Raw genomic sequence first — 70,532 nt, 5'->3', positions numbered from 1 at the left:
TCATAGGAAATTCTCTTCCTGGTAAAAAGCTCAGAAAAGGCACCATGGGTCATATTTTATTTTTCCCTACCACCTAATGCTGTGTTCAATTCTTTAACATCAAGGCCAGAAGCTTGCCTTCTCTTTGCATTTTTTATCGTCCTGTCTCGTCTAAGGCCACCTGGCGGGACCATGCCTCTGACTCTGCACACTCTGCAACCAAGGCTGGGGAATCCCACAGTCCATCTCCCAGGGAAGACCAAACCAAATGCCTTAGGATCTGCTTTCTGGGGGACTGTTAGATCTCAGATTTCTGCCTATGATGGACACTGAATCTTTTTCAAGAGACAAAAAAAGGACATGTGATTTCTTTGCAAGATCTGTTCCCGGCATTCATTTAATACCACACTCCTACATCTCACTAGCAAGAATGGAACAAACCAGTAATTATACTCCCATGTTTCCTGTCTCCAATATTTTTTAGGTTAGTTCTTTAGGGCTCACATAGCTGTGAGGCTCCTTTTAAACCTGGATTCTTAGCCTTACCTCAGGGATGCTGATTCCTGGGCAAAGTTCAAGGGCTTCCTGGGGAAAGTTCAAGAAACAGAGCTGTAAGAGCGGCACAAATGTAATAATGTGACTGAGTTCTGATGTCTTTGAGAAGCAGAGGGAGGAGGCAGAGGAGTGCTCGAGGGCGGGGAGGAAATCCTCTGTCTTACAGGCCGACAGCCAGGGAAGTGCTTGCACAGCCCATTTACAAACACAGATGCATCAAGTCGCTGGCCTGGCCGAGTCGTGGGCAGCGAGCAGGTATTGCAGTGGGTGAAGGCAGGGACCATGACCACAGGAGAAACAAGATACGTGGGTTTGGGTGGAGTGTTGGAAAAGGGGAAGGACAGCCAGTTGGGGGTGCCAAGGAGGCAGGTGGCATACAAGCCGGTAAGTCATCAGGCTGTGGAGGAGCATAGGTGGACAGCCTGCAAGACCCCCGGAGCGCAGGTGTTCTCCAGGGAGGGATCGTAGCCTTCCCCATACACCTGGGTGGCCACAGCCCGTGCCAGCTTTGCCACCACCCCTCACCTAAATTCTGCCTTCCTTCCTGCAGCCTCCCAGCATGCACTACCAAGGTCCTTCCCCAAGGCTGCGAGGCCACCCACCTCCATCTCACTGTTTGTTCCTCATCTTCTCCAACAATCCAGCTCTTTCCGATGGACACATTCCCCCCTCCCCCCAACCCCCATATATCTTCCTTCCAACTGGAACATTCCCCCTTCTATCCAGGGGCCCCTTCCACATCTGCTCGTCTTTGATCCAATCCCCCCTACCAATCACCCTTCCCTCCTCCCCATGGAGCTCCAATAAACAGGTCCCATCTGTTTTGTTCACTGCTGTATCCCTAAGACCTAAAACAGGGCCTGGTACCCAAAAGTGCTCACTAAGGAAGTTGCGTGCATTTCCTCTGCCAGGCCTTGTTCTGAGAGCATTACCTGTCTTAACTCATGTACTCGCCACTACACCATGTGAGGTATAGGTAGTACAATTTCCATCTCATTTCCTAGATGATTTCACTACACCTCAAATGCAGAACACCTGGAAAGCAGAGGCATGTTGACTTTTTAAACAGAAGCAGATTAAAAAAAAAGAAAGATGCAGGACTCCTTCAGTTCTTCACTAGTCTTAGAAAAACTTTCCGGAATACGGCTTCACACTATAAAAAACAAAAAAAGAATGTCTTGCGGTAGAATCCTTCAACATCTGCATACGGCTTCACACTGTTCTGCAGCAAATACCGTGCATTCAGGATCTGCTCCTGTGGTCCTGTAAGGGTAATGGTCTGATCTTCCGGACTTCCACAGGCTCATCAGTTTTGATCGAAGTTGTACACTCATGATGAATTTGTTTAACCTGCTGACCACCTTTGCCAATAATGGATCCAGCCAACTCTTTGGGAATAGTTAGTAACTTGGTAAGTAATAATAGGTCCACCAAATTGGGATCGTAAGGCTGTGCACATCCCTTGATGGGAGACTCTGATGTAAGATCAAGATGATCTGGATGCACTCTGCAACCCTATCAGGTTTTCCTCCAATAAGAACGACTCTGTCAGCGGAATGAGGACAGCACTCCTGAAAAAGCTTAACTGTCGTCTGAGTGTTCTCTTCTCTGAATGTTCTTGGATTTTACCGTGTTTCCTGGAAAATAAGACCCAACTGGAAAAGAAGCACTAGCATGATTTGCAGGATGCTCATAATAGGAAATAAGTCCTAATGCGTCTTTTGGAGCAAAAACGAATATAAGACCAGGCCTTATTTTAAGGGAAATACGGTAAGGCTTATTTTACATTACGAACATCCTGAAAAATCATGCTAGGGCTTATTTTCCAGTTAGGTCTTATTTTCGGGGAAACACAGTAGCACCTTTGACCCCAATAATTCCTCCTGCCAGACTCTGATAAACCAACACTCTCACCGAGCAGTCAAAGTCGCTTCCTTTATAGTGTTGGTAATTTAAGCCTTCCGCAGCATCGGATTCGAGCGGGAGCTGCCTGGTGGCAGTGGGTGATGGCAACTGCAGGCCTTCTTCCAAGGTGGGGATGATTTTCTTCAGAATTTCTCCAATTGTTTCAACATCAGCACTGATAGTCAATGTGTGCTCGGGCTACTGCCGTCTGGGGCTGAAACACTGGCACTGTCCTTTGTACGCAGAGCCTGAATATACTTGCCTCTTTTTCCAACCACTGCCCCAGCATTCTTGCTTTGAAGCAGAATGCATAATTCAACCATCTCATCAGTGTTTTGAGAACTTTTAAAGCTTGTTCCTCTTCCATATCTTCTGCAGGGCGTTTACCAAATTCACCACTGGTTTCTGTGTTGGAGAAGGTTTCCTCTGGCTGTTCAGTTTGCATTTTCTTGGATCAAATGGACACACCGATCTATAGGCTGTAAACAAGTGGGACATAGGCAGGATGTGAAGGTTGGTGCCGTCAAGAAACAGAGGATAATCCTGAAAGTGTTTTTAGAAGAGAGGGTTTATTAGCTCATTGTTGGCCAGGAAAAAAACAAAAGTGCAGGCGGGAGGTGAGCTCTATTATCCCACTCCCCAACCCAGGTCTTGGGGCCTGGAGTCTAAACCACCAGCAGCATGGCTAGGTAGACATGACAATATGTTATTGTCCCTAAGTTTTGCAAGCGTTTTTATACATCAAGTAGGGGAGAAAGACATAAGCCATTCTAATTTACATTACCTATAGCCACAGGATGGGCTAGTTCTGGGATAGGCGCAGCAGAGCCCTCCTGCGATAGGGAGAAGTGTCCACTCCTGTGGGTTAGCTGTTGAAAAATTCATGTGTAGATAAGACGCAGAGACTCCTGGGGTTCAGTGGAGCCTGGCTATTCTGTCTTTGAATAATCGCAGAAAGAGCCACCTGAAAATTATCCTAAATTCCAACAGATACACGTATGTGAGCAGTCTTTTCTCAGAGCTGCTCCACAGCTATTAACAGGCTAACTTCTGTCTCCCTTACTCTCCGGCTGCTGAAAGTTTAATTTAGAACAATTTTAATTCACAACACCACACAATTTTTTCTTGTCATACATATTCCTTGTCTTTTTAGAATTTACTGATCCGTTTTTATCATTTGTTTTTTGCTTCCTTTTTTTAATAATATAAGCAAATACACACTTTTTCTGTGTTGCTATCTCCTCCTTTCTTCTCGCTACTCTGCACCTTTCCCCACTTACTGACATATTCTGGAGATCACCCCGTAGTGGAATTTAACTGGAAGCCTGCTCTGACCAAGCACTGTTTTAGGGAACAAATGACACAGACAACCTAGTATAAGGGCGTTCACAATTCAGAGGAAGAGACAGATAATTAGTTAAGGTCTTCCTCACTCCGTTTCACAGTTGCCAAGAATTCCAGAGTGAATGTACCTCAGTTTATTCAACCAGATTCTGTTGATGGACAATTAAGCTAACTCTAACTGTAAAACATCAGGACTTTACATGGATATGGGATGAAGATATAGCTTTAAATCAATACCATATTGCTCATTAGCCACGCCATTTATAAAACCCTAGCCCTAACTGGACCTGCTGTGCTAACACTGTCCAACGCCACATATAACCAAATCCCCTCTTCCCCCAGCCAAACAGAGAGGCTACCCAAGGTTCCTTCCCCCAACACCCCCCCCCCCCGCCCCAGTGAAAAAGCTCTCTCTGTGCTGGCATGGAAGGAGTTTCAGTAAATACCAATGGAAAGGGGGAAAATAATGTGTTGTATACTATAACTGGAGTGGACAAAGGAAACAAAGTATACAGAGAAATATTTGTAAATGCAGAGAAGAGCTCGTCCAGCTGCTGCTGCTGCCTCTTCTTCACACCAATTTTCCCTCGTATCCTACACCTGGTCATTTCCTCCCGCTCACTCACCCTCGTTGGCTCCATTCTGGCTTCCGTCCTCACCACTACCCTCGCTACAGCAACTCTGACCTCCAGGTGGTGAAGGCAAGATGCTCTTCGGTTCTCACCTAACGGGCGTCTCAGGAGCATCTCACAGTGACCACTCGTTTTCCTCCAGATGCTTCCTTCCTCAGCTGCAGTGACCCCAAACGTTCCTCCACATTCTTTTCGTTTTCCACCAGCCGCAGTCTCCTCTGTGCACTTATTTCCCACACCTGATCTTTAGTCCTTGGGGTTCCTAAGGGTTTAGTACTAGGCCCCCAATTCTTCTCACTTCCACAGGCCAGCTTCAATTGCAAACATACACCCTAGGCATGGCTTCTCTACTCTCTATACCCAAAATAGCAACTTGGATGTCTCAAAGACACCTCAAATTCACCATGCCCAAAACTGAATTCATTATTCCCTCCAACCTGTAGAACCCCCTTGTCTCTGTAAATGACACCACTTCTGAATCAAAACTTGAAGAGGCATCTTTAACACCTCTCCCTCAGCCCACTCAGCTGATCAGTTACCAAGACTTGTTTATTTTACCATCGAAACACGTCTCAGAAACATCTACTTCTCCCCTTCGACTGATACCACCCTGTTAAGAGCCTTGACTTCAATGCACCACACTCTCCTGAGTTTCCCCCGATCGTACACCTCCACGTGTCTTCCCTACGGCTCCGTTTCTCTCTCCCTGGCCACGGAATGCCAGAGTTCCTCAAAACTGAGTCAGAGGCTTTTTTCTTGCTCTTATTGTACTCTGAGCTCCATATGGTAACTCAAACTCAACCATTATTTCAAGTACTCTATATTGACTGGGGTCTCCCAGATTTACATTTCATATCCAGTCTGTAATATGAGGGGCGGTACTCCAAATCTAGGAGGCTACTTGATACCTCCACTTAGATAACTGGGTCAACCAAAGACAACTGAATACAAATCATCCAAAACTAAATTTATATCATTCCCCAAATCTGATCTTCCGGTATCATACCTCCGCGAATGCTAGTTCTGTCCATCCCAGAACAAGCCACAAACCCAGCAAGCATCCTTGACAACTCCATCTCCTTTATCTTCCATATCTAATCCATTTCCAAGTCCTGCTGCTTTTATCTCGCAAACATTTCCCAAACCGGTTCCCTTCTTTCTGTCTCCGTCATCACTGACCTAGCCAAGTCGTTCAGGCATCTGATCAGGCACTGTTTTCAGCACTGGGGGAATGGGAACAAATGACACAGACAACCCAGCATAAGGGAGTTCACGATTCAGAGGAAGAGACAGACAATAAACAAACATATACTATTATGGAAAATAAAGCATGGTGAGGGGATGAATGTGGAGGATGGAGGGCTGTGTTTATACGAGCTGTGCCTTCAAGAAAGTACCATCTGGGCAGCACCACGAGGAAGTGAGTCACGTGGGCTCGTGGCCGTCTGTCCGTCCATCTATCCGTCCATCTATCCATCCATCCGGAAGAATGGGCCCTGAGGCGAGAACCTGCTGGGCCTGCCCGATGAACCGCAAGGTGGCCAGAGTGACTGGAGTCCTCGAGTGAAGGGCAGAGCGGAGGGAGGTGACGGTGAAGAGGCAGTCAGGGCTGGACTGTGTGCTCTTGTCACTGCTCTGCTTAAATTTCTTCAATGACTTCTCATTAGAATAAAAGCCAAAATTATTACCTATAAGCTACAAGATGCTAAATGATCTCACTCCTCTCCCCTTCACCTACTGCCTTTAAGCCACACTAATTCTTTCATTTCTTCCAGACAAAAATCTTTCCTGCCTGTGGGGACAGAGCCAGGAGTGCAGTTTCCAGGCCCTCGGCCTCACATAGAAAGGTGCTGGCTCAGGTAGTAAATGGCCATCAACTGTGATTGGATGGCCATCAGCTGTGGCTAGTTGGCCGTCAGCTGTAACCGGTGAGCCATTGGCCACTAATATAACTGCTGTGGTTACGCTAGCAGAAAAATGGGGGCTAGCAAGAAGATGGTGGCTGGCAAGTGTGGATTGCAGTTAAGACGGCGGGTTGCGGACAGTGTGGCTCCTGCTTCCTGTGTCTCCAACCCAGCCGCCAGCGAGAATATAGTGGCATGACTCCCATATCTATGGCTCCGTGGGTGTTCCTTTTGGGCCTCACCATGTCCTGCGTTCTTATGTGGGGGGCGGGACCAGAGACCCTGCAGGCCGCCCTGCAGGACACTGCCTCAGAGCCTTTGCACACACCATTTTCACATCTTAGTCTGGAAGGCTCTTCATCTCTTTCTTGCCCCCCATTTTGATATGTCCTGTTCCTCCTAGTTCTCTACACTCCGGTTAAATATCACTTCAAAGATTTCTTTCCTGGCCACTTTATTTCAAGTAGGTTCCTCCATTATTCTCTATCCCAGCTTTCAATTTCCCTTGGAACACTTACCTCAGTTTTACTTGTTCTTTACTTCTTTTTATCCCCTATTCATATTAGAAATGTCAGGTCAAGGAGGGCAAGAACTATCTCCAGCACCTAGCACTATGGCTGTCGTGCGGAGACCCTGCTCGCTGTGCCATGTGTCGTGCAGGGTGTCATGCAGGGTCTCTGCTCCCAGTCCCCACACAAGAACGCAGGACACGGTGAGGCCAAAAAGGAATACCCACGAGCCATAGGTAGGGGAGTCATACCACTATACTCTCGCTGGCGGCTGGGTTGGAGAAACAGGAACCAGGAGCCACACAATTCTCCACCCTCACTGCGCGGCTTGCAGGCTCAGCCACCATCTTCTTGCTAGATCCCCCTTTTCTGCTAGCCTAGCCACGGCAGCTATATTCATGGCTAATGGCTCACTGGTTACAGCTGACGGCCAACTAGCCACAGCTGATGGCCATTTGATCACAGTCGATGGCCATTTACTACCTGAGCCAGCACCTTTCTATGTGAAGCCGAGAGCCTGGACACTGCACTCCCGGCTCTGTCCCAACCATGGCCTACCACGTGACAGACACAACAGATATCTAGTGAATCTGTGTCTTCCAGGCACGTTAAACATAGTCCCTCCCTGGCCCCTAAATAAATAATAAAAATGTTAAATAAATAAAAAAGCGAAAACAAAAACAACACAGTCCCTCCTTTAAACTTCGCAATAACTCCGCGAGGAAGGAAACACGCTCCCCGTTGTGCAAAGCAGGAAACCCAGAGTTTCTAGTTTGTCCGCGGTCACCGCGCTACTGAGAGTCCAGATTGGAACCGGTGTCTGCAGGACCCCAGAGCCCTCACTCAAACACCATCCTGAAGTTTCTCAGTTTGGGGGAACACACCAGCACAGAGGAGTTTTGGTATTGCGCCGGGAACAAGAACACTTTGGTCCCGCGGGCCAGAGAAGTTCCCCGCAGACCCAGCGCGGGGCGTGGCCGCCCGCCGAGTGGGCGGTCCCAAGCGCCGAAGACTGACAGGAGACTACGTGTCCCAAAAGGCTTCGCGGGACAACGCTGACTGGTGGAAGTAGGCCGGCGACAGCGTGATGACGTTTCAGAAACGCTGGAGCGCGGGTATTTAAACTGTGGCGGTTTACTCGGGGTTGAGACCGTGGGGTTAGCAGAGTTGTGGTTTCGTTCTGTTTTGAGTGTTTCACCGGCGACCCTGTGGTCTGCTAATGGCCTCGTCGCTTCAGGCCCGCTTGTTTCCCGGTCTCGCCATCAACATCCAACGCAGTAATGGTGAGGGGCAGGGTCCTGAGGCCAGGGGAACCCGTGGGCTGTGAGACGACTGAAATTCCTGCCCCTCTCCGAACGTCAGAACCCTGACACTTTGGGGGATTCCCCCCACACTCCAGGTCTGGGTCTCTGCACTGGCAGTCGGTCTTCCCTATGCAAGGCCAGGGGTCTCTGTACTTAGTGGCGGTGGGTCCCCTCTCTGTCCTCCGGGAGTAGGCGGGGCTCCTGCACGTCATGGACCTTCCAGGGAAGTTATGGTTGCTAGATTACCTTAACCCCCCAAAAGTTCTCCCGTGAAACTGCCCTGCTCTTGTAGGAACCTCGGCTTCCTGGCCCCTCTACTCTCATAAATATCGTGCACCTGCAGTATTTCAGGCCCCGGTTTGCAGGGTAATGAAACAGACCAGATGTGGGGACAGAGCCAGGAGTGCAATTTCCAGGCTCTCGGCCTCACGTGGAAAGGTGCTGGCTCAGGTAGTAAATGGCCATCAACTGTGATTGGATGGCCATCAGCTGTGGCTAGTTGGCCGTGAGCTGTAACCAGTGAGCCATTGGGCACTAATATAACTGCCGTGCCTACGCTAGCCGCAAATGGGGGCTAGCAAGAAGATGGTGGCTGAGCTAGCAAGAGCAGCTTGCAGAGAGGGGAATGCCGCCAGCGAGAATATAGTGGTATGACTCCCCTACCTATGGCTCGGTGAGTGTTCCTTTTTGGCCTCACCATATCCTGCGTTCTTATGTGGGGAGCGGGACCAGAGACCCTGCGTGACTCCCTGCATAACACCAGATACCTGCTCTTCAGAAGCTTACACTGTCTCTTTTATGGTTAATAGCCACCGCAGCTCTCTCAGGTCTAATACCAGTGTCATTAGGAGAATGGTCAGACATAACCGTGAAGAGTGAAGTAGGGAAACCCCAGGGCGCTATAGGCTCAGTGCTGCACTGAGGGACAGTTCACCAAGGACTAGAGTGACTCCCCTTCCCAAATATACCTTCAACCCACTGTAGACTCGCTTTTGAGTGGGGCTGAATCCTTATCCCCTGCAACTCAGTTTTAAGACTTGTTCCCTGCCTACCTCACTATGGGATATTTATCTCCTAGTGTTAAAAAGAAAGGGGAAAAAAAAGGCAGCTGTCCATTTTTCAGGTCAACTCCACATTGAGAGTCTGTGGGATCCTAAAAGTGAAAAAGATGGCTAATTCTGGACTTTTCATACTACAGGCTTAATTCACAGTGCCAGTGTGAGGACTGTGAACTTGGAGAAATCCTGTGTTTCGGTGGAATGGACTGAAGAAGGTGCCACAAAGGGCAAAGAGGTAGGTTCTGTGAGTATGCCTCCACCACATGTAACACCTTTCTCCCTAAAAGATCTGGGAGAAAATGGAACTTGTGAGAACCTTGTTTTTGATGCTGTGTTCTTCTCCCTAATCTTAAACTCAGTCCTCTTTGGATGCATTGGGATTTTATTTAGTCAGGCCTGTTTTAAATTGAAGTAATCAACAATTTCTGGTGTGTTTATAGAAAGCAAACTGCACAGAATCCTAAAACTTTGCTCACCCATACGAGCTTCTGAGTGTATATGACAACTTGTTTGGGGAACAAAGTTGATAACTTCGTTGAGAAGACAAAAGTATGTTTCTGAAACACCAAATAACAAAGCAACTTGTGATGAATGGCACAGATAAACAGAGCAGCTCAGAGGTAGAACTCACTGGGGAGGAGCCGGCTTGTGGGGGTGGGGCAGGAAGGTTTAGCAGGTGACCCTCATGGGGACTAATGAAGAAGTTGGGTCCAGGCAGCAGGAGACTCAGGGCACTGGGTCTTCATCACCTGCGTCAAGATGTTTCAGATTTCATTCTGCAGGCAGTGGGGAGCCTTGGCAGGATTTTGAGAAGAGGAGCGATGAGAGATATGACTAAGACATTTAGGTTTTAAAGGCTTTGTGATGTGGTGAAGAGGTCACCGGCCGAGGAGTATGTAAAGCTGGATTCCAGTCTGGCTCTGCCACTTCTTTATATTTTCCTCAAGCATATTTCTGTCCCTCTCAGAAATTTAATTTGCTCATCTATAAAATGAGGATGATAATATCCACCTCATTGAGTTCTTGTGAGGATTTATTCAACAAATCCTTTTGTGCTGGTTCCAAAATGCCAGACCATGTGTTTGCTTCTGGGGATACAGAAGTGAGTAAGACCTGGACCCTCTTCGTGGAGCTTAATGAGATAACCCAGTAAAAGGCTTGCTCAGCATGGTGACTTATGATAGGTATGCAGATACTTAGATGGTATACTTGAGAAATGAAAGGATTGAATACATTATCTGCCCTTGAATCAAGAGGTTCCTAAAATTTCTTTCAACCAGCTGTTAGCAGTTCCTTGTGATTTGTTTTTGTTTTGTTGTTTACAAATGCAGTTCTTATTGGGTCTCACTCCAGCTGAGATATTACCTGTGGAATAAGGTCCAAACTTCTTAGTGAGGTATTCAAAGCCTTTTTAAGATCTGATCCCAATCTACCTTTTCTTTGTACCACACATCATATCCTGTGCCAGGGGCAAATGGGGCAGGTCCCCACTCTGACCGTGCCTAGTACCTTGCTGCCTTCACACTTTCTTGTTCCTTCTCTCTGGGATGTTCACTCTGAATCACCAATGAGAGAATCAGTTAATGTCAGAACTATAGCCCTTTGTGCATGCGACTTCTCTGCCCCATTAGAATGTGAGCTCATTGAAGGCAAGAGCGATAGATTCCTTAATTTATCTTTTAATGCCTTCTTCTGCCTTACTTAAGCCCAATAAATGTTTGCATAAGCCAGTTAATAAATATAGGTTGCATAAGTAGAAGGTAAAGCTCCTACCCTGGTGAAAGCTCTCATCCTTGCTTCAGTTCTGTCACATTTCAAAACACAAATAACCAAGTTGATGCTATTTTGGTGTGTTTGAACCTGCTGTGAAGTATGCTGATGCAGTTTGAGTTGTTCTTAAAGGGTTTCTGAGGACTCTGGTGACGTAAACCCAGAATTTTGACCTCATTGCGGGCATGAGCAGGACACTGTGACTGGGGAAGAAGTTTCTGGGCCCATTAGAAAATGTAGGTAGACTTAGGGTTAGGTAGCAGCTCTCAGGAACTTGTCCCTGCCTATAAGATCCTGAAGGGCCCTCCATTTTGACTATCACCAGGACAGTTAGAAGTTGCTTCCTCTTCCGTGTCAGCCAGCAAAAAGTGTTCAGGATGCTGTTCCCAGCAGGACCCCACTGCCCAGCAGAACAGTAGGGAAGGCAAGTGGCCTCGACCTGCTGTGGACTACCTGACTGTTTGCCTGCCTGTCTTCCTCTTCACCTCATTCGCATCTCTGATATCTACTGTCAGCTTCGAAATCAGAAATCAATATCCATCTAGATGGTAAACCATGACTAAGGAGTGTTTGCTGTTAGTACTTAAGTGGAACTTAAAGTTGGTAAAGTCTGAATCTAGGGATAGCCTTGGTTGCAGAGATGCACTTAGATTGAACAAGCTATGTTGTTTCACTGAAATTTTTGCTTGCTCCTTGCAGATTGATTTTGAAGATGTGGCCGCAATAAACCCAGAACTCTTACAGCTTCTTCCCTTACACCCAAAGGACAATCTGCCCCTGCAGAATGTAACGGTTCAGGTTGGTGCCTTCATCTGGCTGCAGCCAGTGCTCCAGAGAATTCACTTGGCTTGTTGGCTCTTTGCTAGGTTGATTTCTGGGACTGCCTAGGACTTCAGCACAGCACATAGGCCCTTGAGAATCGATAAGAGCCATATATTGTGGTGGTTTGTTTTGTTTTTCAGAAACAAAAACGCAGATCAGTCAACTCCAAAATTCCCATTCCAACGAAAGGTAAATGGCTTTCTACTGACTTGTTGTCATGGGGTTGTGCCAGAAACAGTGTTCCCAGGGCTCAGGAAGCTGTGAAGACGCATTGCTCCAATTTAGCAGGTGGCTTCTCTGTGGGTTGAGTTCCACTTTATCTTCCAAGTGTCTTTCTCAGTGAGGAAGAATCCCACCTACAAGAAGGAGGAAATGGGAGTATTGGTACAAAGATTCAGTTATGTAAGATAAATAAGTTCTGGAGATGAATGTACAGCACAAGGCCTATGATTAATAATACTGCATTGTGTACTTAAAATTTTACTGAGTGTAGATATTACTTTAGTGCTCTTACCACAAAAGAAGACAAAAAACATAAAAAGGGAGCGGGCAGAAACTTTTGGGGTGATGGGTAATTTTATGGCATTGATTGTAATGATGGTTTCATGGGTGTATACTTATCTCTAAACCTATCAAATTGTATACATTAAATATCTACAGCTTTTTGTATGTCAATCATACCTCAAAGCAGTTAAAAAAAAAAAAGAATCCAGCCCTCCAACCTACAGTTCTTAGGCCAACCTCTCAGGGACCTGGTGCATTTGGGAAATTTGTGACTGGTCTAGAAGTTTTTGCTATAGAATCCAGAACAGTCATCAGCCATTGGCAGGCTTGTTTTCTTTCCTTGAGAACAATGTGCCTAGGAGGGAAGTGGTGAGTAGGCCATGAGAAAAGCTAAGTCTGGGCTGTTTAGAAGTATAGTCGATGGTGCCATGGAGAACTGGGGGTGGGATGGGATTGGTGGGATTTGAGTGCCTCAAAGTCTGGGAGACTTGGGCTTTCTCTGCAGTGGTCAGCATAAACCTACTTTGACTACAATAGTCTGTGACCATAGGGTGTGGCTGTAGGTACAAACTGCCCAAGAAATCCAGCTTATTGTTCAGAGCCAACTAGACCTGCATGGCCTATCCCAGCCCAGAGGTTATCACTACCCTTACATGGTCCAGCCACCTCAGGGGCCAAGATAACTACCTGGCCGGAGCCTCAGGTTCCTGGGGGCCTAGGGGGAGAGGTGGTGTAGTTGTGAGCTTGGGTTGGACACGAGTGGTGTGGTGCTGACCCTTGTGCTGGCTGTACCGTCGGGGCCTATAGGAGAGATGGGAGTGGCAGCAGCCTCACTCCACATGCATGAACCCAAAAGATAATTGCCACATCTCCTTTAAATGGAAAAAAATGTTAAAGGTGCCGTGCTATTAAACAGTAGAAATGAAACAAAATTACCAATCTTTTGGGAAATAGGAAATTGTAATAGTTCGTGCTCTTAGGAAAGACATGGACTAGATAGACCATCAAATCAGCCTAAATTTAGGAGACTTATAATTTCACTACAAGTTGATGTTTGCCTATATGACACCTAGTTTTCTATTTCCAAATTTGTGACTTCTTTCATTTTATAGGTGAATTGCTTTTCTCTTATGGAGGGAAACTGTATAGATGGATAGAAATTGACAAGCATTCAAATATAACTCAATTGTTTCTCTCAGTTAAGCATTCTTTTAAGATTGCAGAAAATCAATGTAGTTGATCCCATGGGTTTCTGATGATGTGGCCCAGGCCTGGCTTTGTAAAGCATCCTGAAGCAGTGGGAAAAGCCCTGACTTTGGAATCTGACAGTCCTGGGTTCGCATCCTGGCTCTGACACTTACAGTTGAGTGACATTGGCAAGCTGCTTAATTTATCTGAGCCTTAATATCCCCTTCTATGAGATGAGAATACTGATATTTACCTTATAATGTTGTTTTGAGATATGGGAAGGTTGTTTGTAGAATGGTAGGTGCTGCTGCTGCTGCTAAGATTAATTCTTTTTTTCTGGGATTAGATCAGCCTTTCCAGAAATGATTGGCTGTGGATCCCTCCATTTACTCAAGACAGATGCTCTTGTGGGAGATATACTTGTCCTCAGGAGCTCTCAGATTTGCAGAATGTGAACAGATTCATTTTGGGGTCACTAGTACTTAGCCTTTCTAATTTTTCCTTTCCTCGTGGGGAAGGAATGGAAAGTTGATGGGCTCCTTTCCTGGTGGTCAGGACCCATCTCACCTGTATAGACTCTTGGAGAGTTGCCCCTATCAGCCCTCCTGATTGTGCTGCCCTGATTGGCTGCTGCCCCCGGTTCTCCAGGTCTCCAGAGCCGCTCCACTCGCATGTCCACTATCCCCGAGGTTCGCATCACCACTCAGGCGAATGATACGGAGGTGGAGCTGTCTACGCCGGCAAATTCCCACAAACAGTTCTCAGGTCCCAGTGAGTAATGAATCTGTTCTCCCTGTTTGAGGCCTGGAGCAGCATCTCACATGTTGCCCTGAACCTGTTTGGTAATATCCTAATTCCTGTACTCCCCAGGCTTCAGTACTGTCCTCCCGCTGCCCCATTGCTCCCTTATCTGGAAATTAATCTCATTTTACTTTTTTAACTTTATTGAAACAATGTACATTATATACAGAAAAGTAAGCATATCATTAAGTAAACATATCACAAACTGAACACACTCATGTAACCAACACCTAGATCAAACAGAGCATTACCAGCACCCAAAAGGCCCCCTTAGGCTCCCTTCCTATTCCTAAGCCCCCAAGGGTTCCTATAATCCTGACTTCTGAAAGCATCAATTAGCTTTTACTCTTTTTGGACTTTATATATATGGAATTTTAAAAATATCTTTAATTGTCAGCTTTTATTAGGTACATAAGGTAGATGCAAATTTTATAAGATACACAATCATTACATCGTACATATATGAAATTCAGCTCTAATAAAATGAAGGTAAACAAAAGGGTCACGACCAAGGATGGGAGGTAGAGAGTCATCATGGATTGTAGCTTTCTGGGTTGAGTCAGTGTGGTTAGTTGTCGCTCAGGTTCCCGTTATTCCTGGCTTTTCTGTCTTTGCTCCCGTTAACCACCTGGGTTCCAAGGCTTTTGAGAAGTCAGAAAGGCCTGGCTTTTCTCCCAAATGAGTAGAAAGGGCTGGTGAAGAACCCACGCTTGGGTCAAGTCTAAAGAGTTCAGCCCTTTAAAGGCTTCCCCCTTCGTGTGTGGAGCCCACACTGAGCTACTCAGCACCCTTTTAAGGTTTTTTTGTCCCCAGGAGCCTGCCCCTGCAGGGATACTGGTCAAGTTCAAGCTGTGGGCTGAGGTGAAGAGAAAAGCCCAAGCTCTACACTAGAGTTGCCTAAGCCCATGCTGAGCTGGCAGTCAGCAGCCCTCCCCTTGGTCCATGAGGACTCAGCTGAGCACAGCTGCAGTATGCCTGCCTGCTTCTCCCATGACTCTTGTTCCCCCACAGCTGGTCCCCGTAGGCTCTCCTGCCCTGCAGTGGCTGAAACACCATTGACGATAGTCAGCACAGGAGTGGAAGAACAAGTCCATTCCGTCCGAGGCAGCTTTTCTGCAAACCCTGGGAACTCAGGTAGACACGCTGAGCTGTCTGCTGCCCTGTTCCCTGTGTAGGAAACGTAGTTACATCCTGTGTCAAACCCGGCCTGCCTTGGTACCTGTGTTCAAACTGTGTTTGTCACATGGGGGCAGCTTTCCCTATGGCCATGGAATCAATCTTTCACAAGAGGTGACCCTGTCACCAGAAGCTGGCAGGAGTCTTCTAATGTAATTGAGGTGTCACAGCTATAGTCTTGGCTGACACCTGAAGAACAGTTCAGAATGACCATCAAGACCAAGCAGGGATGGTTTCACCTCTTCTGGTTGTTGATAAAATGCCACAGAAGTGTGGAGAGAGCTTGGTTAGACCTGGAGTGCTCACATTAGCTCATCTTTACTTTGTGGGCTTGGCCATCCCAAGAATCACATGTACTGCTGCTTCTCCTTGCATATGGTGATTTAAGAGCAAGGGTCTAGAGAAGGGCTAGTCCTGGGAACAGTCCAGGACTCAGTATAACAGCCAGGGAAGATCAGGCTGGCTGACCTAGACAAGTAAAAGAATGGTTTTTTCCCCCCCTCTAGTTCGGAGGAAATCATGTATTGTGAAGGAAATGGAAAAAATGAAGAGCAAGAGAGAAGAGAGGCGGGCCCAGAACTCTGAAATGAGACTAAAGCGAGCTCAGGTACCTTTCTTGGGCAAGGGTTTTTGCACAGGTACCTTTAGCTTCACCGTTAACGGCAACACGGATATGGTTGGATCCCAGCGTACTGAGACTCCAATTCTGATATCCAAGAAGCTTAAGTGGTATCTCATCAGGATTCCGAGAACAAATAAGTCAGATGTTTTTCTGAAGGCCCTCAGAGGAGGACTGCCTCGTGCTGATGTCCAGTGGGCACGCTTGTCCCATAGCGCATTGGCTAGCAGGGCTGCTGGGCCCTTGCCTGCTGCCCCCGACCTAGTTGTGTGTATGTGGTGGACGTGCTGCAATGAGTTCCAGTTTGGAGCATTTCCCCTTAGTTGGATTAATTGCCTCGGGGAATCCCAGCCTTCTGATCTCCTAAGATGTGGGACAGTGGCCCTCGCCCTTGTTCCTAAGGTGGTTTGGAGCATGCCTAGGGCCCCCACCAATCTCTATTCCCAGGGCTTTGTTCCTGAGTTCTCAGCCTAGAGCCAGGGTGAGATTGTGTGGGGCTTTGTCAACTCGGACGGGCCGTGTGCACATAAAGAGATGTTGCTTCTGCTTAGCACTGAGGCCTGAGAGCATTTACCTCTAAGCAGTCATTTCCGGTTTGCTCGTCCCAAACAGGAGTATGACAACAGCGTTCCAAACTGGGAATTTGCCCAGATGATAAAAGAATTTCGGGCTACTTTGCATTGTCATCCACTTACTCTGACTGATCCTGTAAGTCAAGCCAAAGGGCTTCTCCCTCTCCTTCCTGAGTAGGTGTACGATTAAGAGACAGAACGCTTCTCTTGAAGGGTGTAAGAGCATTCAGGAATTGTCACTCACCCTTGAGGGTCTTATAAGTATCCTGTGGTGGGCTGGAGCTAGTGAGGCCTGGGTGGGAGAGTCTGATTTTTATCAACTCCCTTCCACCCCCCATCTTCCCGTTTCCATAGGGTGGCCAGATTCTTACTCATAATCATGAAAGTGGGCAGAAATCTCCTGTATGCAGTGAGTAAACTGGGAAGAAAATTCAGAACTACAGATTAGGAGGGGCCGGGGTTCTGCTTAAACTTTCCTTTAATTCTGTCCTAACCTTTTGTTGGTTGGTTGTCTTCTCTCATCCCCTTGAAGATTGAAGAGCACAGGATATGTGTTTGTGTTAGGAAACGCCCACTGAATAAACAAGGTAAACTCCATTCAGTCAGAAAGAGGCTTTGGACTGAGGGTTCCCGTGTCTAGGGAGCATCCCCTGAAAATACTTTCCTTCTGCAGAATTGACCAAGAAAGAAATTGACGTCATTTCCATTCCTAGCAAGTGTCTCCTCCTCGTACACCAGCCCAAGTTAAAAGTGGACTTAACAAAGTATCTGGAGAACCAGGCATTCTGCTTTGACTTTGCATTTGATGAAACGGCTTCAAATGAAGTTGTCTACAGGTTAGTCTCTTGCCTTTTTTTTCCCCTCCTTTCTCCCCCCACCCTGCTCCCCTTTTGTCTTTTTGATGCAAGACATTGTGGTAACACTGCTCACAGACATGCTGAACTCTGAAGCCTTTCCTGGCCTCCTCTCCTGTTTTCTTTGGATCAGCTATCACATAGAGCTGGCTCCTGGTTCCAGGAGGGTCCCGTTTCAGCTGCCATGTGCCATTTTGTAGCTTCAGTGGCCCATCCTTTAATGGATCAGAAGTGAGGTACCGTGTTTCCCTGAAAATAAGACCAGGTCTTACATTAATTTTTGCTCCAAAAGACGCATTAGGGCTTATGTTCAGGGGATGTCATCCTGAAAAATCATGCTAGGGCTTATTTTCCGGTTAGGTCTTATTTTCGGGGAAATACGGCATAAACCATTGCACTGGGCTGGGCTGCACAGGCTCTAGGGTTTCTTCCAAGGTCTTAAGAAGCCACCCCATTACCCACTGGGCTGGGCTTAACAGACTCAGCAAATTCTAGTACTGCTCTGTCCAATATAGTACCCACTAGCTTCATGTGGCAGTTTAAATGGAAGTTAAAATATAATTAAAAATTCAGTTCTTCAGTCACACCAGCCATATTCCAAGTGCTCAGTAGCCACATGTGGCTAAGAAGTGGCTACTCGTGGACAGCACAGATATAGAATATTTCCATCATCACAGAAAGTTCTATTGGACAACACTACTCTACACCAGAAGTCGACAAACTTGTGGGCCAAATTTGGCTCAATTCCTTTTTATATGGCTTTCAGAAGAAGAATTGTTTTATATTTAGAAAAGTGTGACAAATCCATGTGGACCACAAAGCCTAAAATACTTTAGGCTCCTGCTGTAGAGGGTTTCCTCTGATCTTTGTAGTGTATCTTATGCTAGAAGTTGGCTGCTAAGCTCAGGCTTTCCTTTTGTGTCTCCGGAGTGAGAGGTGGCTCAGAGTGTGGGCCATCAGTGTGCTCTTGGCAGGCCAGTCCAGCCCTCCCCAGTAGGGTAGGGAAAATTCCCGATTTGTAAGGGGCTGGGGTCAGCTGGGACCACTTTGCAGCAGAGGCGTGCTGGTGTTTGGAAGGAGGCATTAAGGCCCCAGGAGTTCTGCAGCGGATGGGAGCAGCAGGACCGTGTGCCAGGGCGCACATTTTGGGGAGGGAGAAACACTTTCCTGTCCTTTCTCCTAGGTACACAGCAAGGCCACTGGTACACGCAATTTTCCAAGGCAGAAAAGCAACCTGTTTTGCATATGGCCAGACGGGAAGTGGCAAGACACATGTGAGTATTCGGGCATGGCAGGGAGCGAGCCTGCCCATAGTGCAGCACTAGGTCCCTGAAAATGAAGACAGTGAGTTTCTTGCAGAAAGTCCCCTCGGTGCAGATGCCCCATCACCAGATACGCTTGCTGTGTCATGTGCAGGGACGGGCCTTCCCAGGTCCAGCCTCCTGGCTTTGGTGTGGCCCACTGTGGTGATGGAGCCAGCAGTGCCCTAGCCTCAGCCAAGGGCCCTTTACCAAGGTCTTCTGCCCCTTCCCTTTGCAGACTATGGGCGGAGACCTCTCTGGGAAAGCCCAGAATGCATCCAAAGGGATCTACGCGATGGCCTGTGAGTATTGTGTTCTGCCACAGTGGGGTTGGGCACAGAAAGGCAGGTTGCTTTCTTAATCCAGGCTCTCGCCCACAGCCCAGGATGTCTTCCTCCTGAAGAACAGCCCCGCTACCGGAAACTGGGTCTGGAAGTCTATGTGACATTCTTCGAGATTTACAATGGGAAGGTAGCTGGCAGGGAGTCCATTCATGCTGTCGGGGCTCCTGAACTTTCTAAAACCTTGAGGTTGGCTAGACATTGTAGAAGCCAAACAACCTGTGGGCTGTGAAGCCTTTGGGCCACTCTGCCCTGACACGTGGGTAGGTACGGGTCATCTGATGGTGGGATGGAACCCCAGCTCAACCAGTATGGCAGGAATCCTCAGGGCTTCCCTCGCAGAGGTGAGGTTCTCCTTGTGTGTGCCCTGTGCTTCCTCGACCCACCTCCTTCATACTTTCTCTTCTCCTGATTACACACATTCATTCTCATGTTCATATCCATCCTCCCTTCCTTCCCCTGTGTGTGTATAGATATATATATGTGATGTATAATACACAGACACACACACACATGTTTCTATACTCTGTTGTTTGCAGAATTGCCTTCCTCAGCGCAGGATCTAAATAAGAATAGCTAACGTTGATTAGTAATATGACATTATGTGCTATGCTCTATTCTAAGCCCTTGTTTCAATTCATTTATTCATCACAACAACTGACAAGGAAGTATTACTGTCACTGTTCTGCAGATGAGAACTAAGCCTAGACTGGTTAGTACTTACCCAGGCTCACACAGCTAGTAAAGCAACAAGAGTCGCATCAAGCTGAGGCAGCCCAGTTCAGAACCCACATGTAACTGCCGTGCTGGCCTGCCCAGCCCCGCCGTTCCTGCTGCCAGCCCAGGGTCAGGCCCTGAAGGAGGGAGGAGTCAGGTGGGTGCCCGGCACTGATGGCTTGTTTCCCTTCCTGGCACAGCTGTTCGACCTGCTCAACAGAGGGCCAAGCTGCGCGTGCTGGAGGATGGCAGGCAGCAGGTGCAGGTGGTGGGGGCTGCAGGAGCGCCTGGTGAGCTGTGCAGACGATGTCATCAAGATGATCGACGTAGGCAGTGCCAGCAGGTCAGAGTTCTGGCAGGGGAGGGGCCACCTTCTCATGCCAGGTCAGGGGACAGAGACTGGCTGCGAGTCCATTGTGTGTGCTCAGCGTGGTCAGGGCTGTGAAGGCCTCTGCGTTAAGGGTCTCAATGGGGCGGATGACCCAGGCCCATCAGGAGCAAGTCAAAGTGCCTTAAGTCTAAGCACGGCAGGCTTTATTCCCAGACTCTTAGCCCAAAGGCAGGCTTCCGACTTCTCTGGGTTTCTGTTTGCTGTTCCCCCTCTCTGTGGTGGGACCCAGGAGCTCTGCGCCTGTTTCTAGGCTCGAGGTGGTAGGGAGGGGCCCTTCCTGCAGGGCCCTCCCTAGGCGTGCTGCCCTGGAGTGCTGGGCAGCTCCTGGAGGCCCAGGGAGCAAGCTCTGTGGTACCGTCAAGTTCTGTCAAGTTCATGACAATCCCTCGTTCCTGGGTCCCCTGCAACTGAGGCAACTCTCCTTTCCCATGTCTTGATGGCCCCCAGGTCTGGCCAAGCCTCTAGCACAGAATCCAGTACTTTGACTGGCAGGAAAACTTACTAGGTCCAGAGCTGGAGGGAGAGCTGCTGCCGAGGGAGGGCAGAACAGAAGTCTGGGACAAAAAGACGCAGGACTTTTCTTAGAGTCCTGACATGTGTCCCTCTCTTCCCACAGAACTCATTGCTGTGAACTGGGGTGGCTTAGACTGGGGTGCCATGGTGGCTGGTGACTTCAGAAACTCATAGCCTTCCTTTGCCCTCCTTTGCCACAGGACCTCTGGGCAGACATTTGCCAACTTCACCTCTTCCCGCTCCCATGCCTGCTTCCAGATTCTTCTTCGAACCAAAGGGAGAGTGCATGGCAAGTTCTCTTTGGTGGATCTGGCAGGGAATGAGCGAGGTTCCGACACTTCCAGTGCTGACCGGCAGACCCGCATGGAGGGTGCAGAAATCAACAAAAGTCTCCTGGCTCTGAAGGTATCGGGCAATCGATGGAGGGAGGAAGTGGGCAGCGTGGGAGGAAGGCAGGGGCCTCAGTTGCACCTGCTGCCCCACAGGAGTGCATCAGGGCCCTAGGAGAGAACAAGGCTCACACCCCGTTCCGCGAGAGCAAGCTGACACAGGTGCTACGGGACTCCTTTATCGGGGAGAACTCAAGGACCTGCATGGTGAGTGTGGGGTGCTTAGTCCTATCCTGGGTAGGAGGCCTGATGCCTTGGTTGTCTGGGTTTCTAGGCTCTAACTTGACTGGGCTTCACCCCCTGCCTTTCAGCACCAGGCTCCTCTTTGCCTACCCAAGAGGGGAGGAAAGGATGTAATCCCTTTACTGTATGTCCATGCAGCTCTGGGTTTGGGGGAGGTCGTTCCTTCCTTAACTGGTGGAAAGGGGCTCCAGAATTCAGAAGGCCCTTTGGGGAAGCAGAAAGGGAAGTCCTAGCTTCTGTAGCTTTCCTCGGGTTCCTTGGCTCCCACCCTAGGAGACAGGAAAGGGCTGTCGTCTTGAGTGGCTTCTGCTCCCGTCTTTATTTTATCCACAAGCCCTTCTAGCTAGGGTCTGCCTCCCTTCCCTCCAGGGAATATCCTCTCCCCTGCCTCCTGGGGAAGATGTGGAGTTCTGAGGAAGCTCTACACCCTTCTCCCTGAGGCAACCCTGAGCCTGGGCGAGCTGAGGGTCCAGCAGTAGCCACAGAGCCTTAAGGTGTGACCTTGGAGGAGAATGGGTCAGTGAAGAGATAAAGAAGCAGCGGGTAATCAGATGCGCCTTTCAACGCAGGGGACCGATTTTTAAGGCATCTTAATTTGCAGTGCCCATGGAGCAAGTTGCCTGGCACAGAGTGGGTGCTTAATGAGCTCTCCCTCCAATACCATGTGGGTGTCAATGGCTTGGAGAGACTCCTCCTGGCAGCCTGTCCCCGCGATCCTCCACCTTTAACCACCCATTCCCTCTTTTGCAGATTGCCACTATCTCACCGGGCATAGGCTCGTATGAATATACCTTAAACACACTGAGATATGCAGACAGGTACCAGTCCCAATGGCCAGGTGGGGTGCGGAGGAGGGTGTGGGAGCGGGGAAAGGAAGGGCAGTGATGAGAGGGGCGGAGGCTCTGGGCCTCAGCCCGCTGTCTACTCTTCTGCGCTTCCGGGAATCTGAGGCTTGGCGCTTCAGACATGATGCTAGAAGGTCTGTCCTAATCCCCTTGAGGTTGTGGTGGAGAGTCAGTGTACACGAGAGTCTTCGAGGCCAAAGGCAAAGCTGCTACCCCATCCCCTTGAAGCCTCAAACCTGCAGTCTGAGGGGTGGAGTACTCTTGTGAGTGCCATGGAGGTTGCTATGGGGTCTGAGACCTTGTTTCCTCAGGGTCAAGGAGCTGAGCCCCCACAGCGGGTCCAGTGGGGAGCAGCCAACTCAGATCAAAACAGAAGAGATGGAAGCCAGCTCTGGTGGAGCGCTGAACGCAGGCGATGTAAGGGGCAGGGTGGGCTCAGGCAGGTCAGAAACGGCCTGCTGAGGGAACGGGGCCATATCATTGTGTCTCTCCTTTTGGCCCCCTTAGTTCTCCAAGGACGAGGAGGAACTGTCTTCTCAGATGTCCAGCTTTAATGAAGCCATGACTCAGATCAGAGAGCTGGAAGAGAGGCCCATGGAAGAGCTCAAGGAGATTATACAGGTGGGGAGCTGGCACGGCCCAGGGGGGACAGGATACGCACTTAGCACAGGCCCTCAGCTGTGCTCAGCACCGTTCCTTGAACATGACCTGGACTTTGCTCCCATAGGTCTTCGGGTTGGCGTGATAAGAGGCAGCCTTATACACTAGCTTTCCTTAATTCTCTACCCATTCATCCAGCCGTTCCTTTCGGGTGGCTAATTGCTATACCTCCTTCTTCAGCCTGGCACACACAGGCTTTCCTCCATCCTCCCAGCCTGAGCTGGTCTCTCTTCCATGCTCCCGATTGAGGGTTTTGGAGGGTCATTTATATGCAGGAACCTTGCCTCGTTATTCAGTGAATGTTTGTTGAGTACTTTCTATGTGCCAGCTCCTATGCCGAGACCAAGGACCAAACACATGAAATACGAATAGTAGGCCCTAAAGTAAAACTTAATCCTAATTTTCTATTTATAAGCCAATTTCCTTTGAAACTCATTTAGCCTCACTGGGCCTCAGTTTCTTCATCCCTAAAATGAGAGAGACAGGATGCTTTTGTCTGAGGATTAAGTGACACGCTATTCAAACCCTCAGCAGCACCCAGCCTGTGGGCAGCGTTTAGTAAATGGTAGATGCTAGCACTGCCACGATCCCTTCTGAGGAAGAACAGGTGGGGGGCGGGGGGAGGCCCGAAAGTTTGTCCTGACAATAAGGTCCTCAGTGCAAAGCAGAAAGGAAGAGCACAGGGCGCTTAGAACTGAGGAGGGAATGCTCCTGCCCTGGAATGCTCAGGGGTACAGGTGTTTAAAAGGACATGGCACTTTCAGGAAGAATGAAAAGTTCAGTCGGAGCAAAAGGTGGGGGCAGACGATGGAGGGAGCTTAGGGCTGTGGCTAGGTCAGTGAGGACCTGATGCTGAAGGGCCTTCGGGTTCATCCCAGAGGCCGGGACTTCGTTATGAGGGCAGTGGATGCCTTTGAGGAGAGTTCAGCGGAGCGGGGCCAGGGTCACATCAGAGCTTTGGGGACATCGCTGTGGCCACAGTGTGGGCCTGGTTTGGGCACAAGGGCAGTGTGTGAGTAGAGGCAGTTAGGAGTTCAGAGCAGTTAGAAGATGGTTGGAAAGAGTTCAAGAGAGATGTTGGTGCTCAGACTGATGTGGCGGTGGCCGTGGGATCGGAGAGAGGGCATGAGGTTCAAGAACCACTTGAAGGGCAGAGTTGGTAGGATTTGGGGACAAATAAGAAGGAAGAAGAAAGGTGTTGTCAGATTTGGGGCATCAGGACAGATGACATTCGTTTGGTATAAAGGACAGGGGCAGGTTTGGGGTAAGGCAGAGGATGAATTCAATTCAGGATGAGGGAGCTTTGTGAACCAGGGAGAGGCGGCCCTGGCCCCGCATGCCAAGCAGGTCTCTGCTCTGCAAGGTGGGTACAGCTGCACAGGGTGCACCTTGAAGACGGGGCCTGTGCAGGTGGTGGCAGCTGCCCTGAGGGTTGGTGTCTCCAAGACCCCACTAACCCCGAGTGCACCACCTCCCACCCCTTCCTTCCAGGTGTCATCAAGGCCTTGCGCCTGGCCATGCAGCTGGAAGAGCAGGCCAGCAAACAAATCAGCAGCAAGAAACGGCCCTAGTGATGACTGCAAATAAAGATGTTTGGTTTCACCCCCAGCCTTTTCACCACCTCATCCCTCCCCATTGAGCTTTGGGCACCTGGTGGGTCTAGTTAGGGCCTGAGCTGGGACAGGGTCTCAGCGGGGAAAGGCCAGGTATGGGTGCATTGGGGCCAGGGCAGCTGGGCAAGGGGGTCAGAGTGACATGGGACACTCCTTTCCCTCAATTGTAGCCTTGAGGGGAGCAAGCAAGGATGGGAGGAGGGAGCTCTTGGTTACACTGTGTGTTGTTGCCCTTCTCTCCGAGTGGGGAAGGCTCGCTGGCAGTTTTCCCTTGGTTGGCATTCTGCCCGTGTGGACTGGTTGCTGGTGGAGAGGTCACTGGGGTTGTCCTGCTCTGGGGAGAGGGAGGAGCCTGTAGTCTACTCCGTGCTGGCTCGGGCCTGCCTTCCCTACCCTTGGTCTGGGCACTGATTTGTACTTTAAAAAATGTTTCTGGAACCTCTTCCTTCATTGGTATTTTTTGAGGCCCAAGAGGATCCCTGCTGTTTTCTGTTTTATGTATTTATATACTGTCTGACAATAAAAAAAGAAGAAGCAAATCAGCATTTTAGTGGTGTGTGGGAAGGTCCTGGGATGTGTCTGAGCCTTCTGGGACTGAAGACACAACTGCAGCTCTGTGGTGCTCATTCTGTATTCCTCCCAGGAGACCAAATCCACACCTGCAGTTAAGTGGCGTGCTGAAGACTCCAGCCTCTGTCTTGTTCAGTGATGCTCACTAGGTCCCAGGCCCTCTCCTGGGGACAAGAGGTGTAAGCAGAAAGAAGATGGCGCTCTGTCAGTTAGTCTGCTTGAGGCACCTTAAAAGCTTCTGTGGGAACACTGACACGAAAACCCTTGGCTTGCTAGGAAGAGAAGGATCTGCTGGGCAGCTCCAGTTCAGTCTTGAGAAATGAATAGAAGTTTGCCAGGTAGACTGAGGGACCGAGCATAGCACATGGGCAGTTTGGGAACTGGAAGACTCCAGCCAGATTCAGTGTCATGGAGCATGCATGATCTAAATGGTAATGTACCACTAAAAGGTTTTTGGCCTAGGAGCCACATAATGAACTGTGTGTTCAGTTGGTTAGAGTGCAGGGCTCTTAACAACAAGATTGCCAGTTCAGTCCCCACAGGGGCCACTGTGAGCTGCGCCCTCCAAACTAGGGACCGGGTCTCAGCGGGGAAAGGCCACTATGTGACTTGGAGCTGATGGGTCCTGGAAAAATACTAAAAGTTAAAAGTGTGTGTGTGTGTGTGTATGTGTTTTAGAAAGGCCTGAGTCAGGGAGATGGGTGGGGTTGAACAGACCATGTTCTGGCCCTCTAAGCCTTGGTTACTTCATTTGTAAAGTAGAACATTCTCGACTTCATGGTGAGAGAACACATGAATTTGACATACTATTAAATAACTAAATACAGGACCTAGATTCAGAAATTTAGCTGAATCAGATGTTTGACAGAAACAACACTGGCTCTGCGGCCTTAAAATCTTCCATATACCTAACTTTTCCCCTCATCTGTAAAATGAGGCCATCAATACCCACGTCACAGAACTGAAAAGATGAAATGAAAGAATGCCACCACCCCAGGCCTGAGCACCTCACCTAGAACACCAGGAGTCCCTAACGGGTCTCCTGCTTGAATTCTTGACTCCCAGTGAACCATTCTCCCAAAGCAGCCAGAGGAATGTTTGTAAGTCATTCCCTGCTTGGAGCCCTCTAATAACGTCCCTTTGCACAAAAGGTAAATTCTGAATGTCCTGCTGTGGCCTATGAGGCCCTGCCTGCTCAGCTCCTCTCTGCCGGTCGAGTGGGAATGTAATTTGGACTGAATATTTTTGAGGCTAAAAACCCAGCTGCAGAAGCCACACTAGGATGGGATCCCTGACTGTCGAACCTTAACTGAGTTGTTTAACCTCTTTGTACTATCTGTATCTGTGAAACGGGAGTAATACTGGTATAGATTTGTTATGAAAATTGAGTAAATCTACACAGCGGTAAGTACAGTGTCACATTTAGTAAGTGCTATATAAGCACATAAGGACAAAGATTTTTGCTGTATTTAATAACTACCACAATGTCTAGAACATAGGGTAAGCATACAATATATGTATTTTTAATGAATGAATAAACTGCATCCTACCACTCACTGTTCTCCAAACATACTGGCCTTTACTTCTTGACTATTTCAGGGCTTTTTTTTTTTATTTAAAAAAAAAAGATATAATTCACATACTGTAAAATTCATACTTTTAAAGTATACGATTTAGTGGGTTTTAGTACACTTGTTTATTGGGCAACCATCGCCACTAATTTCAGAGCATTTTGATCCCCCAAAAAGAAACCCTATACCCACTAGCAGTCACTCCCATTCTCCTTTCCCCCCAGTTCTATGAAACCACTAATCTACATTTCTTTCTCTATAGATTCGCCTATTCTGGATGTTTCATATAAATGCAATCATACAGAATGAATGTGGTCTTTCATATCTGGCTTCTTTCACTTAGGATGTGTTTTAAAGGATCATGTTATAGCATGTATCAGTACTTCATTCCTTTTTATGGCCAAGTAATATTCCGTTGTATGGATAGACCACATTTTATCTGTCAATTGATGAACGGTGGGGTAGTTCCCACTTTGGGGCATTATGAATGAACCATTCAGTCCATGAACGTTCACGTGCAAGTTTTTGAGCAGGTTTTCAGTTCTCTTGGGTATATCCAAGTTCTTAGCCCATTTTTAAGTTGAATGTCTTTATTGTTGACTTTTAAGAGCTCTGCATTCTGAGTACTGGACCCTTATCAAATATATGATTTGCAAATATTTTCCCTCATTCTGTGGGTTGTCTTTCACTTTCTTGATAGTGTCCTTTGAAACACAAACGCTTTTAATTTTGACGAAGTTCAGCTTACCTTTTTTCTATTGCTTGTGCCTGTAGTGTCAGATCTAAGAATCCATTGCCAAATCCAAAGTTGGGAAAATTTACTCTTACAGTTTCTTCTAAGAGTTTTATATTTAGGTCCTTGATCCATTTGTAGTTAATTTTTGTAGGTGATGTGAATTAGGGGTCTGAATTCATTTTTTTCATGTGGATATCCAGTTTTTCCAGGACCATTTGTTGAAAGGGCTATTCTTTCCCCCATTAAATTGTCTTAGCACTCTTGTTGCAAATCAATTGACCATAGATGTATGGGCTAATTTCTGTACTTTAAATGCTATTCCATTAATCTATATGTCTATCTTTATGCCAATACTACACTGTTTGGTTACTATAATTTGTAATAAGTTTTGAAATCAGAAAGTGTGACTCCTCCAATTTTGTTCTTTTTCAATACTGTTGCGGCTATTCAGGACCCCATGCAATACCATATGAAGGTAAAGATTAGCTTTTCCATTTCTGCTGATGGGATTTTGATAGCAATTGTATTTAATCTGTAGATCGCATTGGTAGTATTGCTATCTTAACAATATTAAGTCTTCTAATGCCTGAACACAAAATGTCTTTCCATGTTTTAGTTTGTCTTTAATTTCTTTCAACAATAGTTATAATTTTCAGTGTACAAGTCTTTCACCTCCTTGTTAAATTTATTTCTTAGGTATTTTATTCTTTTGGATGCTATTGTAAAAAAGAATTATTTTTCTTAGGTTCCTTTTCAGATTGTTCATTGCTGGTGTGTAGAAACACAACTGATTTCTGTGTGTTTAAAAATTAACCTAATTTAAGGTAACCTTGTACCTTAAAACTTTGGTAAATTTGTTTATTAACTGTAATAGTGTTTGTTTGGTTTGGTGTTTTTTTTTGTAGATAATTTGAAATTTTCTATATATAAGATCATGTCTTCTATGAGCAGAGATAGTTTGACTTCTTCCTTTCCAGTCCTTTTATTTCTAGCCTAATTGCCCTGGGTAGGGTACCCAGTACAGTTTTGAATGGAAGTGGTGAGAGTGGGCATCCTGCTCTTGTTTCGGATCATTAAGGATGATGTTAGCTGTGGGGATTTTGTAGATGGCCTTTATCAGGCGGAGGAAGTTCACTTCTGTTTCTAGTTCGTTGAGTGTTTTTATCATGAAAGGTATTAGATTTTGTCACATGCTTTTTCTATGTTTTGATCACGTGTTTTCCCCCCTTATTCCATCAATAAGGTATATCCTGTTAATTGATTTTCAGGTGTTAAACCAACCTTGCAAACGTGGATAAATCCCACTTGCTCATGGTGTGTATAACATTTAATTCCTACTTGTGCAGAGCTTCAAATTGAGCCGTATCTCACTGATATTAGAGCCTTTTCAGGTCTTTCCTGGCTGGCCATTTCTCAACCCTGCATATGCATGTGGTCCTCTAGATTCCCAGGAATATGTGGGAGTTTTTCAAATCTTCCTATTGCCCTGTTTTTCCTTTTAAGTGGTGTGTTTTGTTGTTTTTCAGCCTATATAGCCCCAACTAGTAATGCTGCCTCAGGCATCTGTGTTGCCCCTGACTTTTTTTTTAAACAAACACCCTAGGGATAGGGCTGGTCACAGAGTGAGCTCCGAGTGAGGTCAAATAAAGACCAGCTCTAAGAATGGAGCTTTTCAGCCAGACAGCTAAAATGGTGGCAGTTCTTTGGGGATGGGGCTTTTAGGGGAACTCCAGGCCCATTCTGCCGCCCTCCAATAGTTGTTTTCAAAGCCACTGTGGAGCTGGGAAAAGGGCCAATTTAAAAGCAACAAAGATCACTGCTCCCAGATTCAGCTGTTTTTCTTGAATAAATGTTCCTTGGATTGTTGCAAGCCTTTGGTTAATTTCAGAGTTCTGGAAAAGTTGATTTTGACAATTTTGGCCAGTGTTCTCTTTACTTTTATGGAGGAGCGGTTTTTTTGAAGGTCCTTACTCCACCATTCCAGAAGTGCTTATCCTTCTCAGGACTTTTTACACTTGATGTTCCTTCTGCCTGGAACCATCAGCTGTTCAGAAGCCTCTTTGTTTTCTCTCAGATCTCAGTTTACCCCAGGTCTCTGCCACCCGAGAAGCCATCTCAGAGTGTCCTATCTCAAGATCACACCCCGCCCCATGATAGCACATTACTTCTTCACAGCATCGATTACAATCTAATCTTTTTCTTGTCCAGTAGAGTTTATACTTCAAGTAAGTCTTTGTAAAGATTCCCCAGGGCCTAATACCAATTATTGTTCTTAATTTCTAGTGGCACTAGTCTGCACAACTACGTGACCTTATCCAGCAGCATTCTGTAACCCAGGTGTCAGGAGCGAGAGGTTGGATTGACCCCAGGTTTGAAGACTTCCAGGATAAGGAACTGGTGCAAAGTGAAGGTTGAGGGAGGTAAAGATGCTCATGTGGAGGCACCCAAGATACAATGGGAGTAGTATGAGAGCGTGACAGTGAGTCAGGATTTAAAATCTAGGCACAAGATAGTCGGTGGGAACCAGAATTGATAGATAACTGCAGTAAAGAGAAGTAGTGAGTGTTATGGTCTTATTGCATGAGATTTAAAGTTTGTGGTTTTTAGGCAGGATAGAGTGAGAATGGCCTGAAATTGGCAATGGAGACCATGGAGCACACCTGTCTCCCTTCTAGAGAACAAGAGTGTAGTCATCCTCCACTTGAGAAGGTTGACAAGGAAAAGTCCTCTGAGAGAACCAGGTTTCTGTTAGAAGGCAAAAGAAAAGGAAACGTTCGGAGAAGTGGCTGACGATATAGAGGATTTTTCTGATGAATGATACAGGACATAGAAGATTTTAGGAAATGGATGGTGGGAAATTGGTTTTAGAAAAAGAATATAATAACCTGTGTCAGGATTAGAATATAGGTGATCGGTACAATTTAGGAGATGATTTTTTTAAGGTGACTAATGAAAATAGGGGCAAGGGCATTAAGAGTATTACTGTCAGTGGTCTCAAAGCAAATGAAATGGTGGCCAGGCTAGGGTACTGGAGGGGAACAGGAGAGACGATCTCGCCAGGATGGCATTGGACTCGCTTCTCCTGCAGAGATCCCAAGCTCTCCGAATAACCCAAGCCAGGGCCAGGAAGTCACTGCTTGGGGTTTGGCCCTGGAGTCAGTCCTCTACCACACGCACATGGTCTGTGAGCTACCAAGGAAACAGTCTCCGCTGAACCCAAGCCCAGCCCTGCCTATTCTCCTAGAAGGATCTTCTGTTCTCTCAGACTCCCCACCTCAGGTGTTACTCTCAGCCAGCCCTGCTCATTTTCAAAGGCGGGAGTAGAAATGGGCACAACGCTAAACAAAATCTGTTGTGGCTCCTCAGGGTTCCTTACCTTTGGGATGTTTTTGGTTTCCTGGATGGGAGGTAAAGGTGGAATCTCCAGCAGGTAGCACAGGAACAGAAGGAGGGAACAAACACCATAAAGGCAAGTGAGGAGAACCTGTAATGACAGAGCTAAAGCTCCCACAAATTTCAATAAGGCTATTCAGAAATGCAAACACATTCCATTGTAGGAAACCCATTATCTGAATCCCATGCTGCCTGAGGCAACTGAGCTGTGACAGCCAGACTCTTACCAGGCCTGCCTCCCAGACCATTGAAGAGTCACAGTGGGTTGTGACACAGCCCCTCCCCCACCCATCAGACCAGCAGATCCCTCCATCCCTCTTGGGCCTCTAGGTCCCTCTGCCCTCTGTGGGCATCCTATTTTCCAATCCATCTTTCATCATATATTGACCTTAAGAAAAGGTTCTGCTTGTTTCACCTGTAACCCAGATATGACCTGGGTCCCCCTTTACTGTGTGGAGACCTTGACTTGGGGCTAACCACGTCCACAACCTGGAAAGTGTGAAATACTGCCTGGAATGTTTGCTTGTTCCCATTTACACTCAGGGATATAGAAGTGAACAAAACAGATAACAATCATGGCCCTGCAGGAGCTTGTATTCTAGTGGTGGGAGGCATGCAACGAACAAACATGTAAATGAACTACATCCTGTGCTACATAGGGATACGTGTAGGAGAAAACAACCAGGGAAGGGAGATGGGGCAGATCTAGAATGGGGGGCGGGGTAGCATTGACGAAGGAAGGAGGGTTTCAATCCAGTTTTCAGGTTGGACTACCAACGAAGTTTCCACTGAAAAGATGCATTTGAGGAAAGATCTGAAGGAGGTGAGAGGGTGAGCCATAAATACCTTGGGGAAATAACTTCCTGACTGAAGGAATAACAAGTTCAAAGGTCCTGAGTTAGAATTATGGGTCTTATGTTTGAAGGAGGCCAGTGTGGCTGAAACAGTACCAATTGCTAGTATAGTAGGATGAGTTCTGACAAGTTCGCGAACTCATCGTAGAAAAAGTGCTCCATACCTCATTGCTGAATATCACTACGGTCACCTTCGAAGCACTCCCCTTGGGAAGCTATGCACCGATGCCAGTGCCTAGTCCACCCTTCAAAGCAATTTTGGAACTCTTTTTCTGGAATGGCCATCAGAGCTGTCATCATATTACCCTTGATGTCCTGAATGTCATCAAAATGCCTTCCTTTCAATATTTCCTTTATCTTTGGGTAAAGAAAGAAGTCACTGAGGGCCAGATCAGGTGAGTAGGGAGGGTGTTCCAATACAGTTATTTGTTTACTGGCTAAAAACTCCCTCATAGACAGTGCCATGCGAGCTGGTGCATTGTCATGATGCAAGAGCCATGAATTGTTGATGAAAAGTTCAGGTCGTCTCTTTCACGCAGACTTTTCAGCACTTCCAAGTAAACTTGGTTAACTGTCTGTCCAGTTTGTACAAATTCATCATGAATAATCCCTCTGATGTCAAAAAAGGTTAGCACCATTGTTGGAACAAGTTGGCGAACTTAATTGTCTGACCTCCTATAAATTCAGAGAGACAATGGCGGTTGTACCATGTAAGTTCTTGGGTGCAAATATGTCATTTTTCTTTATTCTTTCTATTGTTATCTGTAAGTACATTGACTTCACACTTCTAGTCCACTTTCACGTCCTTCCAGACTTCTGAGAGGTTACCCAGTTCCAGGAGTGTGGTTCCCAGTTTTCTTCTATGCCGTAAGGAGCTGGACTCTCAGTAGTTCACGTCTGTGTTTCTTGTTGCTTCCGTACTGCCCTTCTGTTCCAGTGCAGTCTTCTAAGTTCTGAGGGACACTCTTCGACATGTCAGGTCTAAGTCACTGCCTACCTATAGCAGGACCTGTACTTCGACACAGACGATACTGTACTCCTACTTCACAGCTGCACACTCAGCCGCAGTTTATCAAATCTTACCACCTGTGTCAACGTGCCTGGTTCTGGCAGGGTAACAACCCAGCTGCGGCTTTGCCATGACTCTTAGTCCCTTGACATAATAATCTGTGTGGCTGGCAAAGCCTCCCCTGGCTGATGTGCTGCATTGGTGTTCATTTACAAAGGCATTTCCTCATTGGCTTGGTGATTAAGTGACAACCTTTTGAGAGTTAGGGATAAGTCCTTGCTCTGCCTGTAGATAGCCCAGGGAAGCCTGAGTGAACATGTGTTGGGTTTCGGCTCCAATCTACCACATCTCCAGATGGTACCTTATGAAGGGCACAATCCACCTAACCTTAAATGGTGGCGCTGGCCTACACTTTCCCTCTTGGGTCCTAGAGCTCCTATACAAATGCATTCAATCCTTGCCTACTTACCAGGGAACTCGGGGAGCATCAAACTTGGAAACAAGGAAGGTCTTTTATAGTTGAATCCTAGGACAGTTGTTCTAATCCTTCACCTACTTTTGAGACTGCAAGAGAAGACTTCCAAATAAATTTTTTCTTGAACAAGGTAATCTGTGGCTTTTGACTATAAACTTCTGAGAGGCTAGCATTTTCACTATGTCTTTAGTGGGTACCTTACTTAAATACTAATTCATATCTTTCCTTTTTTCTTTTTCTTTGTCAATTTTACTAAAGCTGTATCCATTATTTTTTCACCTTTTCAAAGAACCAGATTTTGATTACATCGATAGTCTCTGTTGTATTTTGTTTTCAATTTCATTAATTTCTGTCTTTATTGTATTCTTCTCCTTGTTTTGGGTATATTTCATGTTATTTTATTAACATGAAAGCTTAGATTATTGGTTTGAAACTTTTTTTTTTTCTGATGTAGGCATTTGATGCTATAAATTTCCCTCTAAAGCTTGCTTTAGTGGTATCTCACAAATTTTTATGTTCAGTTCAAAATCTTTTGTAATTTCTCTAAGACCTCCTCTTTTTTTTTAATTTATTGGGGTGACAATTGTTAGTGAAATTACATAGATTTCAGGTGTACAATTCTGTATTACATCATCTGTAAATCCCATTGTGTGTTCACCACCCAGAGTCCGTTCTCCTTCCATCACCATATATTTGATCCCCCTTACCCTCATCTCCCACCCCCCCCCCCCCTTTACCTTCTGGTAACCGCTAAACTATTGTCTGTGTCTATGAGTTTTTGTTTCTCATTTGTTTGTCTTGTTCTTTTGTTGTTTTCGGTTTATATACCACATATCAGTGAAATCATATGGCTCTCTTCTCTGCTTTATCTGTCTGACTTATTTCGCTTAGCATTATACTCTCAAGATCCATCCACGTTGTCACCAATGTTCCTATATCATCTTTTCTTACCGCCGAATAGTATTCCATTGTGTATATATACCATAACTTCTTTATCCATTCATCTATCGAAGGACATTTTGGTTGTTTCCATGTCTTGGCCACCGTAAATAAAGCTGCAACGAACATTGGAGCACACATGTCTTTATGTATAGATGTTTTCAGATTTTTTGGGTAGATACCCAGGAGAGGGATTGCTGGGTCATACGGTAATTCTATTCGTAATTTTTTGAGGAACCTCCACACTGCCTTCCATAGCGGCTGCACCAGTCTGCATTCCCACCAACATTGTATGAGGGTTCCTTTTTCTCCACAGCCTTTCCAACACTTGTTAGTATTTGTCCTGTTGATGATAGCCATTCTGACTGGGGCGAGGTGATATCTCATTGTGGTTTTTATTTGCATTTCTCTGATGATTAGTGATGTTGAGCATTTTTTCATATGTCTGTTTGCCATTTGTATGTCCTCTTTGGAGAAATGTCTCTTCAGGTCCTCTGCCCATTTTTCAATTGGGCTGTTTGCTTTTTTGTTGTTGAGTTTCATGAGTTCCTTGTATATTTTGGATATTAGCCCCTTATCGGAGGCACTGTTTGCAAAATCTTCTCCCATTCAGTTGGTTGCCTCTTTATTTTGTCGATGGATTCTTTTGCTGTGCAGAAGGTTTTAAGTTTCATATAGTCCCATTCGTTTATTTTAGCTTTTACTTACTTCCTTGCCTTTGGAGTCAAATTCATGAAATGCTCTTTGAAACCAAAGTCCATAAGTTTAGTGCCTATATTTTCTTCTATGCAGTTATTGTGTCAGGTCTTATGCTTAAGTCTTTGATCCATTTTGAATTAATTTTGGTACATGGTGACAGATAGCAGTCCAGTTTCATTCTTTGCACATGGCTTTCCAATTCTCCTGGCACCATTTATTGAAGAGGCTGTCTTTCCTCCATTGTATATTTTTAGCTTCTTTGTCAAAAATTATCTGTCCATATTTATGTGGTTTTATTTCTGGTTCTCAATTCTATTCCATTGGTCTACGTGTCTGTTTTTCTGCCAATACCATGCTGTTTTGATTATTGTGGCCCTGTAGTACAAGCTAAAGTCAGGAAGTGTGATACCTCCAGTATTGTTCTTTTTCCTTAAGATTGCTTTGGCTAGTCGGGGTCTTTTGTGGTTCCAAACAAATCTGATGATTTTTTATTCTATTTCTTTAAAAAATGCCATTGGGATTTTGATGGGGATTGCATTAATCTGTATATTGCTTTGGGTAATATGGCCATTTTAACTATGTTGATTCTTCCAATCCATGAGCATGGAATGTCTTTCCATCTCTTTGTGTCTTCTTCAGTTTCTTTCAAAAATGTTTATAGTTTTCAGCATATAGGTCCTTCACATCCTTGGCTAAGTTTATTCCTAGGTATTTTATTATTTTTGCTGTAATTGCAAAAGGAATGTTTTTTGTATTTCTTTTTCTGAGATTTCATTGTTAGTATATAGGCATGCAATGGACTTTTGTACGTTGATTTTTGTAGCCAGCAACTTTACTGTATTGGTTGATTATTTCTAATAGCTTTTTGGTGGAGTCTTTAGGGTTTTCTATATATAGCATCATGTCATCTGCAAAAAGTGATAATTTAACTTCTTCATTCCCAATTTGGATGCCTTTTATTTCTTTCTCTTGCCTGATTGCTCTGACAAGGACTTCCAACACTGTGTTGAAAAGCAGAGGTGATAGGGGACAGCCCTGTCATGTTCCTGAACGTAGAGCAAAGGGCTTCAGTTTTTCACCATTAATTATGAGATTAGCTGAGGGCTTGTCATATATGGCCTTTATTATGTTAAGGTATTTTCCTTCTATACCTATTTGATTAAGTGTTTTAATCATAAATGGATGTTGTATCTTGTCAAATGCTTTTTCTGTATCAATTGATATAATCATATGATTTTTGTCCTTTATTTTGTTTATGTGATGTATCACATTGATGGATTTGCAGATGTTGAACCATCCTTGTGCCCCGGGGATGAACCCCACTTGGTCGTGATGAATAATCTTTTTAATGTATTGTTGTATTCGATTTGCTAGAATTTTGTTTAGGATTTTTGCATCTGTATTCATCAGAGATATTGGTCTGTAGTTTTCTTTTTTTGTGTTGTCCTTACCAGGTTTGGTATCAGGGTCATGTTGGCCTCATAAAATGAGTTAGGGAGTACTGTCTCCTCTTCAATTGTTTGGAAGAGTTTGAGCAGGATTGGTATTAGATCCTCTTTGAAGGTTGGGTAGAATTCACTAGTGAAGACATCTGGTCCCGGACTTTTGCTTTTGGGAAGGTTTTGGATGACTGATTCAATTTCGTTACTGGTGATCGGTCTGTTTAGATTTTCCAGTTCTTCATGGTTCATCCTTGGAAGGCTATATGTTTCTAAGAACTTGTCCATTTCTTCTAGGTTATTGAATTTGGTGGCATATAGTCCTTCATAGTATTCTTGGATGATTCTTTGTATTTCTGTGGTTTCCGTGATAACTTCCTCTTTTTCATTTCTGATTTTGTTAGTGTCTTCTCTCTTTTTATCTTAGTGAGTCTAGCCAAGGGTTTTGTCAATTTTTTTAATCTTTTCAAAGAACCAGAATCTTTGTCACATTAAGTTTTTCTATTGTCCTTTTTGTTCTCTATTTCATTTAGTTCTGCTCTGATTTTTGTTATTTCCTTTCTTCTGCTGACCTTGGCTTTCACTTGTTATTCTTTTTCTAGTTCTTTAAGGTATAACATGAGGTTATTTATTTTGGATTTTTCTTGTTTTTGAGATAGGCTGTAATGATATAAATTTCTCTCTTAAAACTGCTTTTTGCTGCATCCCAAAAATTTTGGTAGGATGTATTTTCATTCTCATTTGTTTCCTATGTATTTTTTTTTTAATTTATTTTTAATTTATTGGGGTGACAATTGTTAGTAAGATTACTAGATTTCAGGTGTGCAATTCTGTATCACATCATCATAAATCACACTGTGTGTTCACCACCCAGAGTCAGCTCCCCTTCATCACCATACATTTGATCCCCCTCACCCTCATCCCCCCCAACCCCCCTTACGCTCTGGTAACCACCAAATTACGTTCCCCAGATTAATTTTCAAACCCCGTGGCCATCCTGTGGTCACCGACTGCCCTCCAATCCCCTCACCCTCCCCCCCCACCCCCCACCCCTCCCGCCCATCTAGCAACCCTCAGTTTTTCCTCATTGTCTCCCAAACTGTTTCTGATTAGTTCATTCACTTATTCTTTTCTTAGAATCCGCAAATAAGTGAGATCATATGGTACTTATCTTTCTCAGTCTGACTTATTTCACTTAACATAATGTTCTCTAGATCCATCCATGTTGTTGCAAATGGTAAGATTTCTTTCTTCTTTATGGCTGCATAATACTCCATTGTATAAATGTACCACTGTTTCTTAATCCAGTCATCTACCGATGGGCATTTTGGTGTTTCCATGTCTTAGCTATTTTGTATAGTGCTGCAATAAACATAGGAGTGCATAAAGATTTTTGAATTGAAGTTTTGGATTTCTCCGGATAGATACCTAGGAGTGGAATTACTGGATCATAAGGTAGTTCCATTTTTCAGAATTTTGAGATACCTCCATACTGTTTTCCATAGCGGCTGCACCAGTCTGCAATCCACCAACAGTGCACAAGCGTTCCCTTTTCTCCACATCCGCGCCAGCACTTGTTGTTTGTTGATTTATTGATGATAGCCATTTTGACTGGGGTGAGGTGGTATCTCTTTTGATCTCTCCTCTAATTTTTTCTTTGACCCTGTCGTTCTTTAAAAGTATGTGGTTTAATCTCCATGTATTTGTGTGTTTTCCTGCTTTCTTTTTGCAGTTGGTATCCAATTTCAAAGCCTTGTGATCAGAGAATATGCTTGGTATGATTTCAATCTTCTTAAATTTGCTGAGGCTGATTTTATGTTCCAATATATGGTCTATCCTTGAGAGTGTTCCATGTACACTAGAAAAGAATGTATAGTCTGATGTTTTAGGATGAAGTGCTCTATAGATGTCAATTATGTCCATTTCATCTAATGTGTCATTTAGGGCTGCTATTTCGTTATTTATTTTCTGTTTGGATGATCTATCCATAGCTGTCAGTGATGTATTTAGGTCCCCTACTATAATTGTGTTTTGGTCAATTTCTCCCTTTAGTTCTATTAGTAGTTGCTTGGTATATTTTGGTACTCCCTCATTGGGGGCATATATATTAATGACTGTTATGTCTTCTTGTTGTATAGTCCCCTTTACCTTTATGAAATGTCCATCTTTGTGTCTTGTTACCTTTTTCACCCTGAAGTCTGTTTCATCTGATATCAGTATGGGTACAACCTGATTTTCTCTGTATACCATTTGCTTGGATTGTTAATTTCCACCATGTGACTTCGAGTCTATGCTTGTCCTTGTAGCTGAGATGTGTCTCTTGGAGACACCATATGGTTGGGTTTAGTTTTTGATCCAATCTGCTACTCTGTGCCTTTTTATTGGTGAGTTCAGTCCATTTATATTTAGGGTGATTATTGATATGTGAGGATTTCCTATCATTTTCTCTTTAGTTTTCTGGTAAGACTGTGTCTCCATTGTTTCTTTGCCTTTTTGTAGTTGTCTATTATTTCTGTGTGGTGGTATTCTATGATGTTTTCCTCTGTTCCTTCTTTCATTACAGTATATATTTCAGTTCTGGAATTTTTTTTGAGCAGTTACCATTAAGTTTATGTAAAACAGAGTTTGATATTTAGAGTATTCCGTTTTCTTCAGCATGCCTACTTTCTCCATTCCCATATTCCGGTTCAGGCCTTTACTCTCCCCCTTTTTATGTTTCAGTTGCCGCAAATTGTCCCTGTTGATGGTGGTCTAATAGTCTCCTTTAGTATTTCTTATAGTGCAGGTCGTGTATTAGAAAATTCCCTCAGCTTCTGTATGTCTGGAAAGGTCTCTATTCCTCCTTCATATCTAAAGGATATCTTTGCTGGGTATATTATTCTTGGCTCATAATTTCACTCTTTCGATAGTTTGAATATTTGGTTCCACTCCTTCCTGGCTTGTAGAGTTTCTGCTGAAAAATTTGATGATAATCTAATGGGCTTTCCTTTGTAGGTTACCGTCTTCTTCTCCCTGGCTGTCTTGAGGATTCTTTCTTTGTCATTGATTTTTGACAGCTTCAATACAATGTGCCTTGGAGAAGGCCTGTTGGGGTTAAGGTAGTTAGGTGTTCTATTTGCTTCTTGGATTCGAGGATCCAGTTCTTTCCACAAGTTTGGGAGGTTCTCATCGACTGTTTGTTTGAATATACTCTCTGTTCCCTTGTCTCTTTCTTCTCCTTCTGGTATGCCCATTATTCTTATATTGCTCTTTCTGAGGGAATCAGAAAGTTCTTGTAGAGTTCTTTCATTTCTTTTAAGTCTCAAGTCTCTTTCTTCTTCCATCTGTGTCATTTCCAGGTTTCTATCTTCGATGTCACTGATTCTTTCCTCCATCTGGTCATCTCTACTACCTACGCTCGCTATTTCATTCTTCATTTCTTCTACTGAGTTCTTAATCTCCAGGAATTCTATTTGGTTCTTTATTAAAATTTCAATCTCTTTGGTAAAATGTTCATGTTGTTCTTTGATTGTGTCTCTAAGTTCATTAAACTGCCTTTCTGTGTTTTCTTGCATCTCATTGAGTTTTTTCAGAACTGCAATCTTGAATTCTCTGTCATTTAAGTCACATATTTCCATATCTTTAAGTTTATTTTCTGGAGACTTTTCATTTTCTTTCTGAGCTGTCTTGTTGCCTTGGTTATTCATGGCAATTACTCATTTATTATTTCTTTTCCTAGACATCTACAAGAGTGTGTTCTGCAACAGGTTGACAGGAAGAGGTCTTTCTTTTGTTTTCCAGTACGTGTTGGTAGAATGTTTTATTTTCTCTCCAACTGCAGCCTGTTTTTCTCTCACACACTATAGTGTTGTTTTCTCTGCACTATTCCAGCTTTTTACATAATGGGGGGATTCCCTGGAAGGCGGGCTTCTCCTCTGTTAACAGTTCGCCTGGATCATAGAGTACTGCTTCCCTGTGGTGATGCGGAGAGCTTTAGAAGTCCCAAAGTTCTTCCTGCACCAGATTCAGACCCTGTGTATTTCAGCAGTTCTGTTTACTCCTGCAGGGATCCGCCCAGATAGGTAGGGACAGGGGCAGGGTGAGTTGTGAGAGGTGGCCCAGAACAATGACGGCGACCACCATATAGCCAGTCCTGCTTCCACGGCTCCTTCCCCTTTGCCGGAACTATTTGGGCTGTGAATTTGTGTCTGCGGATCACAGTTCTCAGAACTGCAAATATTCTGTTCTTTTGATCTGACACTGCTACTATTCCGCTTCTAGCACTGGGCAGGTGGGGGCGGGGCAAGCTCTGGGAGGGAAAGGAGGGGGCGGCTAGTCTCAGTGCCTAAGGCTTCCGTTCTCTGCATAGCAGTGAGGGCTTAAACCACCGTTTGCAGCCTTCTTCCCTCAGTCTTTGCTCCGAGGTCTTTGCCATGAGCATTGGGTTCAGCCATGTTATATGCTGTCTCCTCAGCCCTGTGGGCCATAAGCAGAGCCCTAGCAGTCCCAGTTCTTCCCTCTCCCGCAGTTGCAGTAGTTCCAGGATGCAGCGAGCTCAGAGCACTGAGCTATGTCTGCGTCCTGTGCCCGCGGGGCCCCATCTCCACACTTCTCCCTTCCCTCCTCCCGGGCTCATGCAATTTGCCAACCTTTAGGTGAATTCAGTAGTGAGCTTCTTGGTCTTGCCTGTCTGCTGTGCAGGGAGTCCTTTGTGGAGTTATAGTTGTTCAATTTGTTGTAAATTCCAGGGGAGATTTCCAGAGGCTCACCTCATGCCGCCATTTTTTTCAAATCCTATATCAACATCTTAACGGTGTAGTTTAATACACACTTCCCAGAATTTGATAGATAAAGCAGTTAATAAAAATAGATGGCAGAAATTTTGTTTAAATGATGGATAAATTTGATTTAAAAAAATAGACATATTAAAATACATATATTTTCATTATGTAATAGAGAATACACATTCTTCTTTTAAGTCCAGAGAAGAATTTCAAATATTGGTTATTTTCTTGGCTACAACAAAAACTTATATAGAGTCCCCAAATATTGGTTTCATGGGGTATATTCTCTTACAGCCTTCATCACAAAGCCAAAAATTAGAAATTAAAAATCAAAAGGTAAAAAGACAGAAGGTCCGGGGGTTGGGGGGCGGGAGATGAGGGTAAGGGGATCAAATATATGGTGATGGAAGGAGAACTGACTCTGGGTGGTGAACACACAATGGGATTTATAGATGATGTAATACAGAATTGTACACCTGAAATCTGTGTAATTTTACTAACAATTGTCACCCCAATAACTTTTAAAAAAACAAACACGGTGAAAAAAATGTCCAGTTGTTAAAATCTAGAACCGTGTTCTTCATAATTCCTATATCAAAAAGAAAACAAACCAAATGATTTATAATTAAAGACAAATGACATCCAGAGAACACTGGATGTAGCTGTTCTTATATCAGACAAAATAGATTTCAAGATAAAAAAGTAGCAAGAGACAAGATGGACCTATTAAAATGAAAAAGGGGACAATTTACAGGAAGACATAATACTTAATATATGTGCACATCCAACTTGGAATCCCCCAAAATACATAAAGCAATAACTAACAGAACTAAAGGGAGAAACTGACAAAAATATAATTATAGTAGGGGATGTGAATACCCCATTGACAGCAATGGATATACCATGTTTCCCCAAAAGTAAGACCTATCTGGAAAAGAAGCCCTAGCATGATTTTTGAGGATGCTCATAAGATAAAATAAGCCCTAATGCATCTTTTGGAGCAAAAATTAATATAAGACCCGGTCTTATTTTGGGGGAAATAGAATAGGGCTTATTTTATATTACAAACATCCTGAAAAATCATGCTAGGGGCTTATTTTCCAGGTAGGTCTTATTTTCGTGGAAACATGGTATCATCCAAACAGAAAGTAAATAAGGAATATCAGCCTTAAATGACACATTTAAGCAAATGGACATGATCAATATTTATAAAACTTGTCATTCCAAAACAACAGAATATATATTCTTCTCAAGAGCACATGGAACACTCTCCAAGATAGACTATATATTGGGGTGCAAAACTAGTCTCAACAAATTTAAGAAGATTGAAATAATCTGAAACATATTTTCCAACAACTGTATGATACTGAAAATTGACTATAAGAAGAAAGCTGGAAAAAACCCACAAATAATGTGGATATAAACATGCTACTTAACAACTATTGGGTCAAAGAATAAATAAGAGATCAAGAGATACACAGAGACAAATGAAAATGAAAATATGACATATCAAAATTTTTTTGGATGCAACAAAACCAGTACTAAGAAGGAAGCATGTAGCATTACAAGCATACCTCAAGAAACAAGAAAAATCTCAAATAAACAATCTAACATTATACCTTAAAGAACTAGAAAAAAAAGAACAAACAAAACCCAAAGTCAGTAGAAGGAAGGAAATAATAAGAATTAGAGTGGAAATAAATAAAATAGAGAAGAAAAGACAATAGAAAAAGTAATGAAACAAAGAGATGTTTCCTTGAAAAGGTGAATAAAATTGACAAACCTCTGGCTAGACTCACTAAGAAAAATGAGAAGAGACTCAAATAAATAAAATCAGAAATGAAAGAGGAGAAGTTACAACGGACACTACAGAAATACAAAAGATTATACAAGAATACTATGAAAGGCTATATGCCAACAAATTCAATAATCTAGAAGAAATGGACAAACTCTTAGAAATATATAACCTTTCTAGACTGAACCATGAAGTACTGGAACACTTAAAATAGACTGATCTATAGTAAGGAAATTGGAACAGACATCAAAAATCTCCTCCCCACCCCACACACACACAAAAAGGCCAGGACCAGAATGCTTCCCTGGTGAATTCTACTAAAATTCAAAGACTTAATACCTACCCTTCTCAAACTCTTCAAGAGGAGGGAATACTTTCTAACTCATTTTACGAGGCCAAGATACCCTGATAAACATACGAGGCAATGTCAACACACAAAAAGAAAATTACAGGCCAATATGTCTGGTGGACATAGATGCAAAAATCCTAAACAAAATACTAGCAAATTGAATACAACATATGAAAGGATAATAAATACATCATGAGCAAGTGGGATTCATTCTAGGGACACAAGGATAGTTCAATATATGCAAATTAATGTGATATACCACACTAACAAAAGGAAAGATAAAAATCTCAATCATTACAACTCCATCAGGTAGGTGGAGTCGATCCTCATTATTTGTGGGTTACATATTTGCAAATTCAGCTACTCCCTACAATTTGTTTGAAACCCAAACACCGATACTCTTTTGCAATGCTCTTTGGCGCGTCCGTGGTTATTTACAGCCATGTGCGTGCACAGAGGCATGAAACATTTGAGTTGCCACATTCCTAGTTGAGGTCAAACAAGGCAACTGCTCTGCCTTCTTGTTTCAACTCTCATACTGTATACAGGAGACTTTTTGCATTCTACTTAGTGCCACTAGTTTGCACACTTTTGTGCTTTTGGGGGAGTGGGTAATTTTGCTGTTTGAAATGCATAAATGCTGAAGTGTTGACTGGTGTTCCCAAGTGCAGGAAGGCCATGATGTGCCTTATGGAGAAAATATATGTGTTAGATGAGCTTTGTTCAGGCAGGAGATATAGTGCTGTTGGCCGTGAGTTCTATGTTAATGAATTAACAATATGTATTAAACAAGGTATCTTTAAACAGAAACACACATTCAATAAGGTTATGTATTGACCGGTTAACAAAAATGTTGTGTCCAGATGCTGACAGGAACCTACTTCCCCCAGGAGCAATGGTTCAATATTCACTAATTCAGTGTTTGTAGTGACTTTATGCAACATAACTAACCAGCTCAAATAAACAGAATCAACTGTATTAATTTCCCCAGGACACAAAGCTGAGGCACAGCGATATTAAGTAATAAGCTCAGGATCACATAACTAGTATGTAGAAGAGCTGGGATTTGAAGCCCTGACAGTCAAGCTCCAGAACCTATACTCTTCCCCACCACAGGATTCTGCTTCTTACAGAATGAGAGATTCCTGGGTGTCAGGCTTCTTAGAAGGTCAGGGTTGGGGTGGGAATCAGGCTGCCCTGGAAAAACAAATGCCTCTAAATATCCCAGCCTCCTAAGGGATCATGATATTCTGGAATGTCAAGTTGAAGGTATAATATCTCAATGTCCTCAGGGAGCAGGGTAGTGAGTCAGAGTTTCTTTGTGATATATCAAAGTGTCCTAGGAAATTAGGCTGTCCTGGATGGCTGGTCAGCGTTCCCTTATAAGGTTAGGGTATCTTGAGGTAGCAAGGCGTACTGGAATTCGATGTTTGCTTGTGGGGCCAAGTTGACTACATGTTACTGGGTCTCAGGAAGTCATAGCTGTCATGGGGTTCAGGTTGCTCTAGGAGGTCACAGACGGTATATCTTGAGGTACGGGAGAGGGATTGGTGTCTTGGATCAGTGCTTCTCAACTTTAATGTTGTTATGGACTGAATATGTCTTCTCCCAGTTCGTAAGTGGAAACCCTAACCCCAATGTGCTGGCATTTGGAGGTGGGGCCTTTGGGAGGTGATTAGGGTTAGACGAGATCATGAGGATGGGTCTCATCTAAGAGTAAGGGTCACCAGAGCTGGTTCACTCTCTGCCTTGTAAAGGAAGACACAGGAGATGGCTGTCTGCAGCCCAGGCAAAGAGCTCTCACCAGAAACTGAATCAGTTGGCACCTTGATCTTGGACTTCCCAGCCTCCAGGACTATGAGAAATAAATATCTATTGTTTAAGCCACCCAGCCTTTGGTATTTCTTTATGGCAGCCTGAGCTGCAAATGTACAAATGTACATTCAGTGTTTCTGGGGATCTTGTTGCAATGCAGATTTCGATTCAGTAGGACTGAGGTAGGGCCAAGATTCTGCATTTCTGAGAAGCTCCAATATGTTGCTGATGCTTTTGATCCATGGACTGTATTGTAAGTGTCAAGATCCTAGAGGATTATGATGATTTTCAGTTTCGAATTGTCAGGGTGCTTTTAAAGGATATGTGTAAAGGGTTAGCATGACCTTGGGGGATCGGACTGTTCTATGGGTATCATGTGTTCCAAGGGAGTTAGGGTGTCCTCATTGGGTCAATGTGTCCTGAGAGCTTAGAACTTCATGGTGGGGGCAAGGGGATCTTTTAGTAGAGGTGAAATGTTCTGGGTTTCAGTGTGTCCTAGAGTATCCGAGTCCTGGTGTATCAGGTTGTCTTTAAAGTGTCACAATGTCCTAGGGATGTCAGAATATACTTCCTGGGTCTATGTAAGAAGCAGAGTGATGTGGGGGTCAGGGTGTCCTGACTGCTCAGGGACTCCAGGTGTGTCATGGTTCCCTTGAATAATCAGAACTTCAGGATGTCATGGAAATCGGTCTCCTGCAGAGTCCTGAAGTCCGAGGGGGTCAGGATGCACCAGGAATCCAGATGCTCTTGAGGATCAGGATTTTCTGAAGCTCTGGGTGACCTTGGAAGGTCATGAAGACCTGGGGGTTCTGGTGAATGAGGAGGTGACATTTGGGGGAGGAAAGCAGTGAGTACATGAGAACCCTGGTGTCCTAGAGACTCATCGTATGGTTCAGGTTGATCAGAGGAATCTAGTGTATTCTGAGAATCAGAGCTTCCAGGAGGGGCCAGAACGCACTTGTGTTTTTCAGGGTTTTCAGTTTTCTAGCAACAGGCCCTTGGGTGTCCCCCACAGGCTGAAATGCCAGGCGGGCCCTGCTCCTGGCCCCCATCTGCTCCCCCTCCCCCGTGGTGGGGTTCTGAGGAGGGGTCTTAGGAGAAAGGCATTTTCTCTTCCTTCCGCTGCCTGCTCCCAGGAGAGGATTTAACAGGACAAAAGAATTTGGTCCTCTGGGAATACGAGCTCTTGGCCCCAGTCCCTGGACCCTCCAACAGAGCACCTTCCCTCATCCGGCTTGTGATCCTCCCCTGAGGATGGGGCTTTGGTGACCAGGCAGTGATTGGATGGGCCCACAGGGCGAGGAGGAGGTCACTCCTTCAAGACTCAGGGAGAAAGAGGTGGTGTGGGATTGCAAGCTGGGAAAGTAGGCAGCTGAGAGCAAAGAGGGAGCACGGCATACCGGCATACCAGAGTGAAGGACAGGGAGAGGAAAGTAGAGACAGAAACAGAGAAACAGGGTGAGGGCAAGACAGAGAGAAAGAGATGGTACTCAAGTGAAGGAACGGGGGATTAGAAAAAAGCAGAGATTGAAAAAGACAAAGATATCTATATCGATTTCCACTCAGAGAGACGTATAAACAGAGGGAGAAGGAGCGAGACAGTAGGCGTAGACGGGAAGAGCAGGAACAGAGAACCGACCCAGAATTAGAGACTCAGGGGCACCGGACACTGGACTGTGTTTGTTGTTAGACATGGAAGCCGAGGGGAGGGCTGAGCAGGGTCAGCAAAAGAAGGGGCAAGTTTGCAGCAGCCTCTGGCCTGAGAGCTGCCCAGCCGCTGGGACTCAGACCTCCACGGTGGGTGAGTGCATCTCTGGGGTGATCCTAAGGAGGCCGCAGGTGTGGGGGCTCCATGCCTGGGCTCCTGTAGGGCACTGGTTTGCCACAAGGAAGGTGAAAACGAGAAATAAAAGCCAGAATCCTAGAATGTTAAAACCACGGGAACCTTAGAAAGCCTGGGCAACTCCTTCGCTTCACAGACTGGGAGACTGAGGAGGCCCTGGCGTGGATGAGCTGCTGAATAGCACACATCGTGGCAGGGCAGAGGCAAAGCTGAATGTCTCCTCAGTCCTGACCTCAGAGTTTGCCCGTTGCACTGCCTTCTCTGAGGAGGGAGCTGGACGGGCCAATGTGAGGAAAGCAGGGGACCAGTGGCTCAACGCAGGTGTGTTCCCAAGGTAGACAGTGAGCACTGGGTGGGGCCACACCCCGGGTCCCCATGGGGATGGGGGCCTCCTCTGCAGACATCTCCTTTTCTCAGTGTGTGCCTTCCAGGTGTTTCTTTTTGCTCCCTGTTCTCTCTTCCCCGGCTGGCTCTCAGACTAATTAGTGTGGGGGCTTAGGGAGCCTGTGGGAAGGACAGGCAAGCCTTTCCCACGAGCTCAGGTTCCTGTAGCCTAGAGGCCCGGCTGGGCCGGAATAGGAGAGAAGATGAAATGTACATGAGGGAAGGGTGTGTCTGAGTGGAAGAGGGGGAAATATTTCATCCTCCCAGGTGAGGGGTGTAGGAGGATGGGAGTGATATAAAGAAGGTTTAACGTGGATGTGAGTCTGAGAGCAGGGATGAGTCTGAGAGAACGAGACAGTTTGTTAGGATGTCAGAGCAGACGGAAGATCCACAGGGTGAGACCCAGCAGGGTGGCATGTGTGCTCAAAGAGGTGAAAGGCACATGAGGGCATGTTCCATGGGATATATCTGAAGAAATAGAAGAGGGACGGGCGTGCACTGGGGAGGTGAGGCTGACAGAGCGTGAGTGCCCACGAGGTGAGGTGAGTCTGAGAGGTGTACCCTGTGTGGAGAGTACAGCCTGGGTTAGGAGACTCAGAGGGGAAGCAGGGCCAAAGCTGAGCTGTCTTCAGCTAGTTGTGAAAGCTGAAGGATTTCCGGTCAGAGCAAAATGTATGAGCAGCATAGGGGCACTGAGTAGAATCTGGGGGAAAGCAGCATATGTGGCTGGGGGTGGATGGGCAGATCCACTCGGCAGCAACCTCTCCCTTCCCCTCCATCCTCAGACACGAGCACTCAGCCCTACAGAAACCTCTCTGGTGTAGGAGTGGGGAGACCAAGGCTTTCCCCTCAAGGAGGACAGAGGGGTCACCCGCACTCCCGGCGCCGCCACCGCACCACCTTCAGTCCAGCACAGTTGGAACAGCTGGAGTCAGCCTTTGGGAGGAACCAGTACCCCGACATTTGGGCCCGAGAGGGCCTGGCCCGGGACACAGGTCTCAGTGAGGCCAGAATACAGGTGATGCCCCAGGATCCCCCCTTCCTCTGGGAAGAAGTGCGGTTTGGGGGCTCAGGAACTACTGAGACACAAATTCTCATAGGCGTTATAACCCCAACCTGACATTCATCAGAACATAGCCTCATCCATCAGTCCACATAACCTCATCCTCCCCGGGACTGCCACTTGAGTTTGAGCCTAGTTCTAACCTAATCTGCCTTGAATTTCAACACCTACCTCCAACCTTAATAGTGATGTGAATTCCAACACCCAAGTTGAGGGTGTTGGTATGGGTCTCTCTGTCAGTGGCCTGGCTCAGACATGCGTTCTGGAGAGCTTTACTTCCTCGGAAGATGTGGGAGAGACTTATGCCTCGTACCTGTACCTTCTGTCATTGGGGAGGGGGGCTGCATGGGACAGTGCCCCCTATTTAAGAGCAGGGCTCTCATGTGGCTATTCTCCTTACTCCTCAGGTCTGGTTCCAGAACCGCAGAGCTAAGCAGAGGAAGCAAGAGCGGTCACTGCTCCAGCCCCTGGCCCATCTATCTCCTGCAACCTTCTCTGGTTTCGTGCCCGAGTCCCCTGCTTGCCCCCACTCCTACTCAACACCATCTCTACCGGTGACCTGCTTTCCTCATCCTTACAATCATGCCCTTCCCTCTCAGCCCTCTACAGGTGGTTCTTTTGCTCGACCCCACCAGTCTGAAGATTGGTATCCCACCTTGCACCCAAATCCTGCTGGTCATCTGCCCTGTCCCCCACCTCCATCCATGCTTCCTCTCAACCTTGAGCCACGAAAGTCCTGGAACTAAGGTCAAATAGGTGCTGATAAGGTAATTCCCCAGACTGTGGCCCTCGCGACACACAGAGAAAACTAGGTGGCTTCCTTTCCTCCTAAGGCTAAAGTAGAAATATGTTGAGGGGCAGCTCAGAGATTGGGAATTTAAGAAGGGAGATCATGATGAAGACTCATTGGGGTGATTAAATGAGAGAATTTAGGGAGGCGGACCGACTGGAAGATATACGTACATCTCCATGGAGGTGACTGGAGAAGAGTGGTACTGATGGAAGCAATTGTTGCTGCTGGTGGATGGAAATGGTTGAAGGAGATAGAACTTGCAGGGCTTCACTCATTGAGATCATGATTGAAGGTCTTCATCCCAGCTGTTTCTAGCTGATTTCAAGAACAAAAGTCATTAACTTTTGTTCATTCTATCCTAGAAATATCTCTCAAATTTATTCTTCTCCTTTCCATTCCAGCAGACACTTCACTTTTTCTGGCCCCTGTTTTCTAATTACCTTCGTTGGTTGCCTTAGCTCCAGTCTTTCCCACTTCCAACAGACCTTGCAAATCCAATCGTCAAAGAATGTCTCTTCAATGTCTTATAAAAAATAAATAACATCTGATTCACTTGGCCTGTAAGAGTCTTCAACATTCATGTTTTAACATATGTGGTTTCTGATAGAGAAGTTTCATTTGAGCAATCTTTCCCAAGAGCAAACTATGAGTCTTGAGGATCTTAAGAACTCCTTCCCAGGAAAGAACCCTCTGTGAAGGGCCTTGATCTGAGCCCTCCCAACAGAAACATCGTGTGGCCTAGTGGGTGGCACCATTTGGTATATCCACATTGCTTCTAAGGTACTTGTTTTGCTCATTACTTATTTATGTATAGGCCTGCCTTACTTATTGGCAGGTCTGTTGAAGAATTCTGAGTAAACAAGTCTCTAGAGATGAATATGCATGTCGTTTGTAGTTTCTTATATATACTCATATTATTAAAAAATTCTGGAATCAAAACTTCTATATTACACATTTTCACTCCCATGTAATTACGGCCTTGGGCCAGACTGCCTTCCAGAAAGATTATATGTACCAGTTTGTAGGTCTCCAAAAGTACCTGAGTGTTGGTTTCAGCACATGCTTGTCAACCTTTATCATTTTTGACAATTTGTTAATTGAGAATGAAGTCTCCTTGTTACTTATTTTTAAGTTTTCATTCAATCAATTTCTAGGGAGAGTTAAAATAGTTTCATGTTTATTGGCAATATCCGTGTTTTCTTTTCTGCATTGCTTCTCTGAGTTATTTGTATATTAATATAGTTATCTTTTAATAGTGTTTGAGAGCTCTTTGTGTAGTGGGGATATAAATGCCTATTCTTATATGTTGCAACTATTTTTTTACCTTTTCCTATTTGTGTCTGCGCCTTTTTAAACAAGGGTTTCCTGGGAGAATTAAGACCGAATGCTGTCGGTACCTACTGTATGTAATGAATTAACTTCTGTTATTAGTATCTAGAATGCTACCGCTTATGTAGAATTGGTAGAATTGAGAAATAGCCAATCACTTCATTTTTTGTGTTCTGTGGTTCAGATGAGGAACCTCTGGTGAAAAACCTCCCCTGTTTTTACTGGCTTCACCCATATTTTCTGCATTATTTGGATCAAAATATTATGCCTTGAATGATCTGAAATTTATTTTAGTATGTACAGTAAAATAGACATGTAATTTCCCCTCAATCACCTGGTTTTTTTCAATATAATTTATTTAATAGTCAAATATTGATTTGTAAAATCATATTTTTTCGTATACTAAGTTCTCATATATACACGGGACATTTGTAGACTCCTAATTCTTTCCCATCAATCAACATCTCTATTCTGACACCAGTACCATACTGTTTCAATTACAAACATTTAAGGATTATTGATATCTTGAAAGTGTTAAGGTTTCTTTTCCAATGCTCTTTGTAACAAGTCAATGCAAAAGAAAAAGTTCATATATATATATACACACACACACACACACACACACATACACACACACACATACATATATATATCATATATGTACTCATATATGATATATATATTAACCCGGATTAATCTTGAGCACAAAAGCCTCATGTTGTGCAAAAAAATTATTTTCAAAGAAATACCTTCAATATATCATTCCATTTATATAAAGTTTGAAATATGCAAAATAATTTTGAAAGTGACCAAAAATTTAAATATGTGTACTTTTGCATATTATATATTAGGAGACATATATATGAACTAAACTTTGAGAACATACAATATCAGGAGGGAAAAAACACAGTGTGATCCAGGAGGAATACACAGTGGTATCCAATTCTTCTAGGGCACATTTGCATTCGTTACATTAGTTAGTCCTAAGACTTTTTGGAATGTCTGAAATATTTCATAGTAATTATTTAAATTAATGATCTTGTCCATTCCCTATCCAACTGGACATCATGAGATAAACAACATTAATAGTGTGTATCTGTCCACACTATTTATACTCATAGAAAAATATGCATAAAGACACTAATATTCTTCCTTTTAAAAAATAAAAATGGGATCACATATATATATCCCTTAATGTGTGTGTGTGTGTGTATATATATATATATATGGTCAATACACAGTAAACAAAAAATGGTAACTTCCATGGCTGAAAGTCCTTTTATTTATTATTTTATTTTATTTTATTTTAGGCTCACTAAATTTATTTTTTAAATCATAAACCATTTCTTTAAAAAGAGCATTACATTCTGCACACTGCTCTGAATAGTTGCCGGGGACATATGGACTGTTGTTCCTTTTCCTTCATTTCTCCCCCGCTCCCAACTGTTACAGTACCACAAAGAAAAGTGTTCACAATAATCACATAGGGGTAATTTTCCCATTTAACTAACAATGAACAAAAATTCAAATTCACTCACTCTGCTGCTGTTTCAAAATTTCATTGTGGGGCTGGCTCGGTGGCTCAGGCGGTTGGAGCTCCATGCTCCTGGCTCCGGAGGCTGCCGGTTCGGTTCCCGCGTGGGCCAGTGGGCTCTCGACCGCAGGGTTGCCGGTTCGATTCCTCGAGTTCTGCAAGGGATGGTGGGCTGCGCCCCTGCAACTAGAAACGGCGGCTGGACCTGGGGCTGGGCTGCGCCCTCCGCGGCTGGGATTGGAGGGACAACAACTTGACTTGGAGGGGGGGCCTGGAGGTACACACTGTTCCCCAATAAAGTCCTGTTCCCCTTCCCCAATAAAATCTTTAAAAAAAAAAAAATTCATTGTGAGTGTTTGCACGCTCTCCCCTCCCACCCTGTTTGTAAAGAACTAAAATAGTACATCTGGTGAACAGCAAAGATTTCACTACACCTCTTGCAGAATACCTAGGAAGCAGAGGATGTTGGTTTTTTAAACAGAAGCAGATAAAAAAAACAAAACAAAACTGCAGGACTCCTTCATTTCTTCATTAGTCTTAGAAAAACTTTCCGAAATACAGCTTCACACTATAAAAAACAAAGAAAAAATATCTTGCGGTAGAATCCTTCAACATCTGCATACTGCTTCACACTGTTCTGCAGCAAATACTGTGCATTCTGGATCTGCCCCTGTGGTCCTGTAAGGGTAATGGTCCGATCTTCTGAAACTTCCACAGGCTCATCGATAGTGATCAAAGTTCTACACTCATGATGAATTTGTTTAATCTGCTGACCACCTTTGCCAATAATGGATTCAGCCAAATCTTTGGGAATAGTTAGTAACTTGGTAAGTAATAATAGGTCCACCAAATTGGGATCGTAAGGTTGTGCACATCCCTTGATGGGAGACTCTGATGTAAGATCAAGGATGATCTGGATGCACTCTGCAACCCTATCAGGTTTTCCTCCAATAAGAACGACTCTGTCAGCAGAATGAGGACAGCACTCCTGGAAAAAGCTTGATTGTTGTCGGAGTGTTCTCTCAATGTTCTTTGATTTTAGCACCTTTGACCCCAATAATTCCTCCTGCCAGACTCTGATAAACCAACACTCTCACCGAGCAGTCAAAGTCGCTTCCTTTATAGTGTTGGTAATTTAAGCCTTCCGCAGCATCAGATTCGAGCGGGAGCTGGCTGGTGGCAGTGGGTGATGGCAACTGCAGGCCCTCTTCCAAGGTGGGGATGATTTTCTTCAGAATTTCTCCAATTGTTTCAACATCAGCACTGATAGTCAATGTGTGCTCGGGCTACTGCTGTCTGGGGCTGAAACACTGACACTGTCCTTTGTACGCAAAGCCTGAGTATACTTGCCTCTTTTTCCAACCACTGTCCCGCATTCTTGCTCTGAAGCAGAATGCATAATTCAACCATCTCATCAATGTTTCAAGATCTTTTAAAAGCTTGTTCCTCTTCCATATCTTCTGCAGGGCATTTACCAAATTCACCACTGGTTTTGGTGTTGGAGAAGGTTTCCTCTGGCTGTTCAGTTTCCATTTTCTTGGATTAAATGGACACACCAATGTATAGGCTGTAAACAAGTGGGACATAGGCAGGATGTGGAGGTTGGTGCCGCCGAGAAACAGAGGATAATCCTGAAAGTCTTTTAAAAAGAAGACCAGAAACCATAAAACTCCTAGAAGAAAATACAGGAAGTAAATTTGCAGACATTACCCTTAGTGATATTTTTACTGATATATCCCCTTGGGCCAAAAGAAAAAATAAACATGTGAGATTACATCGAACGAAAAAGTTTTTTCACAGCAAAGGAAACATTCAATAAAACAAAAAGGCATCCTACTGACTGGGAGAAGATATTTGCCAATGATACATCCGATAAGGGGTTAATATTTATAAAAAAGTCATACAACTCAACACCAAAAAAACAAATAATCCAATTAAAAAATGGGCAGAGGATAGGAAGAGACATTTTGTCAATGCTTTTTCTGCATCTATTGATATAACCATATTATTTTTATAATAGTTTTCATTTTGTTAATGTGGTGCGTTACATTAATTAATTTGTGGATATTGAACCAACCTTGCACACCAGGAATGAATCCCACTTGGTGGTGCTCTATGATCTTTTTAATGTATTGCTGAATTTGGTTTGCTAATATTTTGTTGAGGATTTTTGTGTCTACGCTCATTAGGGATATTGCCCTATAGTTTTCTTTTTTTGTAGTGTCTTTGTATGGTTTGGGGATCAGGGTAATAGTGGCCTTGTAAAATGAGCTTGGGAGCCTTCCTCCTTCTGGATTTTTTGGAATAGTTTGAGGAAAATAGGTGATAATTCTTTTTTGAATGTTTGGTAAAATTCACCTGTGAAGCCATCTCGTCCAGAGGTTTTGTTAGTTGGGAGCTTGTTCATTAGTGATTCAATTTTGTTGACAGTAATCGGCCTGTTCAGATTTTCTATTTCTTATTGATTCAGCCTTGGAAGTATGTATGCTTCTAGAAATGTATCCATTTCTTCCAAATTGTCTAAGTTGTTGGCATATAGTTGCTCGTAGTATTTTCTTAAAATGTTTTGTATTTTTGTGGTGTCCGTTGTCAGTTCTCCTCTTTCATTTTTGATTTTATTATTTTGGGTCCCCTCTTTCTTTTTCTTGATGAGTCTAGCTAAAGGTTTGTCAATTTAGTTTATCTTTTCAAAGAACCAGCTCTTGGTTTCATGGATCTTTTGTATTGTTTCTTTGGTCTCTATTTCATTTATTTCTGCTCTGATCTTTATTATTTCCTTCCTTGTACCCATTTGGGCTTATTTTGCTGTTCTTTTTCCATATCCCTTTGGTGTAAAGATAGACTGTTGATTTGAGATTTTTCTTGTTTCTTGCTTCATTGTTTCTTTAGGTAGGTCTGCTATGAATTTCCCTCTTAGGGAATTGCTATGAATTTCCCTCTTAGAACTGCCTTCACTACATCCCATAGATTTTGGGTCACTGTGTTCTTATTTTCTTTTGTCTCAAGGTATCTTTTGATTTCTTCCTTGATTTCATTGTTGACCCATTCATTATTTAGTAACATGTTATTCAGCCTCCATGTATTTGTGTGATTTCCTATTTTCTTCTTGTCATTGATTTCTAGTTTCATAGCACTGTGGTCAGAGAAGACACTTAATATGATTTCAATCTTCTTAAATTTATTGAGACTTGTTTTGTAGCCTACCACGTGGTTTATCTTGGAAAACGTTCCATGTGCACAAGAGAATAGTGTGTATTCTGCTGTTTTGGGGGGACGTGCTCTACAAATATTGATTAAATCCAACTGGTCTGATGTGTCATTTAAGGCCACTGTTTCCGTATTGTTTTTCTGTCTGGAATTTCTGTCCATTGGTGTCAGTGGGGAGTTGAAGTCCCCTACTATGATAGTGTTACTGTTGATCTCTATCTTTCTTTTTTTTAAAAAAAATTTTATTGGGGAAGGGAAACTGGACTTTATTGGGGAACAATGTGTACTTCCAGGACTTTTTCCAAGTCAAGTTGTTGTCCTTTCAGTCTTAGTTTTGGACGGTGCCATTCAGCTTCAAGTTGTTGTCCTTTCAGTCTTAGTTGTGGATGGCGCAGCTCAGCTCCAGGTCCATTTGCCGTTGTTAGTTGCAGGGGGAGCAGCCCACCATCCCTTGCGGGAGTTGAGGAATTGAACCAGCAACCCTGTGGTTGAGAGCCCATGCTCCAACCAACTGAGCCATCCAGAAGTTCAGCAGCAGCTCAGCTCATGGTGCCCTGTTCAATCTTAGTTGCGGGGGGTGGGGGGGAGAGGGGGTGAGCCCACCATCCCTTGCAGGTGTCGAGGAGTCCAACCAGCAACCTTGTGGTTAAACCCGTGCTCCAACCAACTGAGCCATCTGGCCACCCAGGAGCAGAGCGACAACTCATTGACTTCATTCTAGTTCCGGAAGGCGCAGCTCGCTGGCCCATGTGGGACTCCAACCGGCAGCCCTGCTGCCCAGAGCTCGTGCTCTAACCAACTGAGCTACCCGTCAGCCCCTGATCTCTGTCTTTATGTTGGTCAATGTCTATTTTATATATTTAGATGCTCCTATATTGGGTGCATAGATGTTTACTAGGGTTATGTCCTCTTGTTGGATTGATCCCTTTATTATTATGTAGTGCCCTTCTTTATCTTTTATTACAGTCTTCATTTTAAAGTCTATTTTGTCCAATATAAGTATTGCTATGCCAGATTTTTTCTCATTCCATTTGCATAAAATATCTTATTATGTCCCTTTACTTTCAGTCTGTGAGTGTCTTTTGATCTGAGGTGGATCTCTTGTAAAGAGCATATTCATGGGTCTTGTTTTTTTATCTGCTCAGCTATCCTGTGTCTTTTGATTGGGGCATTTAACCCACTTACATTTAAAGTGAGTATTGACAGGTATATATAGTTATTGCCATTTTATTATTTGCATTTCTGGTCTTTGTTAGTTAGTTTCTTTTCACTTTTCTTCTGCTTACAGAAGCTCTTTTAACATTTCCTGCAATACTGGCTTGGTGGTAATGCATTCCTTTAGTTTATTCTTTTCTGGGAAGCTCTGTATCTCTCCTTCAATTTTAAATGATAGCCTTCTTGGGTAGAGCAATCTTGGTTGTAGGCCTTTTTTTTTTCCCCACCACTTTGAATATTTCCCTTCTGGCCTGCAAACTTTCTGTAGAAAAGTCTGCTGATCATCTTATGGAGCTCCCTGACAAGTAACCTGCTGTCTTTCTCTTGCTGCTTTTAGGATTCTCTCTTTGTCTTTAATCTTTGCCATTTTAACTATGATGCGTCTTGGTGTGGGCCTGTTTGTGTTCATCTTGTTTGGAACTCTCTGTGCTTCCTGGGCTTGTATGTCATTTTCCTTCACCAGGTTAGGGAAGTTTTCAGTCATTGTTCTTAAATTAAATTTTATCGGGGTGACAATTGTTAGTAAAGTTAATAGATTTCAGGTATACAATTCTGTAAAACATCATCTATATATGATATTGTGTGTTCACTACATAGAGTCAGTTCTCTTTCAATCACCGTATATTGGATCTCCTTTACCCTCATCTACCACCCTCCTCCCCCTTACCCTCTGGTAACCACTAAACTGTTGTCTGTGTCTATCAGTTTTTGTGTCTTCATTTGTTTGTCTTGTAATTTTGTTGTTTTCAGATGTATATACCACATATCAGTGAAATTATATGGTTCTCTACTTTTTCTGTCTGACTTATTTCACTCAGCATAATAATCTCAAGATCCATCCGTGTTGTTGCAAATGGTACTATTTCATCTATTCTTATGGCAGAATAGTATTCCACTGTGTATATATATATATATACCACCACTTCTTTATCCAATCATCTATTGAAGGACACTTTGGTTGTTTCCATGTCTTGGCCACCATAAATAAAGCTGCAATGAACATTGGAGCACATATATCTTTATGGATAAATGTTTTCATATTTTTTGGATAAATACCCAGAAGAGAGATTGCTGGGTCATATGGTAATTCTATTTGTAATTTTTTGAGGAACCTCCACACTGCCTTCCATAGCGGCTGTACCAGTCTGCATTCCCACCAACAGTGTATGAGGGTTCCTTTTTCTCCACAGCCTCTCCAACACTTGTTACTATTAATCTTGTTGATGATAGCCATTCTAACTGTGGTGAGGGGATATATCTCATTGTGGTTTCCATTTGCATTTCTCTAATGATTAGTGATGTTGAACATTTTTTCACATGTCTATTGCCATTTGTATGTTTTCTTTGGAGAAATGTCTATTCAGGTTCTCTGCCCATTTTTTAATGGGATTTTTTGTTTTGTTTTTTTTGTTATTGTTGAGTTTCATGGGTGCCTTACATATATTGGAGATATATTATCAGAGGTGTTTTTGCAAAAATATTCTCCCTTTCAGTTGGTTGCCTCTTTATTTTGTCAAAGGTTTCTTTTGCTGTGCAGAAGCTTTTTAGTTTGATATAGTCCCATTCATTTATTTTAGTTTTTACTTCCCTTGCCTTTGGGGTCAAATTCATAAAATGCTCTTTGAACCCAAGGTCCATAAGTTTAGTACCTATGTTTTCTTCTATGCATTTTATTGTTTCAGGTCTTATGTTTAGGTCTTTGATCCATTTCGAGTTAATTTTGGTATACGGTGACACACAGCAGTCAGTTTTCATTCTTTTGTACGTGACTTTCCAATTGTCCCAGCACCATTTATTGAAGAGGCAGTCTTTTCTCCATAGTATGTTTTTGGCTTCTTTGTCAAAAGTTATGTGTCCATGTTTATGTGGGTTTGTTTCTGGGTTTTCAATTCTATTCCAATGGTCTATGTGCCTGTTTTTCTGCTAATACCATACTGTTTGGATTACTGTTGCCCTATAGTACAAGCTGAAGTCAGGGAGTTTGATACCTCCAGCATTGTTCTTTTTCTTAAGATTGCTTTGGCTATTCAGGGTCTTTTGTGGTTCCATACAAATCTGATGATTTTTTGTTCTATTTCTTTTAAAAATGCCATTTAGATTTTGTTGGGAATTGCATTGAATATGTATATTGCTTTGGATAATACAGCCATTCTTCTAATCCATGAACATGGAATGTCTTTCCATTTCTCTGTGTCTTCTTCAATTTCTTTTTAAACTGTCTTATAGTTTTCAGCATAAAGGTCTTTCATATTCTTGGTTAAGTTTATCCCTAGGTATTTTATTCTTTTTGCTGCAATTGCAAAAGGAACTGTTTTTTTTTAATTTCTTTTTCTGAGATTTCATTGTTATTATATAGGAATGCAATGAACTTTTGTACATTTGTTTTGTAGCTGGCAACTTTACTATATTCATTTATTGCTTTTAATAGCTTTTTGGTGGAGTCTTTAGGGTTTTCTATATACAGAATCATGTCGTCTGCAAAAAAGTGACAATTTAACTTCATTCCTATGTGGATGCCTTTTATTTTTTTCTCTTGCCTGATTGCTCTGGCTTGGACTTCCACTACAATGTTGAAAAGCAGAGGTGATAGGGGACGACAGCCCTGTCATGTTCCTGAACATAGAACAAAGGGCTTCAGTTTTTCACTGTTAATTATGATAGTAGCTGAGGGTTTGAGATATATGGCCTCTATTATGTTCAGGTATTTTTTTTTTCTATACCCATTTTATTAAGTGTTTTAATCATAAATGGATGTTGTATCTTGTCAAATGCTTTTTCTATATGTATTGTAATAATCAAATGATTTTTGTCCTTTATTTAATGTAGTGTATCACATTGATGGATTTGCATATGTTGAACCATCCTTGTGCCCCTGTGATACACCCCATTTGGTCATGATGTATAATCTTTTTAATGAGCTTTTGCGTTCGATTTGCTAGACTTTTATTCAGGATTTTTGCATCTGTGTTCATCAGAGATGTTGGTCTATAATTTTCTTTTTTTGTGTTATCCTTATCAGGTTTTGGTATCAGGGTAATGTTGGCCTCATAAAATGAATTAGGGAGTATTGTCTCTTCTTCAATTTTTTGGAAGATTGAAGATTGAAGATTGGAAGAGTTTGAGTAGGACAGGTATTAGATCCTCTTTGAAGGTTTGGTAGAATTCACTGTTGAAGCCATCTGGTCCTGGACTTTTGCTTTGGGGAGGTTTCAGATGACTGATTCAATTTCGTTACCATTGATCAATCTATTTAGATTTTCCAGTTCTTGGTAGTTCACCCTAGGAAAGCTATATGTTTCTAAGAACATGTCCATTTCTTCTAGGTTATTGAATTTGGTGGCATATAATTCTTCATCGTATTCTTGGATAATCCTTTGTATTTCTGTGGCATCCGTGGCAACTTCCCCTCTTTCATTTCTGATTTTGTTTATTTATATCTTTCTTTTTTTAATCTTAGTGAGTCTAGCCAAGGATTTGTCAATTTTATTAATATTTTCAAAGAACCAGCTCTTTGTTGCATTAATTTTTTTCTTTTATCTTTTTGTTCTCTATTTCATTTAGTTCTGCTCTGATTTTTATTATTTCCTTCCTTCTGCTGACTTTGAGTTTCATTTGTTCTTCTTTTTCTAGTCCTTTAAGGTGTAACATGAGGTTATTTATCTGGGATTTTTCTTCTTTCTTGAGATAGACCTGTAATGATATACATTTCCCTCTTAAAACTGCTTTTGCTGCATCCCAAAAATTTTGGTAGGATGTATTTACATTCTCATTTGTTTCTATGTATCTTTTGATCTCTCCCCTTATTTCTTCTTTGACCCTGTCGTTCTTTAAAAGTATGTTGTTTAATCTCCACATATTTGTGTTTTTTCCTGCTTTCTTTTTGCAGTTGATATCCAATTCCAAAGCCTTGTGATCGGAGAATATGCTTGTATGATTTCAATCTTCTTAAAGTTGCTGAGGCTAGTTTTATGTCCCAATATATGGTCTATCCTTGAGAATGTTCTGTGTACACTAGGAAAGAATGCACAGTCTGATGTTCTAGGATGAAGTGCTCTATAAATGTCAATTATGTCCATTTCATCTAATGTGTCATTTAGGGCTGCTATTTCATTATTTATTTTCTGTTTGGATGATCTATCCATAGCTGTCAATGATGTATTTAGTCCCCTACTATAATTGTGTTTTGGTCAATTTCTCCCTTTAGTTCTGTTAGCAGCTGCTTAGAATATTTCGGTGCTCCCTGATTGGGGGCATAAATACTGATGACTGCTATGTCTTCTTGTTGTATAGTCAGTCCTCTTTAGCATTATGAAATATCCATCTTTGTCTCTTGTTACCTTTTTTATCCTGAAGTCTATTTCATCTGATATAAGTATGACTACACCTGCTTTTCTCTGAAAACCATTTGCTTGGAGTGTCAGTTACCACCCTTTCACTTTGAGTCTATATTTGTTATTGCAGCTGAGATGTTTCTCTTGGGGGCAGCATATGGTTGAGTTTAGTTTTTTTGTTTGTTTGTATTTGTTTTTATCCAATCTGCTACTCTGTGCCTTTTTACTGGTGAGTTCAGTCCATTTACATTTAGGGTGATTATTAATGTATAAGAATTTCCTATCATTCTATCTCTGGTTTTCTGGTAGGATGGTGTCTTCCTTGTTTCTTTGCATTTTTGTTGCTGTACGTTATTTCAATGTGTGGTATTCTATGATTTTTCCCTTTGTTTCTTCTTTTTTTTATGTTATATATTTTAGTTCTGGATTTTTTTGAGTGGTTACCATTAAATTTATTTAAAAGAAGTGTTCATGTTTAGAGTATTTCATTTTCTTCAGTATGCTTACTTTCTCCATTCCCTTGTGCCGGTTCAGAATTATACGCTCCACCTTTTATGTTTTTGTTGTCACAAATTATCCTTATTTTTGCTGTGAGTTGATTTCTGCACTTCAGTAGCAAGTCATCTTTCCTCTTTTTTTAAGTGTTTTTTTTTTCCTACTTTACCCTATATGTTATCTTTAATTGTATAATGTCCTATTTGGTGTAGACATTGTCATTTCCTTCTTTTGCCTGTTTGTAATACTACTCATGGTTTTGCATTCTTTTGCTTTTTTGTTTCAGGCCGAATAGCACCCTTCAGTATTTCTTGTAGTACAGGTTGTGTGTTAGAAAATTCCCTCCGCTTCTGTATGTCTAGAAAGGTCTTTATTCCTCCTTCATATCTAAAGGACATCTTTGCTGGATATATTATTCTTGGCTCATAGTTTCTCTTTCAATAATTTGAATGTTTAATTCCACTCCCTCCTGGTTTGTAGAGTTTTTGCTGAAAAATCTGATGATAATTTAATGGGCTTTCCTTTGTAGGCTACCGTCTTCTTTTCCCTGGCTGCCTTGAGGATTCTTTCTTTGTCATTAATTTTTGACAGATTCAATACAGTGTACCTTGGAGAAGGCCTGTTGGGATTGAGGTAATTAGGTGTTCTATTTGCTTCTTGGATTCAAGGATCGAGTTCTGTCCACAAATTTGGGAAGTTCTCATCGACTATTTGTTTGAATATACTCTGTATTGCCTTCTCCTTTTCTTCTCCTTCTGATATGCTTGTTATCCGTATATTGCTCTTTCTGAGGGAATCAGAAAGTTCTTGCAGAGTTCTTTCATTTCTTTTAAGTCTCAAGTCTCTCTCTTCTTCCATCTGTGTCATTTCCAGATTTCTATCTTTGATGTCACCGATTCTTTCCTCCATCTGGTCAACTCCATTACTTAAGCTGGCTATTTCATTCTTCATTTATTTTATTCAGTTCTTAATCTCCAGAAATTCTATTTGGTTCTTTTTAAGAATTTCAATCTCATTGGTAAAATGTTCATTTTGTTCTTTGATTGTGTTTCTCAGTTCATTAAACTGCATCTCACTGAGTTTTTTCAGAACTGCAATCTTGAATTTTCTGTCATTTAAGTCATGTATTTCCATGTCTTTAAGTTCATTTTCTGGAGACTTTTCATTTTCTTTCTGAGCTGTCTTGTTACCTTGGTTATTCACAGTAATTAATGAATTATTATTTCTCTTCCTAGGCATCTACAAGAGTGGGTTCTGCAAAAGGTTGGTAGGAAGAGGTTTTTCTTTTGTTTTCCAGTAGGTGTTGGTAAAATGTTATTTTCTCTCTGACTGTAGCCTTTCATTCTCTCTCACACTGTAGTGTTATATTTTCTCTTAACTGTTCAGGCTTCTCACACAATGGGGGGATTCCCTGGAAGGCGGGTTTCTCCTCTGTGAACAGGTCGCCTGGGTCACAGGCCACTGCCTCCGTGGGGGGCTGTGGAGAGCTTCTGAAGTTCCAAAGCTCTTCCTGCAGCAGTTTCAGAGCCTGTGGGTTTCAGTGGTTCTGTTTACTCCTGCAGGGATCTGCCCAGATAGGTGGGGACAGGGGCAGAGTGGGTTGTGAGACATGGCCCAGAGCAACGGCAGCGACCACCAGCACAGTCAGTCCTGCACCCAAGGCTTTCTTCCCTTCACCAGAACTAGTTGGGCTGCAAGTCTGTGGCTGCAGGCCACAGTTCTGTGAATTGCAAATATTCTGTTCTTTGGCTCTGACACTGCTACCTTTCCGCTTCTAGCACTGGGAGGGTATAGGTGGGGCGAGCTCTGGGAGGGTGGGGAGGGGACGGCTAGGCTCCATGCCTATGCCTTCCATCTTCTGCTCAGCAGTGAGGGCTTAAACAGCTGTTTTCACCCTTCTTTCCTCAGTTTTTGCTCCAAGGTCTCTGCTGTGAGCGTTGGGTTCAGCCATGTTATATGCTGATCCTTTAGGCGGGACTGTGGGGCATAAACAGAGCAGTAGCAGTCCAAATTATTTTCTCTCCCGCGACTGTGGTAGCTCCAGATTCAGGGAGCTTGGAGCTCTGAGCTCTTGTCTGGTCCTGTGCCTGTGTAGTCTGGGTTTCCGCACTTCCCCCTTCCTGCCTCCCCCCACCAGCCCAACTTGCCCACCTTTAGATGATTTCATCTGCGTACCTTAAGAGGTCTTGCCTGTCTGCTGTGCAGGGAGTCCTTTGTGAAATTATAATTGTTGAATTTGTTGTAAATTCCAGGGGAGATTTCAAGAGGCTCAGGTCATGCCGCCATTTTTATGACATAATCTCCATTATTTCTTCAAGTATCTTCTCAATCCATTCCTCCCTCTCTTCTCCTTCTGGTATTTCTATGATGCGAATGCTGTTGCACTTGATGTTGTCCCACAGGTTTCTTAAACTATTTCATTGTTTTTTATTCTTTTTTCTTTTTGTAGTTCTGATTGGGTGAATTCTACTACTTTGTCTTCTAAATCGCTGATTTGATCCTCTGCTTCAGCTGATCTCCTGGTGATTCCTACTAGTGTATTCTTTTCTTCAGTTATTGTATTTTTTATTTCTGATTTGTTCTTTTGCATGGTTTCTATATCCTTCTTTATGCTTGCTTTGTCTTTGTTGACATTCTCACTAGGTTCCTTCACTATTTTTATCATCAGTATTTTAACCTCTGTATTTGGTAGGTTGAATGCCTCCATTTCATTTATTTCCATTTCTGGAGGTTTCTTCTGTTCTCTTATCTGGGGCATGCTTGTTTGTTTCCTCATTCTGGTTGTCATTCTGTGTTTGCTTCTATGTATTAGGTAGATCACCTATGTCTCTCAGTCTTTGCTGGGTGACCTTATGTAGTATGTATCCTTTGTAATCGAATTGCTCAGTCTCCCTAATCTCCTGTGCGTGTGTTCCAGAGGTGTCCCTTGTGTTGTGACTGTTCTCCTATTGTAGTTGAGCCTTGATAGCTTTTGGTGTGTCAGTGGGTGGGATTGACTCCCAGGCCAACTCGGTATGAGGACTGGCATTGCCCGCAGTTCATGAGCTGCTGTGTGGGAGCTAACACCTCAGCAGAGGCTTCATCCATGCGGGCTCTTGTGCCTGTTGAGAATCCCCTTTTGGTGTGCCATTTGTGAATCTACCCAGGTAGTGTTCTTGTGTGGTCTGAAGCTAACTTCTGGGTATGTTGTTTCTGGTGTCTCTTGGGCAGGGCTCTTATGCAGGACATTTTGAGCACTGCCTGCTACTGGCCCGTGGCTACCTCGTAGGTGCCTCAAAGCTGTATGTGGTTGGCTGCTGCCCGTGCTGGACTTGGCGTCATGTGGGGGTGGCCTCTCTGCGAACTGAAGCTAGCTGACACCGATATTGGGCTTGAGGCAGCTTATCAAAAGGCCCAGAGCCCCCTATGCCTGTTGCCACCTGTCAGTTGCCCGTAAAGCCCAACTGTTGAAAGAGACACCTTAGGAGCATGTGTCTGGCTGGTTGTCCTGATGTTGAGAGTGCCCTCAGCGATGCAGCATTAGCTGGGGTGGAGGGTGGGGGTGGACTTCAAAATGTGACTGGTGGTTTTTATAACGTTAATTTAGATTCAGATCTTACACCTGTACCTGGCCTGTGACCACCTTGTATCGCGCTCCGAGGACACTGCTGCCAACCTCCACTACATGCTCACAAATTCCGAGAGCTGCTCCCGAGTGGTTGCAGTGCAGTGTTTGGGTCACTGTTCACCACCAAAATCTCTCCAGGCAGTTGTGGATTGTTTGCTGCTCTAAAAAACCTCCTCTTCATTTTGTGGGGGCAGGGACAGTCACCCAGGTGCCCAGTGTGCCTTTGGCAAAGCAGCTGTAGGTGGGCAGTGGGGGGTTACAGGAACTACAGGGTGTGGTCAGTGGTTTCTACAAGTTTGGTGTAGTCTCGGCTCCTGGACTGGGCCCGAGACCATTCAACAAAACAAAACAAGAACAGCAAAAACCAAACATGCGCACACTCAAAAAACACACACAACAAACAATTCAAAGAAACAAAAATACAAAACAACAAAAACAACAAAATAGGAAAACAAAAGCAAAACAAACAAGCAAACAAAAAGGAGTAAAAACTAAAAAGCACCCCCCAAAAAAACAAAAGAAAAGAACAACAAAAAGAATAGAAAAAAATAACAAAAGGAAAGAGAAAGAAAGCGAAGAAGAGAAAAAGAAAGAAAAGAGAGAGAGAATTCACTAAATGCAATCACCACCTATCTATGTTGTAGAGCAGGTCTTGACTTAACGCCCTCCAGCAGTCTCCCCAGGATGTTGCTGGCTGTCCTGCTCAATAAAAAACCTCCTTTGCACAGCTTGCAGAGGCAGGGTGGCCACCAGGAGTCCAGAGTACACTGGGCAGTGCAGCTCTGGGTGGGCAGGGCAGGCTTCCAGTGTGCTGTGGGATGTGGTCAGTTGTTTCTAGAGAGTCAGTGCAGTTTCTGCCCCAGAGGGGAAAACCCTCTGAGAACACCACAGCCAGAGCTTCTGAGATCTCAAAGCTTCTTCTGCAGCCTGATGCTACCCTGTTCTGATTACCGGACAGAGATCCACCCAGAAAGGTGGGGGTGGGGTAGGCTGTGGGAAGGCAGCTGGTGCTTGTGGCTCCGACCAGCCCAGAGCTTCCTCGTCCCCCACCCCCACTCCCAGCCCCAGCTGTTTCCCTGTCACCAGGAGTGCATGGGACTGTTGGTGCAGATCTCAAGCTTGCAGATATTTTGTTCTTTAATCTGACTGCTACCTTTTTCCTCTGAAGCCCACTTCTAACTCTGGGAAGGGTGGGGGTGGGATGAGCTCTGTGAGGGCGGAGGAAAGCAGCCAGGCTCTGTGTCTTTGTTTTCTGATTTCTGCCTGGCCTTGAGGGCTTAAACCACCATTCTCACCTGAGATCTCTGCCTCTAAACCTGGATTCAGCCACCTTGTATGCTGATCTCTCAGGCAGGACTGTGGGTCTCAAGGAGTGTGCCTGGAGCCTGAATTCTTCCCGTTCCCAAGGATGTGGCAGAGCGGCAGATGGCACCCTTCTGCGTCTTGGGACCTTGAGGCCCGAGGCCCACATCTTTACATTTCCCCCACCTCTCCTCCCCTGCTCACCCGATTTGCCCATCTTCGCCTGACTTACAACGTGAGTCTCTCAGGTGGTACTTCCAAGGGAGATTTCAAGAAGCACACCTCATTCGACCATTTCTGTGATGTCATTACACAATTTTTTTTCTTCTCATAAATATTTCTTAATGCCTTTTTAGTATTAATAACCTATGAACACTTTTCAAGTGGATCATATAGCTTTTACTGTTTCCGTTAAGTGGCAGTTTCATGAGCCACTCACCCGTTCCCTTATCATTCAAGAGTCAGGGTTGGTTTATTTGGTACTTGGCTTTGCTTTACCACCACGAAGGCCACTGTAGTTGTTTTGTTAAAGGATAATTCTTAAAACAAACAAACAAACAAAAAAACCAATAAAAAGATAAAACCGTGACTTCTGAAATATAACCATGTCCTAAAGATTTCATTTAATTCATTGTTAATGAGGCAACGATAAAGATGTCAAAACCACTTCAAAGGACCATTAAAGAACAGACACATTTATGGATAAGGAATAGTGAAACAAATGTGTACATCAAGGCAAAATTGGCTTCCTTCACTGTTGGGGAAGGAAATCAATTGACCCTCCAGGGGACAAGATTTATGTAAACGGCTATAGACAAGAATTTATGTTGCACTACTATCAGTTATCTACAATTTACAAAGTTGTAAATTAGCTCCAAGGCAAAGAAAGCCTCAGCCTACCTAGAATCAAAGTCAAAAACCTGGAATGGAGGGGCCCAAACAATGCATGGTTTTCCACTGAATGACATTTTGTCCCCTAGTTTCTTCCTGTTCAGGTGCTTTTACTTCTGTAGGATAGCTGTTCCAAGGTTAGGACTGCTGTATTAAGGGTTATGTGCATTTAAAATTGTAAGCGGAACTGCCTGATTCATTTACCAAAACGTGTAGTTTAGGATGAAGTCCTGTTTTGTTTGTTTGTTTGTTTTTGTTTTTTAGTTTAAGACTAGAGAAACTTCCCTCTAATATTTCTTGAATGGTTTTCACTTTTTAAAAATCTGTAATGAATATGGAACCTATTTTTGTATATGCTGACAATCGGGAGACTCAGATTCTTCTAGATCAACAGTCAAATGTTAAATGAACTAACTACCTTTCTCACATCGAATCCAGTTGCTATCTTTATCAAATATCATAAATTAAATTCACATAGGTTCCCCTGTTCTTACTTCTGGGGAGTAGAGATACCCTCACAGATAAAACTGTCAGGGGTTGGAGTCTTTGCTCCAACTGGGATTTCAAAAATAAATAGAACTGTCCTTCAAACTGTGACATCCTCTCATCCCCGCCAACCAAAGGGGAAATGCAGCCACATGAGGGTAAAGAAGTCATGAATTGTCTTTGCGTCAGGAAATCAAAATTTCTGGTCTTTCAGGAAGATCCTTTCCTGGGAGGATCCAAATCTGAGTTCAGAAAACAAAGATTTGGAGCCCGAAATGGGTGTGTGGGACATAGTGGGCAGGACCCCTGGGGTGGCCTGGCTTTCGGGGATGTAGGGATGTAGGGGGGCCGGCCACTACTGAAGACCCGGGGGCTGGACCACAGAGTCAACGGGCTCCGAGGGAGGGAAGGGAGGAGTGGTGGTGGGACCCTTGTGGTCCAGTCCTGGAGCGCACGGGGCTTGTATGTGCGGCCCAGCAGGGGCCCTGCTGGCTGCAGCTGTGTTTCTGCAAAACATAGGCCTGGGCCATCATGTTGAGCGACAAAATATAGCAAACATGCCTTAAAAAGCTGATGTTTTAAAACATTCAGCTTCTGTGAGAAATCTGGATTGCTCGAAACGTTCTCTGAAGGGACCTGCTGGAACCCGCAGGGCCTCCTCCGGGACACCTGGGGACTCGAGGTCGGGGCGCTTCTGGTTCTACCATCCTCACTTTCCTGGGAGTTGGACTGCAGCGCTTCCGACAGTTCTTCGTTATCTCTGGCCCGTGGGCTGTCTGCCAGTGCTAAATGCACCTTCAGGAGGCAAAGGGACCTGTTCCCTCACGGGAGGAGCTCTCCAGAGTCTGAGCTCCCCGCCCGCAATCTGGACTACACGTTGCGCCTGAACTCTGGGTCTTAGAAGATTACTTCCCTACTTCCTCTGTAGAGAGTTCTCTCCAGTTTCTGTTTCTGCGCATAAAGGACTCTAAGGCCAGGCCCCCTCCCCTGGCTCCTTGTGGACTCAGGCTCAGCCTGCCCTTTGAGGGTGGAACTGGTATCAGTGCCATTCCAGCAGAGGATTGTGACCAAAATCAAGGGGCTCCCCGCTGGAGGTCTTGTATTTAAAAAGGGGTAGTAGTTGTCCTTAGGTAGTTTGATTTACTTGCAGCAAGTAAAGTTAATGGGATTCACATCCAAAGCTCTGTCTCCTGGAAGGGAGGATTAGTCATTGCTTATACACACTATTTGGTTAATTTCCTATTGATTTCTTCTTTGCAGTTGGCTACTCTTGTCAGTTGGGTTCCTGTAAAGTTCATCCTGTTTACATCTGCATCTGCAAAATACTGTGCTATCTAACGGTATGGGGGCCTAGGTATGAGACCTAAGCTGAAGAAGGGGCCAGGGCTCTGGGTGGTAAGTACGTTGGACCCTGAGAACGTCGCACCTGGTGGACATGGGCACTGCTGGAGGAGGACTAGAGAGGGCTCTGAAAGCGCTGGGCCGGAGCAGGGTCTCTGTGCCAGGCTCTAAGACTTTACTAGGTGGGTTTTCTCTGCAGGGGCTCATCCCAACCAATCTTCCTGCTATTTTCCAGGTTTTAGCAAATTCCCCAGGAAGTAAAATGTCCACTCTCTTCCCAGCTAGAAGCCAAAGCTGAACCCAAAGCCTCAGTAACAACAGGAACTTTGAGACACCGCCTCTTGAATTTGGGCGATTAGCTTCAGTGTTTTCCAAGTTCTTGCTCCACTGAGGTCGCTCCTCCACTCCCTCGGACCTGCCCTCAGATTCTCCACCCCCCCAACACTAAATGCCTAGGGGTCCTTTACTGCTCTCCTGGCACCCAACTAAGAAGCCCAAGGCTGGATGGAGTAGTGGTCAGCCCCACAGGTAATTCAGTGTGTGTGTGTGTGTGTGTGTGTGTGTGTGTGTGTGTGTGTGTGTGTGTGTGTGTGTGTTTGGGGCTACAGTGTCTGCATAGGCCCTGGAAGCCACATAGCGAAGGCTTTGGGGCTCCAGGTACTCAAACTGTGTGCCCTCATCAATTTGATTGTGCAACTCATGCGTCCACCTGAGCCCTGGCATTCCTGTACCAGCAAATGGGACCTGGGGAGCTAATGCAGAGTGTCTCAACTAACAGCTAGAACACCTGTGGGAGATGGTGGCATTTTCTAGGGTGAGATGGACTCATGTGCCCCAGGGTAAGGAGGACACAAACACCTCAGGAACTCCAGCGTGAGGCCCAAGTCTGGCCAGATGAAGAAGTGAGGGGGTAGCACGGGTGTAGACAGCTTCCTTTCCATCACACAGACTCGCTGGGCACAGAGATAATAAAGAAGTCAGGTCCTCTTGCCCATCTCCAGAGAACAGAACTGAGCCCTGACCAAGCCACCTGCCCCAGCAGACTGGGGCAGGGCAAACTGCTCAGTCCCCAGGACGCCCATTCCCACCTCCCCTTCCACTGTTAAAACTCTTCTTCTTTTTCGTTGGACTCCTCAGATACGGAAGCTAGAATTCTGTGCAGACATTTATTGGCCACCTATATAGTGCCAAGGTGGGAGAGGCCGGAGACTCATCTTGAATCCAAGAAATTGCTGCCAGACCCTGGGACACCAGGAAAGGAGGACCATGTGAACCCAGCCTCTGACAGACAGAGGAAGGAAGGAAGGAAGGAAGGCTGAGAGGGGCTTCTCACCCCTCACCCCACACACACACTTCAGAAAGCTTGTTCCCACTGTACTGAACTTCTTTTCTCAGCGCACCCACAGGCACTGTCCCCGGTTTTCGGGGTCGGAGGGGGCAGAGGGAGCAGAGGGAGCGGAGGAGAGGAAAGAACGTGAGAGTCGCGGCGACCCCAGCTTGGGACAGGCACCCTCAGAAGCCTGTCGCCAAAGCCCTTGGAACTCATGCGCTCTGGACCGGAACCTCTGGGTGTACACCTGCCGCCTGGGCGGGGACCATCGCGTGCTCATCTCCCCCGGTGGCGACTCTGAAGATCTAATCTTCACAGGCTTCCCGGGCATCTTCCTGGCTCACCCAGTGCCCCACGCCCGCCTCGCTCTCCCAACCCCGGTGCAGATGGTGTCAGCAGGGGACGCGCGCGAGAAGCTACCGGGCAGCAGTGCCTCCTCCTCGGTGGGCGGTGGGGCTCTGGGCG

At 44.3% G+C, this 70,532-nt stretch overlaps 3 protein-coding genes and 2 pseudogenes across 3 annotated transcripts; 3 read left to right on the top strand and 2 right to left on the bottom strand.

Moving 5' to 3' along the window:
- Nucleotides 1–926: 926 nt before the first annotated feature.
- LOC117017043 (heterogeneous nuclear ribonucleoprotein K-like) lies at nt 927–2,884 on the bottom strand (annotated as a pseudogene).
- Nucleotides 2,885–7,985: 5,101 nt separating this feature from the next.
- On the top strand, nt 7,986–22,276 carry LOC117017042 (kinesin-like protein KIF2C). Its single transcript, XM_033096932.1, is given in 20 exon segments — nt 7,986–8,111; nt 9,331–9,425; nt 11,660–11,758; nt 11,923–11,971; nt 14,123–14,245; nt 15,287–15,409; nt 15,958–16,058; nt 16,683–16,778; nt 17,175–17,229; nt 17,316–17,478; nt 18,680–18,770; nt 19,036–19,099; nt 19,178–19,206; nt 19,209–19,268; nt 20,056–20,071; nt 20,074–20,126; nt 20,128–20,198; nt 20,960–21,164; nt 21,245–21,355; nt 22,142–22,276. Coding segments are annotated over 20 exon segments (1,803 nt in total). The 5' UTR covers nt 7,986–8,047.
- Nucleotides 22,277–22,535: 259 nt separating this feature from the next.
- On the top strand, nt 22,536–24,825 carry LOC117016893 (kinesin-like protein KIF2C). The gene is made up of 3 exons (XM_033096694.1): nt 22,536–22,653; nt 22,744–22,857; nt 24,388–24,825. Exons 1-3 carry the CDS (start codon nt 22,615–22,617, stop codon nt 24,481–24,483), a joined length of 249 nt encoding a protein of 82 aa, XP_032952585.1. The 5' UTR covers nt 22,536–22,614; the 3' UTR covers nt 24,484–24,825.
- A 21,783-nt stretch (nt 24,826–46,608) lies between these two features.
- On the top strand, nt 46,609–48,959 carry LOC117016892 (homeobox protein prophet of Pit-1-like). Its single transcript, XM_033096693.1, has 3 exons — nt 46,609–46,717; nt 47,929–48,161; nt 48,614–48,959. The coding sequence occupies exons 1-3, from the start codon at nt 46,609–46,611 to the stop codon at nt 48,950–48,952; spliced, it is 681 nt and encodes a 226-aa protein (XP_032952584.1). The 3' UTR covers nt 48,953–48,959.
- Nucleotides 48,960–52,430: 3,471 nt separating this feature from the next.
- Nucleotides 52,431–53,395, bottom strand: LOC117017039 (heterogeneous nuclear ribonucleoprotein K-like; annotated as a pseudogene).
- Nucleotides 53,396–70,532: the final 17,137 nt, after the last annotated feature.

Source organism: Rhinolophus ferrumequinum, chromosome 24 (assembly GCF_004115265.2).
Source record: "Rhinolophus ferrumequinum isolate MPI-CBG mRhiFer1 chromosome 24, mRhiFer1_v1.p, whole genome shotgun sequence".
In the NCBI taxonomy this organism is placed as follows: Eukaryota; Metazoa; Chordata; class Mammalia; order Chiroptera; family Rhinolophidae; genus Rhinolophus; species Rhinolophus ferrumequinum.
Note: the sequence above shows the minus strand (reverse complement) of the source record. Positions and strands in the feature narration are given on the sequence as shown.

Bases quoted from the DNA above. Each gene is read 5' to 3' on its own strand.
- LOC117016892 (XM_033096693.1), top strand. From the start codon at position 46,609: ATGGAAGCCGAGGGGAGGGCTGAGCAGGGTCAGCAAAAGAAGGGGCAA. The intron at 46,718-47,928 runs GTGAGTGCATCT...CTCCATCCTCAG, and splicing joins GACTCAGACCTCCACGGTGG to ACACGAGCACTCAGCCCTAC. The intron at 48,162-48,613 runs GTGATGCCCCAG...CTTACTCCTCAG, and splicing joins TCAGTGAGGCCAGAATACAG to GTCTGGTTCCAGAACCGCAG.
- LOC117016893 (XM_033096694.1), top strand. From the start codon at position 22,615: ATGGAAGCCAGCTCTGGTGGAGCGCTGAACGCAGGCGAT. The intron at 22,654-22,743 runs GTAAGGGGCAGG...TGGCCCCCTTAG, and splicing joins GAGCGCTGAACGCAGGCGAT to TTCTCCAAGGACGAGGAGGA. The intron at 22,858-24,387 runs GTGGGGAGCTGG...CCTTCCTTCCAG, and splicing joins AGCTCAAGGAGATTATACAG to GTGTCATCAAGGCCTTGCGC.